This window comes from Onychomys torridus, chromosome 15 (genome assembly GCF_903995425.1).
Source record: "Onychomys torridus chromosome 15, mOncTor1.1, whole genome shotgun sequence".
Lineage (NCBI taxonomy): Eukaryota > Metazoa > Chordata > Mammalia > Rodentia > Cricetidae > Onychomys > Onychomys torridus.
In genome coordinates, this window is record NC_050457.1 from 13,137,557 (window position 1) to 13,209,645 (window position 72,089).

General features: G+C 38.9%; 1 pseudogene; it reads right to left on the reverse strand.

Moving 5' to 3' along the window:
• Positions 1-41,318: 41,318 nt before the first annotated feature.
• On the reverse strand, positions 41,319-44,302 carry LOC118596554 (annotated as a pseudogene).
• Positions 44,303-72,089: the final 27,787 nt, after the last annotated feature.

The window sequence follows — 72,089 nt, forward strand, 5'->3', positions numbered from 1 at the left end:
GTCTGGGCAGATTACATTTAGGAATATAAGTATATATATATACTTATATATATATATATATATATATATATATGGCCCTTTTAAAAAATTGATTTAATAACAATCAATTTTTTAAAAGGGCCATGAATTTGAAAAACAGCAAGGTACATACATGGAAACATTTAGGGGAAGGAAATAAGAAGTTGAATTTTAATAGTATTGTCTCAAAATAAAAACAATGTTTCCCAACTAATTTGTGTGTGACCTCTGAGGACTTTCTGGTTAGTTCCATGTCCCATCTTTAATAATGTTGCTTGCTTCATGATGTTTTGTGTTTTTGGAGTTCTTTGTATATTCTAACTATTAGCCCCCGGTCAGATTTATAGCTGGTAGACATTTTTGATGTTTTGTATGCTGTCTTTTCACTCAAATGATACTGTCTTTATAGTTTCATGAGTTTCCATCTTCTCAGTAACTCCAGATGCCACAATAATCTGCTGGCTATTCTAGCTCCAATTCCAAGCGAGGCAAAAGAAAAAATGGAGACGATTATGCTTTTTTAACTTGTCCATGTACTCCCATTTTCTTGCATTATAAAGGCAGGTGTGACTTAGCAAACCCTCAAAATGTCATCTAATTCTATCTCCCAGCCCTAACTGGATCTTGTTAGTAAAGGTGGTTGTGTCCCTCTAACATTTGCATAACAAGAGCCAGATTCCCTCTCTTGGGACTGACAAAACAGCACCTCTAAATGTGGATCACTGCTACAGAGTAGAAATTTGGTAACATCTGGGCTGGTAGGATAAGAGAAATCAACAAGGTTATCAGAGTCAATCATATTCTAATTCAGATTTGAATGATTTGATCTTATTGATCAAAATCAGTCTCATCAACTGTCAGTCTGTGTAAGTTTGTGATCTACAAATGTAAAACAGTGAAGTAAGAGTAACTATGGGAAATGGCAGATTGTAGCAAAATTTGGAAATGTCACCAGAGTCTGCTCATGCAATGCTTTCTAGCAATGCAGTAGAAAATGGTTGTGCACGCCCTCGCAGATGCTGCAGACTGCATGGGAATGTCCCTGTTCCTCTACCGGAAGGCATGTTTCATGTGTTATGCCTCTTTAGCCTCGCAATACAGGAAAACCCCTGATGCAATGGAGCAGATGAAGAACTGATTGTTTTTGAGGAACAATTTGGTTCTTGGACATTATTTTCTCTTGTGGAACAAGAATTAAAACTGAGCCATTAGTTTCTTTTCCCCTGACCCAGAGGAAAGTAGTATAGACTTTCAACTGTGAAATACATTATACGCCTGTACCTACTGGTGCTCCACAAAAGATATACACAGCCTACTGACAATTAGCTGGTGCTCATAGCTAATTCTCTTGACTCGAGGCAAAAATGAGCAAAGATTGTAATTCAAATTCTTACATTGTTTTTTCCTTTTACCAAACTGATGTTTAAAATTTTATACTAGAGCATTACAGTATTTCTTTATATTTGAGGAAAACAGGAATGGATCAGATAACTGAAATGCATTTAAGGTCAAAGAATGCCAGTTTCTGACTGTCTGAATTTGTCTCCAGCTTGGGCTTATTTTTCTTGCTCAAAATACTGAGTCTCCTGTTTTAGGATTGACATTAGAAAATTTCACAGATCCAGATCAATCTCAGAGATCCGGAGGCCCTCAGCTCTGAGCAGATTACTCTTCATGGGATGGGTAACCTAGTCTGAGATCTACATCTCTGTTACTTTTTAGCAAGACTGAAAATGCAGAGTGGTTAGCAAGGAGAAAACTGATTTTAGTTATCCATAGTAGTAGGACACTCAGGCATACCACACAATATGTGTATGCTTCTAATTATATATATATGTTTATAAATATTAGAATGTACATACATTTGTAAGCCATAAATTTATAAAATGTTTTATGAATAGCAATAAAGAACCCTAAATAATACTAACATACACACAGACATTAACTATTTCATCAGAAAGTCTAACTACACTTTTCTTTTGATTTTTGCTTTTTCTTTTCTCCCACAAATTGGATAATTTAAATCTTTTCCACAGGAAGTCTCTGCTCAAGATCCCATCAGCTTTTATGGACATAGATTTAGAAAATTTGCTCTAAAATTTAAATTTAAACTAAACTGTCACTTTAAAAAAGGAGGCATCATTATATATTCTGAAGTGTTAATTTTTCTAAAATTGTTGGTTTTAACAGATTTTTTTCTTGATGGATGATAAGTTTTAAAATTATTGAAAAAAATATCAAAGGAATTTTATGCAAAGATTCTGTCATTGCATTCCTGACTTTTCCAAAACCTTTCATTCAAAACCTAAAATTTAGGAAGGCATTAATAGTAATGGGGACATTTTTCTCAAAGAAACAACATATAGACACAAAAAGAGGTTTTCAAATTAGTCTTGTTATCAAAAAAAAAAAACAGAAAAAAAATAAAAAGGAAGGGAAGAACACTTTTATTTTCTATGTACAACCTCTTCACCCTACTGACAAAGGTATAAAATTATATAAGGTATAATTTTAGCATCTTAAATCTCTACTATTCTATGATTTTGAGAAAGCTATATTCTAAACCTAGCATGTCACCTTTCTCTTTCATGAGATCCTCATCTCTCTCTTACTCCATAAATCGGGATGTCTCAGAAATTTGCCCACAGCAAAATCACTGGTGCAGGTAAATTATTGGGAACTTTATGTAGAGACTAGTGAAGGGCAAGAGAACTGAGACATGCAATGAATGAAAACCCTTTCCCAAACTCATTACTCATTTGGCCCCCACTATAGACAAGTGGTATGCAAACTTGCACTGATATGGAAAGAAATTATCTGTATGCCTCCTTCATCTCTTGCCAGGGATAGACTCCTTCACACTGAGACCTGCACTTGTCTCCAATGTCCTAATGCATGATGCAAAGTTGAGTTTCTACAAACATCAAGCCTAAGGCATTGGGTGAAAGGGAAAGGTATTTTCAGAGTATGCCTTTATACTTTGGACACAGAAGAAAAGATGATCAGCTCATATTAGTGACCTACACAAAGAATAGGATAAAATGATGTGAAGTTTTTGTAGAAGGGAAAACCCCTAATCTCTCTTGTCCACTCCACCTCATTTCTCTTGTTACTCTGCATCAACATGTCCTGCCCTACTCTGAGTCACAGTTACCTTGGTAATAGTTCCAATTTTTCATGGTAGCTGAAGCTTTAAACAAAAAATATCTTATGGATGGAATATGGTACACATTAATATGAGGACTGTCTACATTTAATTGTGGATAGAAACCACTTGCTTATTAGTTTATCTTGTACTGTGAGTCATGGTAATATGAGAACAAATTTTTCTTTTGTAAAGGGTCAAGAGATTTTTCATGACAAGTTTAAAATTTCACCTTTTTGTATTTAGTTATATTTTAATTGCTTTTTAACATTTCCCTAGCAAAGACTTGTTGTTTATTGTGTGGTCCTTAGCAATGTTTTCTTTTTTATCATATTTGTTAGCCCTTCCCCAACTTCTCCCCCCAGATTCACCTTGTCCTCTATACAGCCACCTTTGTGTCCCCTTTTGCCTACCATCAATAGTAGTTCTTGCTAGCAAATATTCTTGGATGTGTCGCCTTCTGGTGGAGCGTGGTTGACCTACCAGCAACAATGCTCTGAGAGAAAACTCACTCTTTCTCTCCAAGCAGCTATCAGTTGCCAATGTCTCCTCAGGTGAATGTCGTGTCCACCTCCTCTCTCCATGCTAGGATTTTTGTGTGGCTTGAGCTTGCATAGCTGCTGTGAATGCTGTTATGATGAGGAAATGTCTTTCTGTATGCTGCAAATCTGTGTTGCTCTGATTAGTTGATAAATAAAGCTGTTTGGCCTATGGCAAGGTAGCTTCGAGGCAGGCCGGAAATTCAAAGGGAGAAACAGGAAGAAGGCGGGGATGGAAGTGGTGGAGGCACAGCCCTCAAGCTGCCCAAGGAGCAACATGTAATGGGACACAGGTAAAGACATGGAAGATATGGTGATACATAGATGAATAGTTATAAGCTAATTTAAGATATAAGAGCTAGCTAGCAAAAGGCTTGAGCCATGGCCATGCGGTTATAGTTAATATAAGCCTCTGTTTGTTTTTTGTTTTATTTTGTTTTGTTTTGTTTTGTTTTGTTTGGAGCTGAGGCCTCTGTGTGTTTGCTTGGGGGATGCCAGTGGGAGAGTGGGAGAGATTTGTTCTGACTGCTGACAGGCCAGGACACAGGAAATCTTCCAGCTACACTGTTACAACTTCTAGGAGTTTATGTGTACAACTGTACTGTTGTCTCAGAATATTGTTTCCTTGTAGACTTCCACTTCTTCTGGCTCTTATGGTCTTTCTGTCCCCTATTCTGAAATAATCCTTGAACTTTGGGAAAGAAGATGTGACACAGATGCTCCAATTAAGGTTGATCATTCCAAAGACTCTTATTCTCTGCACCTTGGCCAGTTGTGTTTCTCTGAGTTCATCACCACCTACTGCTGATGGAAGCTTCTCTGATGAGGGGTGAAAGAAGCAATAGTCTGTAGGCATAGCAATAAGTTATCAGGATTCAGTTAAATACTATGTCTAGTTAGCAGAATAAAATAGTAATAGATTCTCTCTCTTACAGGGTATGACCTTTGTAGTAACAGGTTCTTGGCTTGAGTGAGGCAAAAATTACATGCTTTCTCTCATTTAAAAATATTAGCTCTGAGTCTTCAAATATGTATATTTCATTTGATACATTCAAAGAGGCCATAAAACTAGTAAGTGGCCATGAAGGAACTTTCAGGGTAAGGGATATAGAATACAGTGGCATAAATTCCTAAAGGGATTCATGGAAGAAGAAGGTGAAATTGGTGTCAGGTATAGGAGGGCAGGTTCGAAGACGGATAAATAACTCTAAAAACCTTTCAAAAGTAGATGATAGATAAATAGGTGGGTGGGTGGATGGATGGATGGATGGATGGATGGATGGATGGGTGGGTAGATGATCTACATGGATGGATAATAGATAGAATGTGTTATTATGGAGTTACTCTATAATAAGATGACCTTACTAGACACTACAGGCTCACAAATAACAACCCAGTGGCAGGAATGAGTTATCTCTTTTGGAGTTATATTCAGCAAGGTCCCATTGATCATTAAACATTTCAGGATGTTGCCAAGGCTTTTGGTTACCACCTTGAATTGGATAGTAAGAACTTATTGCTAAAGCTATTATAATCAAACTTTATAATATAACTTTAAGATACCAAACAGGTACTGGAAATTTCAACCTTATTGGCTAGATTCTCTAGTGGTAGGAAGTGCTGTTCATGCTACTGGAAGAGAAAAGTAATCATTAATCTTACCAAGCTGTGAACCTCATGAACTAAAATAATGACTGACCTGGAAAGGCATTCTCTTTTGTGCAGTAGTGGCATGAACACCATGTAAGTAACCAATCACTTTCTGGTTGAATCTAAGCTGTGCTTTACTAAATGGCTATTGTTTTATAAATAAGAAGGTAGTACAGTGGTGATTTCTATTTTGAGACATTTAATACTAAGTAAGTCATTTTAATGTTTTTAAATGATTAGTTTTAAGATTAACTTATTGCTGTACATTTTTAATATTAACTGATGCAAATTTATTTGTAGAATATGACCTATTAATGTTTCTCACTGGAAGTTTATTAATGTGTAATTTAGTGGCCATTAGTATAGAAGATAATGTTTTAAATTTCCAGCATTTATTTCAATATACCTAACATACTTAAATAAATTCTATTACTTAGAGCAACTGTATCATTTTTATAAATATTCCCAAGCATTTTCATATATTCATATATTTTGTATTTTATCCTTCTTTAGAATTTTCTAAATACAATCCAATAAAAATTTATAAAATTTTTGTCTGTAATCCCTCTTCTTCTTAATTAAAATTTTAATTTTATAAAATTACAAATTTTAAAATATGATTTTTAACCATTATGTCTTTTGTGTAAATATATACTTTAAAAATATGAGATGGACAGTTTAATCCTAGTTTATGCTTTTATGCTTTCAACTTACTGTCTGGCTTTAAAATCATCATGGTCTTCTAATTTGAATGTATTTGGTAGGGTTTTATAATGTTAATATTCTTTTGTTTACCTTTATTTTAAACAAGTCACATAAATTTCATTTTGTTGTCTGATATCATTCATTTATCGTAATTGCTAATGAGGATATTTAGTGTTTTAAATTTCAAAGTAATTTCTGTACTCAGTGATGTTTTCTTATTTCTTGAGTCAAGTGAGTATACGAAGGGTTGTTTTCATGTTTTCTTAGATCATATGTATTCTATTTTTAATTGTATTCTTACTTTTGACATTTAGAAATTATTTGCTGCTAGTTGGGTGGCTACACAGGCAAAGGTTCTTGTCACCAAAGCTGGCTTCCTGAGTTCAATCTCAGGGACTCACATGGTAAGAAGAACAGGCTTTTGCAAGTTGTCCTCTGACTACCATAAGCTTGCTGTGGTATACACACACACACACACACACATACACACACACACACACACACACACACGCAAATAAATAAGCAAAATAAATAAATAAATCGATAGATAAATAAATGTAATAATTTTTAATTAGTCAGCTTTTATGTTGAGTGTGGTATATTTATTAGAGAGATGATCCACTATATAGTACATATGGAAAAGTATCACATTATGAAGAAGCACTTCAAAAATTTAGACTATAAAATAAAGAATTGTACCTTTTAGCTATATGTTGAGCAGAAATTTAAAACAAAAAAATCACTGCAAATTTGAAACCATTGAAGAATGTGCATTCTATTAACAACACAAATACAGTTTATTTATTTTCTTCCTCGTATACTTAAATTTAATGGCTTGAGACCACACAAATTTGTAGCCTTCTGGTTTCTGTATAAATCCTGTGAAATTATTGTTTGGAGACAAATTAGCAAGAGCAAAACAGAGCTCAGTTAGCCCATGTGGCACACACGTGGCACACATGTGGAGAGTGAATGGGGAGGGTTTGGGAGAGTTAGAACTGGGCTGAGACACAGCATCCCATCAGAGGCAAAACTAATCAGAGAACAACACCCTTTAGAAAATCAACAAAAGGGAAGCCTATCCTTTCCAGGAAACGAACTGTGAGATGGTGAATGTGTGGGAAACAACCCAGGACAGCTTGCTTTGTGATCATCCATCTGAGCACCAACTGTCCAACTTCTTCACGACAGTCTTTGTTGCTTTTCAGGTTGCTATGACAAACCTCCGACCCAAACGACTTACGGGAGAAATGGTTTATTTTAGTCACAGTTCGAGGTGCAGCTCATCCTGGCAGGGTAGTCAAGGCATCAGGAGCGTGAAGCAGCTGGTCACACACTTGTGCAGACAGAGGAAAAGATCAACTGATGCACAGTGCACACAGCTCCTTTTCTATACACACACACTGCAGGATCCCCATGGCAAGATGGTGTCTATAGTGGGTACCTTTGCCATTTCAATGAACTCAGTTAGATAACTCTCTGCCCAGGCTCATCTCCCAGGTGATCCTAGATTCTGTCAAGTTGACAGTTATCACTAATAATCACAATCCACATAAAATTCTCCTAGAAAGCAGAATCATGGGCAGTGTACATTTCTCAAAACCGTCTAAATTCAGTAAGATAAAATTCCAGGAAGCCTTCTTCTAGCTACTGCCCTTCACCCAAAATAATCCACATTCCACGGAGATAAATTTTGGACATTTAATCCTTTATAAGCCTCCTAGGAAGGATCTATTTCCATGTTACATAGGACTACTGAGAAGACTCGGTTCCTCAAAAGTAGGAGAATGAGGAACCTCTGTATTTTCCTCTGTATTTTCCTCTGCTCAGCATCTACTGGCACTTGCTCCCCTTGGTCCTTAGTCCTCTTCTTCCGTCGTTTTCAAAGCAGTACTAATGAAAGGAATTCTTATCACACTGTGTCTTTGGCTTGAAGAAAACTCTTGCAAAATCTCATGCGGTTAGATAAACCTGCTGTCTAGACAGCATCTTCCCTGTAGATCATAATATAGTTAGTTATAGGTTCTACTAATCAGGTATTAGACATTTTAGGAGCTCTTTTTAAGCCAAATAATATTTTTATTCAAGAAAAAAATTAGGATATCTTATTGATTTGATCATAGATGGATAAGACAGACTGTTTAAAAACCATGCCAACAAACATTACAATCTGGTAAAAGACTTAATTGTGCCAATATGACAAAAAGAACTACTTTAAAAGGGTGAATTATAAGGAAAAAATCACACACAAATAAAGGAAACAATAATTAAGGAAGGAGCCCCTGTACCCTAGAGTGTCACAGGTTGAAGGACAAGTTGGGACCGTGGAAAGAATTTTTGATGGGAATCCAAAATGGTGTCCCTGACTGGAGGAAGATGTGACACTGTGAGAAGAATGATAGGAGCCAGCTTCTATACCAGCTTGTCGCGATTTCACCTGCACCTGATACAGTGGTTGTTCTCCAAATACTGCTTGAGCAAAATCAGATGCTCAGGCTTTGGGTGCTTTAGGTGCTTGAAGGACAGTCGAGGTAGTCTCAACAGGTTGGATTTACACCCTGCCCTTGTCAATTGAGACCTTATATTCTACTCCCTTTTATTAGCCTCATCCTTGAAGGCTGCAACAATGCTGAAAAAAAGATAAAGAGACAATGCTTTATCCCCTGAAGTCTGGAGTGAAGGATAAAAGAGTATATTGTGTACCATAAAATTATCCTCTCCTCTTGAAGAAAACAAGCCATGGGTTGGTATTTTTATTTCTTATCCTCATTTTCTCTTTCATCAGATATGTACTCCTAAATTGTTCTTATATACTGAACATTTCTTTTGCTTATCAGCTTTTTAAAGAGAAAGTTCTGAAAATGTGTTCAACTTTGATAATAGATTTTCACTTACTACTGTCTGTTTATGTCAAATTGAATTGCTGAAACTTTTAGAAGACTGCTTCTCATTCTTCAGGTCTGGTTTTGACAGATGTCACCCCATATCTTTATATGTGTGTGTGTGTGTGTGTGTGTGTGTGTGTGTGTGTGTGTGTGTGTCTATATCTATCCATCTAAATGTATGTATGCATGTATTCATGTGTGTGTGTATGTGTGTATGTGTGTGTGTGTGTGTGAAGCCTTTGCTAGTCTGAAAACCATTTTTGCAGGGTTAAAATATCATCTAGTTCCATAGAAAAGTGTTTTGTCTTTTCTAGAATATGTTAGATCTATTTTCCCTGTCTACAATTTTTTTTAACTTAACACTGAAATAGTCTGGCTTTGGATTTCTATGTTACTCTTCAGGCTAAGTTTCTCCTCTAGCTTTACTAATTGCTATTAATCTTCATACTAGTTTCAATCTGCCTTCTAAAACACTGTTTTAAACCTTATTTTGTTTTTGCTTATGTGTATGTATATGTCATGTGTCTGCTGGGGCCCAAGGAAGTCCCAGACAGCATCACTTCCCTGGGACCTGGAGTTCTAGGTGCTGTGAGCTGCCCAGCATGAGTGATGGAGACTGAAAGTACTCCTAATTACTTAGTTAAAACATTTTTATATGGCAATTTCTTAGTTGTGGCTTTAGTAAAGCTTTGTGGTGTGTGTTGCTTAGATTATTCTACACATTTCTTTCCTCTAATTTCTTCTATTCCTCCCAACACCAAATTTGGCTTTACTGTCCTTTTTCTTTTGTTTTTTTGGGGGGAGGAGAGATTTAGATAGAAGGTTTTTATAAATTTGTAGGTTGGAGTATGGAGGAAGTAGCAGAATTCCTGGAGAGCAGGAGGGGTCCCAGGAAATGGGGTAGTATAAAGCTGTTGCTTGTCTGGAGCTTTAGGGAAGGATTTACAGCAGAAACTGGCCTGAGGTTGGGGAGCCCAGGGACTGGTCAGTCAGTTGGCCCAACCCTCCTTTCAGTAGTGTGCTGAAACACAGCTTCTAGACAGAAGTGCTCATTTACAATCTAACAAAGGTCAGAAGTGACTCTTCGGAATTTCTGGCCTCTAGCAAAGGCATTCTCAGAATGTCTCATGATTGCTTTGAGGTTCCTGCCCTACCTGATGAGTATTATCTCTCATTCTCATCATTTTTATGGGAGGACCTCTCTGAAGAAGGAACCATAAAAGCATTAAGAACCAGACCAGAGATCCTTTATCTTCTTTGCCTAAACTCCCTTTATTCTTTCAATTCTTATAATAGCCCTCATTTACATCATGAATGCTGGCCTGAATTATCATAGTTTACCCTTTTCTTTGTTTTTCCCTGTGGATTTTATTCCTCCCCAGTGTTTTTTATTATTTTTAAATGAGCATGCAAAGTAGTGGTCTCACTGGACAGTTTCATACACGCTTTGTTTTTCTGATCGAGCTTCACCTCTTCCCTCCTGCACACTGGTTTGCTCTCCCTGCAACTCTCTTCTTTAATGTCACATAGAGCTATCATTCTCTCCCCTGTCCCTTGAGACCTGCAATTCTCCTTTCACAGTCACCTTTCTAGTTTCATTACCAGCACACACACACACACACACACACACACACACACACACACACAACATACACACACACACACACATACACACACACACACACACACACACACACACATACACACACACACACACACATACACACACACACACATACACACACACACACACACATACACACACACAGAGAATAATAAAGATAATTAAAAATTACAATCTATATCTGGCAAAAACCATACAATAGTTCTCTTTCTGAGTCTATCTTATTTTACATAATTATCACTTCCAGCTGAAATTATCTTCCTACAAATGTCAGGATTAATTTTTGTCTTTACATCAGAATAATATCCTATTTTGTTGCTACATTTTCTTCATCCATTCTTTATTGGTAGGCTTCTAGTTTGGTTTGATTCTTTGATACCCACATTGCAGAAGTAAATGTGCATTTGAAGTGTCTCTGCAGAAGAACTTCCGGGTGCCTGCTGGGGATGGCATGGGTGTCCCAGGACAGGGACACCACTATCATGTTTCTCAGGGGAGCAAGAGTAGGTTTCCCCTGCCATGTGTCCTTGATTGCTTCTTCTACCTTCTTATTCCCACCTGGGCACAGCACTGAAGACAGGTACAAAAGGACATGCTGTTTGCGAAGTGACAGCAGCTAAGTTACTTCTACATGACTCCGTTTGATATTTCATTGCAAATTAATAGTTGGGTATAAAAACAAATAAATTAAACTTTGAGAATAAAACTGTAAGGGGCATAAAATGAAGCTGAAATGACCCCCGAACCCCCTTCTCCCCACACTGCGTCTCACTGTGGGTCCTGGCACACTGCATGACAATATTTTTACTTTATTTTTATGCCATACCAACAGTAACTCCTTTGCATCAATTTCTTGATGAAAATGGTAGGAATCACACTCTATATACTGCTTCATGTTTCTTTCACGTTTATTCTTCATAGTTATTTCTCATTTAGTTTGACAACTTTCCCATAACAGCATTGCAGATGTTGACATATTCTCCTCATACCCCTCTCTTCTATGTTTGTTAGAGACACAATGTAGGGTGTCACCCAGCCTTATTATGTTTTAAAGTTTTACCTAATAAACAAATTTCAGGGACTTTTTTTTTCTGAAATTGCAAATAAGCATGTCACCAAATAAAATAGAAATTATACATTTTCAGCAAAATTGAGTCTTTACATAGCCTACCTGTTCTGCCCAGCATGTTTCCCTGCATGCGCAGGATACCCTCTGGGGTCTCCAGCACAATAATTCATAACACTACCACTCAGACAAATGTGTCCACATTTCTATGTTAGGCATCTAAGTACACCTCCAATCTTTAAGAATCAGGAATTTTTATATCAAAACAGTACTAAAATGAGACTTAGAGGCTCCCAGTTAACTCTAGGCTACAAATAAGTAATTTAAGTTTGATTAAAAGTTTACTTTGTTAAGAGAAATAAATGTAATTATATTGAACTTACTACCAAAAAATAACATAGCAAATTTTTGTGCATATTTTATGACAGAAATTTTATTAGTTACTCTGTTTTGCTTGCGACTGTAGAAGTCAGGGAGGGCTCTTCCTTCCTGAAAGAAGAGTGTTATCTGCAGGTGTGCAAAACAAATACAAAGACCTGGGGCTGTGGTGGCTGAGGCTGTAACTCAGGGACTCAGCACCTGAGCAGCATTTTCAAGGCCCTTAGATCAATTGCCAATGCCACACACAATAAAGAAAAACCCTGAGGGTAAAAGCATGTCTAGGGTGTGGACTGAAGCAGAAGGTAGCCCCCATGGCATTAAGTGCGGTGGGGAGGCAGAGCAGGGAGTGTAAAGTAAAACCAGAGACGCAGCTCAGTACTGTGTACATCACTTAAAATGGCTTGCCTTTATCCCAAGTGAAATGGTAGGACATCAGAGGGATTGTAAATGGCAAGTGACCTAATTTCATTTACATTTTAATAAGCTTGTCTGATGTTTTGAGAGGATATTGAAAGATGACAAGCTGGCAGAGAGTTTGTTGAAGGATGTAATCTAGGTGAGAGAGGGCAGCAAGGACTGCTCAAACCTAAATCAACTCTGAGGAAACTCGCCTGAGGAAGAGAAGAAATGTCAACCTGAGGTCAGGAAGGTTCAGCACAGTAGGAAAGGAGCATTAGAGAAGAGAGGAACAGGAAAGGAAGTAGGCAGAGGATAGGATCTTGAAACTTACATAGTAAAGGAGACTCAATTATGGAAGACAAATCTAAACCCGGCGATGATGACTTCAGGAAAAGACAGCTGAGGTTCAGTGAGATCCCAGGCTCTGAGGGATGAGCGGTTGAGGAACTAAGAGGGGAGAGCAAGGAAGTGTTGGCTTACGTGGACATTGAAAGCTGTCTTCATTATGATCAGAATGAACTCAGACAGTGTGCTGGTGAGCTGGAATCTGTGAATGATGAAGGGGGCTCAGTCACTAAAGAAAAAGAAGCATTTCGGTAATAGAGTTCGATACCCACACCCTTATTCAACATTCCAGTAGTATTTCTGGAGAAAGCCTTTATAGGTTCAAATGTAGAACACTTATGAAAAATCTTTGTGCTTAGATCAGTTTAGGGTCATGGTGACAAGAACTAATTCTTGGAGCCAGACATCATGGGCTTAGATACCATCTGCTATTTATTAGCAGGATGACCTCAAGGGGGAGGTAAATTATCTCACTGGTAAATTAGAGATGATGAAAGTAGTTCCCTCACAAGTTTGCTCTAAGTCTTATTTGAGATAACGTGTGAAAAGCACCAGTGCCTGGCACACTCTACGTACTGTGTAGGTGTTTGCCATTAACAGTGTCATTCTTTCCTTGTGTATCATAGGGCACGTCAGGGAAATAGTTACCACAGGCATTGTAAGTTGGCTGAGCAAAAGTTTTCAGAAAGCAATCGCCTTTAAACAGCTGTCCTATTTCCAGATGTTTATCCTTTACCTATACTAAGCCTTTTGTAAAATGACATAGATATAAAATACCTTCCTATATAATTTATAGTAGTAAAGAGTTTAGGAAAATTGTAATTCTTAAGTGTATCCTATACAATTTTCTAAAAGAGCGCATTAGCCCCTTAAGGACTTAATGGAAAAATTCTTTAGAATATATTATTGAGTGAACAAAGGCATCCAAGATCATGTACATACTTTACTACACTTGACACGAGCATATGTATTTTTCTATTTGTGTGCTTATAATTGAATATAGTGTGCTTGACACATTCCACAGAAAGACTCTAGGAGCCTTGCCAAGGAAAAACCAGGTAAGAGAGATAAAAGAGATTTTTATCCATCACCAACGTGTTAGAATGAGAAAAACAATTAGCTTCATACCCTCCTTCATATCCCGAGTCTGTCACCCACATTCAGTCCATAAATGCATAACTGCATAAAATTATGTTCAGTTTTAAAAGTGTCCAATGTGAAACTGCACAGCTTCTTCTCCACATGGAGACTCCAATTGGACAGCACACAGAAATATAGATATTTTGTTTGAATTTGGTATGTTTTCTTTGCAAGGTTTATTATAATAAAGTTCATAAAAAGGGGAAAAACTTTACTTTTGAAAGTTTATATACTGTCATTTCAATATTTTGTGCTATGTACATGCTTAAAAGCTAACATTTTGGATTTAAACTTACATATTGGGGCTTCAATTTCATATTAAATACAAATCATTCTAGGACATACTTCTGTTGTTTCTCTCTTTCGGTGTTTAACCTTTGATTTATTATTTCACATATATACATAATGAACTTTGATTATATTTGAAAGGGTATACAGTGCTGGTGGCTGGCACTGGATATACGGTGATTTGGTCAGGCAGTGGAAAGGTCACTGTCATGACACACGACAGAACCCAGTGGTACCTTCAGAGCTTTATTAGGAGAAGCAGAGAGAGACTGAGACAGACACAGAGAGAGAGCATGGAGGTGCACGTCCAGCTTTTAGGCAGAGACACAGTCACCTGCTGATGACTTAATAAGGCACCAGACAATAACTGTGATCAGACAAGAGATTTTTATCCATCACCAATGTGTTAGAATGAGAAAAACAATTAGCTTCATATCCTCCTTCATATCCCGAGCTGTGCATAAACAGAATCCTTACAATATTCACTTCCATTATTCTCTTATTCTTCCTATCCACCTCTTACCCATTTCTTCCCCAAGTCATCCTTACATTTTCATGGTGTGTGTGTGTGTGAGTTAAACAAATATGTAAATTTTAAAGGTACCTTGACTTTGAAATTTGGATATAAGGATATGTTGCTTTGGAAAGGAGTCTCTGCTTTTGTTTCCACAGAAAGCCAGAGGCTGTGGATTTGTTCCATATTAAGATACATCAGGTTTGATCAGCCAAGACCACCTGAAAGGTCTCCAATGGCACCATGGCCCAGATGCTCTAACATCCAGAACGGTTTCAAGGCAACTGGCTCAGAGGTTCACCCTAATGGACTAACTCCATAATGCTAAAATTTTCTTTGTGTCCCCCTAAGATGCAGCGCTCCCCTCCAGCAGGAAGTAGTAAGAGAAACTACGCCCACATTTAAAATACTTTTAAAATTTAGACTTTCTGGACAGTGAGACATGTCTGCTCCTGGCAGCACCAATTTACTTCAGAGAGGAGGATGGGCATTGAAGACACTTCATATGGAATGTATCTTCACCTTGGCAAAGATAGCCATTTGGGCAAGAAACTGTTCTTGCCTGGACTGCTTGATCGACTGGACATGCAGGACCCATAGAAAGGTGACCACTAAACTTTGCTTGACAAAATGGTCCTTCAGGTTCCTGCTTCACAGAGGAAACTGCCAGACATTCTACAGGACACTGAGAGAAGTGACCGAGAGACTCTAGCCCTGTGGGCTGAAGACAAATGCCCCAACTTTACAAAGGAACATTAGGTGACTGTCCAGGCTGCCAGCTGTCTCTGTCTACCCTGCAAGACTCCCGAAAGTAGCTTACATCCTTCTCCCGGTTCTCAGGTAATATTATATCCTTCTGAGGTCGTTGATGTGGTTGAAGACTAGATAGTTATAATTTCCTCAATTATGATAAAAGATAAGTTAGATATAAAACCTTAGACTCATAAATATAAAATAGATAGGATATCTTCTTTAATATTGTAACTGTAATTCTTGCTTGATAATTGTTTTGTTATATGTAATTGTACTATGTAAAAGTTAAAACCTTCCTAAAAAAAAAAAAAGAAAAGGGGAAGTGCTGTGGATATTGCTCTATGTAAATAAAGTTCTGATTGGCCAGTGGCCAGGCAGGAAGTATAGGAGGGACAAGAGAGAAGAGAATTCTGGGAAGTAGAAGACTGGAGAGAGACACCACCAGCCGCCACCATGAGAAGCAACATGTAAAGACACTGGTAAGCCACGAGCCATGTGGCAAAGTATAGACTAACAGAAATGGGTTAATTTAAGATAGAAGAAGTAGATAACAAGAAGCCTGCCACAGCCATACAGTTTCTAAAAAGTTTCTGTGTGTTTACTTGGTTGGGTCTGAGCGACTGTGGGACTGGCGGGTAAGAGAGATTTGTCCTGACTTGGCCAGGCAGGAAAATTCTAACTACACCCCATCTCACTGAATACCCAAGACCCTTGTAAGCACTGGGAGAATGTAGGAGGAATCTAAGCATCATCATTGGGCGCTTCAGTACTCCCCAAGAGAAGGATGCTCTGTGTAAGTAGAGAAATCTTGTCAGCAGTGAAAGTGGAGCTCATCCAGGGTTCAGATGAGGCTATGGTGCTGGCAACCTTGTTTCTGGTGAGGACTTTGAGATAAGAAGTTGAAAGGCCATTGTAAGGGAAACAAGCCCCCCCCCACTAGCTCTGCTAATTGTAGATTCAGTGGAAAATACTGCACTCTGCCCCCACACCCCATACCAGAAAGTTAGCCCATCATGCTGTGCTAACAGGATGCTTGCAGGATAACCGCCTGCGGTTGTGCTTGCAAGATAAATTGCTTGAGAAGAATGCTTGCAAAATAACCCCTTGCTAGATAAGCTTGGAATTCGTTTACCCACCCAGACTCTGAGAAAGACCGCAGAGACATCTGGCCTCCAGATGTCTGCACTCTGGATGACCCCGCTCCCCTGCCCTGATAGAACCACCTCATAAAAGGCCTGCGAGCCTTAGACTCGGGGTCACCAGTTACTTCTCACGCTGGTGGCCCAAAAGCTCATGCTAAATAAAGCTTCTTTTGTGACCCGATATCAGAGTGAAGCTCTCTGTTTTGGACGCCGACCCTAACAAAGTCAACCTTGATACATATTTTGTTTATTCAAGACCCTCTTGGGAAGGATCAGTATCTATATATACATTGTACACAAAAGAACATATAACTCTAAAGGGTGCCCTTCACCTTAAGGCAATGCCAAAGTTATAAGCCCATCTGACCTTACTTCAGTGGTTTCTAGTGACGATGCAGCTAAAATGCCATCTTTATTTAAAACTAAATTTAGAACGAGATGATCTGGCAGTTCAGGACCCTGAACTGAAATAGCACTATGATCCATGGCTCTTGATGAGAATGTAGGATGCTAGTTTTTCTAAAATGTCCTAAAACATGACACACACAGAAACAATAATACTAAATGAGAAGGAGTAACTGAGATTCTGGGAGGGGACGTTGAGAATTACCTACAAACGGAAGCTGACCTTTCTTTTCCTTCTCTCTCTCTTATTCAGAATCCCTGTTAACTGAACTGCACAGCTCTGTGCTGGAAGAGCAGGCATGGTTTCGATGCCACAGGCTATAGCTGGTGTGTGAACAGAGACTGCTTTCCAATCCTGAACCAAAATATAAAATTAACTTAAAAATGACTTTCTGTTTCCGTTTGTTTGCTCACAAGTTACAAAGCACTGATAGATATTTGAGGAACATGAAGTTGATCGGCTCAAAGTTGTCCAACTGAAAAGAATAGCTGCTTTGTGAAGCAGATGTTTCTGAGAAACCTCTAACCTCAGCCCTCCAGGCTGAGCCCCACCTTCCCTCTGAAGTCCTGCAAAGGGGAAAGTACCGGGTTGAATAAGGCCCTGCCACATAGAGACTCCCGACCAAAGAGAGGTGATTTTCATGCTAGGTGGGTTCCAAAGGCATACACCGAGTTCCAATCAAACTGCGGAGTCTGCCTGTTTTCCAGAGTAGGGCATTGTGATCTGGAAAGCCTTGGAGACTCACTCCAGTAACTTGGAATCTGAAAGTTCAGTCTAGAAGAGCCACACAGATGAGTACAATTAATAGACTTGGGCTAAATATAATGGCCATGCATGAATATGGACAGTTCTCTCTAGGGGCCCATGGATGGAAAGGCTTCTTTCCCAGAAACACACTATTTGGAGGCAAAATAGAAGACATCTTTAAGAGGTAAAATGATAAGTCAATGGGGTGGAGGGCTAGGATCATAGTCTCTTTCCCTCTTTGGTTCTTGGCTCATAATGTGAGTTGTTTGCTCCACCACACACCCCCAGTATGACATGCCACCCTCAGCAGGGACACAAGGCACATTTAATCTTGAACAGAAACTTCAGGCCCATAAACCCTAATCAATCTCTTCTCTTTATAAATTAACTTCATGTTGTAATTTGAATAAGATGTCCCCATTGACTCACTTGTTTCTGGAAAGTCATAGAAACGTTAGTTGATTGAGTTCCAAGAGGAAGTGGGTTATACAGATGGGCATTGAGATTTTTAGAACCTGGTTATCTTACTTCCTAACCTCAGACTCTGCATGGCCAGTCCACTTAAGTGTCTTCTGCCATGCTATTTCTGCCACGATAGATTGTGTCCTCAAACAGTGAACCTGGACCAGGCTTTTTCTTTGGGGCCACCAACCAGCTCCCAAATCATGACACAGAGACTTACTAGTTTTGAATGCTCAGCCTAGCTTAGGAACATCTCTGGCTAGCTCTTTTAAGTTAAATTAACCAATTTCTCTTTGCTGTGGGAGGTTCTGTATGCTGTGAATATATGTGGCTCTGATTGGTTTATAAATAAAACGCAGATTGGCCAGTAGCCAGGCAGGAAGTAAAGGTGGGACAATGAGATGAGGAGAATTCTGGGAAGAGGCTGAGTCAGGAGATGCCAGCCTGCAGTCCAGGAAGCAGTATGTAATGGCACAAGGTAAAGCCATGGAACACGTGACAACATATAGATTAACAGAAATAGGCTGAGTTTAAGTGTAAGGGTTAGTCCATAGTAATCCTGAGCTAATGGCCAAGCAGTTAAAATTAATATAAGTCTGTGGGTCTGTTTTTGGGACCAAGAGGCTGCAGGTCCTGGGTGAGAGAGATTTGTCCCAACTGCAGGGCCCGGTGGGACACAAGAAAACTTTCAACTACAACCTATCATTTGCCCCAGAGCTTTTTACTTTTTCTTACTTTCTTGTTGTCCCTATCTCTGGCTGTTTGAAGGCTGCCTGGCTTCTGGCCCCTGGGCATGTCCCTCCTTCTCTCTTCCTTCTTCTCCTCTCATTCTTCATCTCCAGAGCCTAGATTTCTTCTCTTTATTCCCTCTGCCCTGCCAGCCCCACCTATCCTTTCTTGCCTAGCTATTGAGCATTCAGCTTTCTATTAGACCAATCAGATGCCTTAGGCAGCAAAGTGAAACAAATGAAACACATCTTTACATACTTAAACAAATGTAGCATAAACAAAAGTAACACACCTTTACACAGTTAAAATAGCATTCCACAACATAAACAAATATAACACATCTTTGCTTAGTTAAAATAATATTACATGACACAATCCAAATTGAATTCCCCATCCCTTTAGCTGCTTATCTAAGGTATTTTGTTATAGCAGTAAGAAAAATGGCTACAACAGTCTCCCAAGAATGTTGTTAGGGTGGCAATGCTAATACACCAGTCCTCAAGTAAATTCAAACATCGCCTGGCTTCCCAGCAGTAATTATGAGAATTCCCACCAATACTTTCAAGGGCTAAAAGCCAGGATTGTGCAGTGTATGGGCACTTAAGGCAAGACAAGTCAGATGTAGGCAGAGTTTTTCATCCTGGCCAGTGGTCAGCTCTGTCCTGCCAGCCACTCCCAAATTGCTATGGAAAAATCCTCTCATATACTGTAAAGATTTGTCACTCAAATTGGTTTAATAAAACACTAATTGGCCAGTAGCAAGGCAGGAAGTATAGGCAGGGTGACCAAACTAAGAATGCTGGGAAAGAGAAGGGCAGAGCTCAGAATCACCAGTCAGATGAAGAGGAAGCAAGATGAGAATGTCGTACTGAGAAAAGGTACCAAGCCATGTGACTAAACATAGATAAGAATTATGGGTTAATTTAAGTGTAAGAGCTAATTAGTAGTAAGCTTGAGATACAGGCCAAGCATTTATAAGTAATATAAGTCTCTGTGATAATTTGGGAAGTGGCTGCTAGGTTTTGGTAGTTGCTGTTGGGACAGAAACTTCTGCCTACACCAAATAACCACATAAAGACATTTTATTAATTATGAAAGCTCAGCCAATAACTTAGGCTTGTTTTTAGCTAGCTCTTATAACTTAAGTTAATCCATTTCTATTCATCTGTGTACTGCCCTAAAGCTCATTTATCCCAGTTATCTACTTCCATGCTGCTTTTTCTGATCTTGCTGGCAGCTCCTGAGACTCCAACTTTCTCCTTCCCAGTGTTCTCTTAGTCTGACTCTCCTGCCCAATCTCTTCCTGCCCAGCTATACCCAGTCAGCTCTTTATTAACCAATGAGAGTAATATATATTTACAGTGTACAAAGATTGTTCCACAGCATCAGATCTGGTGATGATCTGAAAACATAACCGGGTAAGGAAGGTACCAACCAAATCACACATATCCTAATGTTTATTTTATTTGGGATGCTGTGATGGCTATTCCTCATTGTCAGCTTGACTATATCTGGCACAAATTATCCAGATATGGAAGGCGCACTTGTAATCTAGATCTTGAGGCAGGAAGACAACATGCCTTTGATCCAGATCTTGAGGCTGGAAGGCACACCTTTAATCTGGGTCATACCTTCTGTTGGAATACTATATAAGGACAATGGAAGAAGGAAGGGTGTTCTTTGCATGCTTGCCCTTACCTCAGTCAGCCCATCCATTCCTTCTTGGAGATCATAGCAGATCAGCTGAGACACCCAGCTTGTGGGACTGAGCAGCTACAAGATTCTTGGACTTTCTATTCATAACTAGCCATTGTTGGACTGCAGCCTGTAAGTCATTACAATAACTTCATACATAAATATAGAGGGAGAGAGAGGGGGAACGATAAGATGTACTCTCTCTCTCTTAAATTTCTCTCTCTCTTTAGAGAGAGAGATGGTGAGGGAGACAATAAGTATCATCTCAACGAAGAGTGCTATGTGCCCTAAGGAAAGTACTCAGCCTCTTTCTTTTGGGTACTGAGAGAAGGGTACTTCTCCATTCACAGAAAGAAACATTTACAAAAGCAATTCTTTTCAGATACAGAAGCTGGAAGAGGAAACGGTACCTTCTCTCTCCAGTCCCACTGACCTCACGGCAGAAGGTGCAATGCCCAACAAGCAAAAGCAGCTAATCCATCTAACAGACTGTCAGTCTATTTGATTGAGAACACAGCCAACTCAGTACATTGAGACAGAAAATAAATAGGGCCCCAGTGTCCCTTATTAACATGGCTTTCAAGGGAGCACTGGGTTTAACACCTTGTTCACGGACTGCAGAATCTTGCCAATTATAAAAGAAAGAGTGATCTCTGTCAATGGATTCATCCTAAGAAGGAAGCGCCACTGCTTGGTGCTGAGGGAGTCATGGGATGCAATCTCTATCTTCAAGGAGCTGATAGTCTAGCAGGAATGTACATTTACACTGCAGAGAAGCAAGGCAAGGAATATTAAACGCTGTAGCATCAAATGCTATCAGTTATGTGAAACAAGGGAACACGAGGTTACCTGACATGACTTTCCAACAGAGAAGGGTCATGTGTGGACCCAGGAGGACAGGAACAAAGACAGGTGAAGAGAGGAGCAAATGAACCCCGGGGAGGCACAAACAGTGGTCTGCTCTTGGACTGTGATGAGGCCAGGCTGCTTTGAGCTGGCCATCTGTGCCCTGCTAATAATTCCACTTATAAATTATGAAAATCAAGGCAAGGAATATGTTGATCTAATGAATATACAAATGCAAACTATGATATGATTCATTTTTCCTTCTGATTTCCATGGGGTACCTCTTTGACAGTTGCTTCAGAACTATATTGTGGTTCCACAACTAAGAGGAAGTATTTAAAAGAAAGAAATACTTTGTAATTTTCTCTACTATCCTAGGTTCTCCTTGGTCTTATTTAACATAAGCACACTTTTATGGTACTGACCATAGTTGCTTAAATGTCTTTCTTTGTGATATGACACCATTGGGAGCTGTATTAATTTAAGGCAAATGTGTCCCATTTTCTTTCTATGACAATGACTGAAATTTTAAACTAAAGATGTGATCTAATTATTTTCCTGTATGAAGCTGGTTAGGAGCCCAGATGGCCAAAACCACAATATCAGCATCGTGTGGGATTCAGAGAAGGAAACAAACCATCAGGAAAGAGTAAGGAGATTGTGGAATGAGTGCCATGGATTTGACATCAAGAAAGGTCGTCTGTAGAACCTGTCTCCATTGATGAGGAACATGACCTCAATAAAATGTAGTTGATGATCAGAGATAAACATTTCTAATAATTAACAGACTGAAAACTTTGTGAACACATTTGGAACACATTGCATTTACTCTGTTGTAAGTACAGTATTAGATTTTGCTTTTTTTACAAAACAATTAATGACCCAAAATGCTTTTATTTTCCTTTAAATTTAATATTTTCCCCTTTCTTAAAAAAAACCTTAATGCCTATAAAAATGTTAGACAAAAATTGAAATTAATGAAGAAAGCATGGATATGAGTTTGGAGTAGTCCGTGGGGAGCTAAGACCATCTGGCTGTATAGCTCACAACTCACCGGACACGTGTTCCTTTAACTATACACTGCTCACTAGTTTCGTGCTTTTTGATGAAGACCACATGAGAAATTAGCAGCCTTCTGCTCAGACTGCTAAGTTTGATCCCCAATACCACATCCTGGAAAATCAGATGTAACACATATCTCCTGTGATTTGACAAGTTAGTCTTAACAGAACTCTAAGACAAGATGCTTCACAGTCAGTGTCTGTGAACAAATGCACGGAAGGATACACTCTAAATCCAAGGATGATGGACGGGCTGACAAGACAACACTCTCCATCGCCACCAAATAGCTAGCTATGTGTTCACACTGAGCCCCCTAAAAAGACAGAACATACATCAAAGTTCCTCCAAATTCAAAAGAAATTCTCCAACAGCCAAACATTTTTAGCAGTCAGAAAGGTTTTCAAAAGCAAGCCCATGTGACCCACATTTAGGAAGACAATGAGTGGGGACTTCCTATCACTCCATAAAGAAGCACCAGGGCTGCAGGCTACGTAGGCTGTAAGGAGAGCCGAGGAGTTGGCAGTATAATGGAGAAATGGATGGAGCATGGGCCAGACAAACTTGAAATAGAGGACTCCCAGCCTGGGTAAAAATTACCTAATCTGGCAAGGCCTCACTGTAACATTATGAAACATAGCAATAATACCACAGATCCAGGTGATTTTAAGTACTATGGATAACATTTTCATGAGAAATAATGCCAAGAAAGCCCTAGAACTTCTCTAGCTACTGTTTCACATTAATACTGACTCAACATGAAGAAACTGCAAGCTAAGAAACAGGCACTATTTCCTACATTACAAGGCCTTCCATCCTTTAAGTTTTGAAGTTAGAACTATCTGAGTATGCTGTGGTAATATATTTTATTTCTTCTTAGTTGGTAGCATACTTTTTTATGGAAATAGATGGGAGTATCACAAGGATACTTTTATTCAGAACCTGGCCACCTAAGCATGAACCATCTCCTCAATAGGAATAAAACACCATGGTCCCATCATTTTACTACAAGTTGGGGAACGTGCTGGAAAATGCTTCTGCTCACTTTTCACTCCTTGTCTAATCAATTTTTATTCTTGTCATAGTTACATGCAGTAGAGATGGAACCGGCTAAATAAAATGAAAAATGTTTTCAATTGCATTACTAAGTGATAGGTGCATGATTTCACAAATGAATAGTGCTACCCATATTCATTTCATTGATGAATCAACATATCGTTTAGGGGAAGCATGAGTGTCCAATTTTGCATTTAAATGCCTGCATTAGCTGTCAGCTGGCCTAAACCCACAGAGACAAACAGCTCTACAGTGGGTACATAGCTGAGGGTATTCATAGTGCACTTTTTCTTGTGGATATAACACTGTAATCATGAAGATGCTTTCTGCAATTACTTCCTTCATAGCTTAACTAAAATTTCCTGTGCCTTTTACTGATTGTGCACTACCTATGTGACCCATACTTAATTTTTGAGCCTTTAAATATTCCATTTCCTTCTGTTCTATCTCTGTGTTATATTTATTGACATTTTTGTTAGCTAGTATAGTAAATTTTTAAAATACTATATATTAGACTATATAAGGCACTGTGGAGCATATTGTTTGATGTTAATATTGTTAATATATGTCTCTATTTTTATGCTGTTGGAATTTTCTAAATTAATGGGTATTACTAAGTAGCCTTACTCTGCTATGTGATAACACTGGTGTTAATTGCATGTGAGTGTGTGCTTGTGTGCATGTGGGTGTCTACAAGAATGAAAGAAGAGAAGGAAAAACAGGAATGGAGGAAAGCAGGGGGAGACATCATACCATCAAGGGTTAGTTGTGGAGATGGTCAAATAAAGGCCAATTGAGTGTTATAGATAGAGGATTCTGAGAGGGGCTACCTTAAAGAATATCTTACTTCTCATTCATTTATTCAATCAGCATTTCCAGCTCCTGTTAGGGGATGAGCATATGGCCAAGTGTATACACATTAAGCCTGCAAATTAACAGTCCTTGCCCTCAGAGACCCTTTGATGGGTGGAAGACTTTAAAGACTCCAAATCAATGAATGATCTACAGGGCCATAAATGAAATAAGTATTTTAATAGAATGGTATCCAAGGTGAATGTACTGGAGAAGGCTCGGATTGCAGAAAAAAAAAAATAGAGTGTGGTGTCTTGTCTCTTTTTAACAAAATGAACAAGGAATATCCAAAGGTGGATAAAAAATAAAGGCGGATTTTAAGAGTAGAAAACTTCTCACTGAAAGAATTCAGTGGAATGTTATAGCTTATGATAGTTCATAAAATTATCAGTGGTTTGTCTGGGGTGTATGAATAGAACAAGAGTCTACTGTAGATGTAGACAGGGGAAACGTCTACTGAGGATACAGCAAGAAAACAACAAGTGTGCAAACAAATCTAAATAAAGAAGAACATTTTTTAGCAGTGTGGCCAGACTATTATTAGCTCACAAATAACTATAATGGTAAAGACAAATCAGTTAACTCATAGGAAGGGACTAAAAAAATCCAAATGAGAACAGAGGTTAGTGAGTGAAAACAGCCATGTTCAGGTGACCTGAAAATGGGAATTATGGTACAGAACAAAGCTCCTATTTAACAGGGTGTCTCTAGTTGGTCTAAGCCAATTGTTACATTGAATAATATCCTAAGGTTATTGATTTCTTCACTCACGTGAAGCAAGAAATCCACATTTCTGTGTGTATTCTCTCAATTTTAAATGTTTCTGACTAATATTTGATGTGTGTGGGCGTGTGCGTGTGTGTGTGTGTGTGTGTGTGTGTGTTTAAACCTAGACATTTATTATGGACTGTATTTGGCTATGGTTTTCTATTCCATATCCTGTGATTTAATTCAGTATTGCACACCAGTAAATCCCTACATTTCCCTATTGTAATAAGGTATGTTCAACATTGTATTTTATAAATAAAGAAAGCCCTTTCTCTCAATATGATGGCCAGAGAGTCTAAGCTCTAGGTACCAGTCTGGGCTCAGCTTCTGGTGAATGTTGCTATCTGTAATTTGAGGATGACATTATTGCTATATCCTCACAGCTAAGAGCAGAAGACACATCTTCACATAGCTAAAGGGCAAACAAATTGAATTTTTTTAAAACCCTTTCCAAAGGGCAATAGTTTCCCCGTCATGGCCCAACCAGTTTCTGAAGACCCCACCTCAAACACTATTGCAATGGAAATAAGTTTCAACATGAGTTTGGAAGGATGGGAACAGTCCAACCATAATACAGACTAAGTTTTGCTCATACAGAACGAGACTTGAGGTATATATAATGTAAAAGTTTTTTTTTTAAATTTTGTACCTCACTCAATGTATCTGTAATGAAAGGTATTATAATCCTAGCAGGATTCCAGCAATTTTGCACAGAAATATTTGGGGGAATTATCACATGATTAACTGTAATGAGAGCTTTCTCCCACAGGGAGAGTGTTTAATGATATCATACCACCTTTAGATCTGTAAATTATGTGCTGTTCATAATGGTCATTGAAATGCACTCTCGAAAGCCACAGAAACAAAAGTGCGTCTCATTAATTTTAATTGTCAACATACATTTTCCTTTCAGACGCCTCTGCTAGGGAGTCTGAACCATCCCAGCAGTTCCACATTGTCCTCATTTCTGATCCTTTAGATACAGACAACAAAGATGAGGGTCAGCTTCTCCATTACATCTGTAAGCTCTCAGAAGCCAGATCCTGAGAGGACCCGGGCCTTAGCTGAGCTTTGCCAGCAAAGGTATCATTTTGCTTTGTCAAATTAAATTCAAACATTCAAAATTCAAAGTAGAAGACATGTCCAAGTGGCCAATGATTACTGCTACACCACACACACACACACACACACACACACACACACACACACACACACACAAAATAATAGGTCCAATGATAAAAGCATTATGAACACTGTATTTGTACAAAAAGATGAATAGAGTCTGTGAGCTAACAGAAAAGAGCAAAGGGTGTCTCTAAGAAGTGAAAACATGACTGATCCTTCCCTTATCTTTTCTTATGTTCTTTTGCAATTATCTATTGTACTTTCAAAAGTTCACACAATTCAAGAATTTAGTATACATAATGTTCACAGTGAATATGTGTTACTTCCATTTCCTTTTTGTTTTCATGACAACACTGAGGATTGAACTTACCAGGCAAGCACTCCACCACTGAGCTACAACCTCATCCCTGAATATGCTATTATTTGTACCGTGGAAAAAAGAGAAGGACTGGATTGCACAATGAATATTGGTGCACAGCATGGAAATACAAGATGGTTGCTCTCAAGGATGAAGGTAACAGGAAAATGTAAATAACCTTCACTCTTCTCTCCTTGAATGGGAGCACAGATAAAAATATGTGAAATTCTATTTAAATACACTTTTAATGTGTTGTATTTGCTGTTTCCTTTCAGTTAGTGGCTGTGACACACACACACACACACACACACACACACACACACACACACACACACTCTTGTCATCAGAGTAAGCAGGTAAACGTTATACAGATTTTTCAAAGAAGCAAATTTTTCTCAATGTCGAACTTTGAAAATTAAAACAATACTATATAAGATACTGAAAAAACCCTGAAAGCTGTTCATTGTGACATCATCATGGTATGTGTGACAGATTAGTTTTTTAACTTGAGCTATACCAAGTGAGTGTATTATGCTGAAATAAATAAATAACTTTAGAAGACCAGAAAATAATATTCAAGCCAACCTTATGAGATTGCCTTGTTTCACAATTGAATCAATGCTAACAACAATGCCAACAGCAGAAATATGGAAGAATAAGTAAATATAATTATGTCTAACTCAGCAAAACTGTAAAATTAGGATGTCTAGAAACAGACAAAATATTGGTCCCTTTGGACAGCATGGATATTTGGTATTAATACTTAGTGTTCCTTTGAGAAGGTGAATAGCTCATTACAGCTACAGAGAAACTCAGTAAGAAATTTGAAGAATTCAGAATAACACTTATTTCCTTAGAAACCAAAACTGATGCTCTGGATGTTCCCACTAGCTAAATGTGTCCTTGGTGTGCCAAATGAGGGATAAATAATGTTAAGTATGCTACGACTTCTGTTTTCCTGTTGCAATTAATGTAAGCCTCTAGGGAGAAAGGGGCATCATGAAACCCCCCTGGTACCTGAAATTGAACATTAAATTGAGCCAGATCTCCACAACTGCCTAAACTACACTTTTTAAAGCATACTGTCTAAGACATCAGAGTCATAAAAAAGGCAAATTTGATACTCTAGGGCTTGCTTCTCTAACTACCTGAATGAATTAAGGGAATAATTTCAATAACAGGAAAATCTGGCTTATTAAGAAAATACTTGTTAGAATAACAAACACCATGTGTGTATTAGTCAGCAAGTTCTACTTTCTCATGTGTATATAGTGTGTATATAGGAAATAGAGAGTGCTGACCAATATTCTTCTTCATCCTCCTCCTCCTCATCATCGCTATATTTGTCAACTCAGACAGCACCACCCTCACATGTAATTAGTGTGTTCTTCATTCCATTTTTCAGCTCACCATGATTTTAAAAGAATTTTACACTAACAGGAACTAGATGTCAGATCATATCCATCTAGACACCACGTAGTAAATTCTGCCAAGTACTATTTATTATTTCCTTTATGTGGATCCTAGACATAGATATAGCCACACTCCTCCATGAATCTTAAAGGTCAGGAAGTCCATTTCTTTCACTTTGATGATGAGGGAGTTAAGAACAAGCAAGGCTCAGTGATCTTTACAAGATTACTTACTGCTCTGAGTATTTGTGGCAGAATCCTACAGCAGCCATTAGCCCATTCTGCAGATACCCTGTTTGCATTCTGAACATACTATGAGCAATAAAAATGGGAGGAGAAATATTCATGAAGGAAAAATTTCAGAAACCTACTAATGAATCAATGACATCTCTTTAAAGGTCTATGCCTGAATAAAGAGCTCACAAGCTCAGCTGGTTTGAGAGCCAGGTCCACAGAGCTAACGAAAGAGCACCCAAACAGTAGACAAGACCCTGGGTGTATTAGAGCACAGTTAGCCCTTTCAAATTCACTTGAATCTCAAAGAGTTAAAATGAACAAAAAAGATGAAGATAGGCATGGGGGTGCAGAACTTTCCTCAGTGATCTGGAGGCAGAGACAGGTGATCTCTGTGAGCTGTGATCCTACACAGTGAGGCCCTGTCCAAAAATAGGGAGGGAGGGAGGGAGGGAGAAATACAGAAGCAGCAGCAGCAGCAGCAGCAGGTTCCCAAGCTATAAACCAGTTCTATCCAGAAGTCACACAGGTCTCATGGATGAGTTTGATCTATTGAGGAGAGAAGATGTATGGGTTAGGTATCTCCTCCTACCAAATACAAAAAAAAAAAAAAATCTCAAAATGTTGTCAGGATGAAAGCACTTATGTCATCAGAGTGTGTGTGCTTTCTACTTTGATGTGTTCCTTGTTCCCCAACACATGGGAATAAAACAAAAAGACAAAGGGAAAAGGGGATCAAAAGCAAAATAGAGCAGAAAAGATATTCAATATAGTTTTGAAATATATACTAAAACTGTGACTTGATCATCCAAGAACAGGAAAGAACCGCTAAAGTTTCATTTACTGTGATCAAGGGAAACACACACACACACACACACACACACACACACACACAGACACATACGTACACAGACACATAGACATACACACAGACACACAGAGACACACATACAGACACACACACAGACACACAGACAGACACACAAATACACAGAGACACACATACACAGACAGACACACAGACACATACGTACACAGACACACAGAGACACACATATAGACACACACACAGACACACACAGACACACAGACCCAGAGACATACACACAGACACACATACAGACACATACACACACACACACACACAGACAGACACACAGACACATACATACACAGACACACACACACACACACACACACACACACACACGGACACATCGACATACACACAGACACACAGAGACACACATACAGACACACACACACACACACACACAGACACACAGACAGACACACAGACACACATGCAGACACATACACAAACACACACACACATACACAGACACACACACACAAAGTTTAAAGTGCTCAATTAGGTAGCTCAAGGGATAAAAAAATCTGTAATGGAAGAACATTTAAGTAAATTACAACAGAATATCAGAAAGCAAACTGAAAGAATCCTGCAACTGATGTTTAGGAACGCACCTGTAGGGTTGAAGACACACCTCACTTGTTATCACATTGCTGGGCATACACAAGACCTGGACGCTATTTCCAGAACTGTCTAAGCCAAGTAGGACGGTGCATGCCTGTGCTAGGGATGTGGAGACAGGATAGCAGAAGTTCATGGTCATCCTCAGCTCAAGGCAAGCTTGGGAGACATAGGACCCTAAATAAGAATAAGAATATGAACATATAAGCTGAAGCTCAGCCTTTAAGACTGAAGTTCATTGACTGGTAAAAAAGAATACTTTTAGAGTAAATGACTTTCGATAAAAGGCTAAACGGGGTGAATGTCACAGGAGAATCTAGAACAAGGAAAATAACAAATTTTCAAAAAGTTGAAGCTACAATATGAGGGTCAGGAGCAGGTATTTGAAATGACAAACAAGTATCAAATGAGGAAAAAAAAATCAAACAATAGGACCCTCCCTGTTTAGCTGAAAAAAGAAAATGGGAAGATTCAACTAAAACCAGTAAATAAGCAAGACTCAACTATTACTAGAAATGAAAATGAGTCATCCTTCCAGATGTAAAAATGTATTTTAAAATTAAACCAATGTGATAACTACAGGCACACACACACACACACACTCACATAAATAACATATTATATAAATGAAAAATGATATATAAAATATATTATAGATTATTTCTGATTACCTCAGGAGTACAGAATTCAATAACAGAAAAACTGTTCAATATTATACTAACAATTGTGTGAGAAGCAAAGTCAAAGTCATATGATCATAAAAACAGATACAGAATGAATGCATTTTATTCGTTTCAAATATGATTTTGAAAGTGCATTTAGAAAACATATATAGATTTTAATGCTCATTGAACTCTAAGCCTGAGTCAATGTAGTAGAAACCAAGTTCTATGTGCTGGCGACTTCTGTGGTGAAAGGGATTTCTCACTAATAGATTGCACAGGAGGTATAGGATACAAGGTCAAAATAGAGATTATGAAAGTGTGAGCATAGCAATTATAATCAAATAGAAAACATAATTGAAAATGCCTACCCAGCAGAAGGATATAGCAACATTAATATCATTCTGACTCCAGCAGTAAACCCGAGGAAACCCTTAAGGACTTAAGTTGTTAGAGTACACAGAAGCAGCCTAGACTACGTGGGTGCGCATTTACAGACTGAACAGTTCAGATTACAGAGACGTCAGTTCTTCCCTTGACTTACAATTTTATACACCCAAATATTAGAGTTTTGTGAGGAGCATATGAAACCCCAATCCTTTAAGTAAGCTGAGCTAGCAGGCCTGTATTAATCAGATTCCATCCAAAGTCCTAGGTTTACTTCAACGGTCCATGTCAAGTCTATTCGCCTCTATTCATTGCTGATGGTGGCTGCCCGCTCTCCATTCTCATTCCGCCCTTTGGACTTTGGGGCTCTGATCCCTGATGCCAAGACTGGCCACCCTGGCACGCTCCTCCTATCTCACAGGCTCCCATAGCTTTGGAAACACCCCTCATGCCCAGCTTCATGTGATTGCGTAACCTGTCTGGCAGAGCAGAAGTAGACCAGATCCACCAGATCACTCACTCCATACTTAGCTCAGCTTCTGATACATATTCGACACCTCTCCAAAGGAACATTTAATGCATAAATGCTTCAGCTCTGCTAACATATGTCTCATAATGGGTGTGCCAGTATCCATAATGTTTTTTCTAGCCCCTGGAAATAGGATTTTCAAGCCAAAATAATGACTCACTGACATGCCATTTCTAGAAATCTAGTCATTTCTACATAGAAGACTTGTCAATTTCAGGAAGTAATGAATAAGTTACCCAAAGGAAAGTTAAACCATAAAATAAATTGAAGCCTTGCAAGGTTTTTGGTGAGTTAAAGCAGCATTTTTTTCACAAACAAAAAATAACCTCAAGTAATTTTTAATGTGTGAAATTCTGATTCTTTTAGAGTTAAAAAGCAATGGAGAAAACACAGCTTTTGAAATTTTTTATTAAAAGAAACCTGGATATTGACAATAATTTATAAGGTTGTTTTAAAAATCCATCTTACATGTGAAGCTGTCAATTTAACTTTCAAACATGTTAATTTAAAAAAAAAAAAAACCTATGCAGGTCAAAGAATTTGCTCAGTCTGGCTTATTTTTTGGCCGTACTTTATTCGATGTGGATAAAAGGCACTGGATATTGAAAAAGCCGTCTGTAAAAGAACTATTTTAAAAAGAAACAAGCTAAGAACAAAAGTAGATTCAGTTCCATGAGGCAGAGAATTTACAGTTGAAATTATTATTTCTTCAGGATGAGAAGATGGGCTAGACACGTTGCTGGCTTCATGATTCAGATAGAGACAATGAAGGGCAGGGTTGAACACATTTTACTATTCTGTGCGTGGGGGGTTTATTTGTAGGCATTTGTTTTGAGGGTTATGGGAGGGAGAAGTTTATTTGTTTGACTGTTTGGAAGTTGAATATCACTTTACAGCACAGGCAGATTTAGAATTTACTGTGCAGCCAAGACTACCCTCACACTCATGGCAATCCTCCTGCCTCCTGAGGTCCAGGGTGACAGAAATGAGTCACCAGGCCCAACCACACAAGGGGCTTCTATTGTCTTTGCCAGCCCCCTGGTCCAACAGTTATATGCAGAGTAGTGCTCTGGATTTGTAGAGACAATCTCCCTCATTTCGCTCCCAGTTTACCAGAACTTTCCATTTTAGAAAATTTCCAATGCCTTTGATCTGTGGTAACTATAACTCAAAGGTTTCAATTTCCAGTGTGAAATGCTCTGATTTCTATATGTGGATTCCATGAGCAATCAAACACTTAAAAAATAGTCTCTTCATCTTCATCATTATTCTGATGTTAAAAGATGGTTGTCTGCTTCCTAATTATGAATTCATTATTTTCATTTACTTTAATCATGAACTTTTTAATAACATTGACAGGCATGAGGTATCTGGGAGAGACTAATAGTCTGTCTGCTACCTTTCAGTGTGTGTGTGTGTGTGTGTGTGTGTGTGTGTGTGTGTGTGTGCTGAATAGAACAAGCTGAACACACTGAATCCTAACATTAATGTTATATACTTAGTCCCTTCCATTCAGAATTGGTTGGATTGCAGCAAATGTGTTACTTCATGTGTAACTTACAATTCCAAGGAGGAAAGGAGTAGCAAAGAATCAGACTGAATTGTTTCTGGGTGTGTCTCTGAAAGTGTTTCTGGATGAGATTACCACCTAAATGAGTAGAATAGGCACAGTCTCATCTTCTCTGTTGTGAGTGGACCTTATCCAATTCAGCGGAGGCCTAAGAAGAACATGAGAAAGAATTATTTCTCTTTTCTTAAATGCATTGGTCTGAAGCAGCAATGTTACTCTTTCCCCAGACCCAGCTGGAACTTCCACCACTTACTGCTGTAGCTGCATTGCCTTGGGTTCAAAGAGGAACCTGAGTCACGTATTATACTGTGCCTTGGCTTGCTGACTACAGACCTTGAATTTTCAGTCATTAGAACCATGAACCTGTCAGTATACTAGGCATCAAGAGGTAAGATAGTTAGTTGGATATCTTTAGTTAAAGGACTAGCCTGTCTATGCTATTACCCTGGAAGGGAAGGTCTCTGCCAATAAGTTTCTTTTGTAATCTCCAGTGAAGAAGAAAGACAGCCATTTTTCCATCTGGTCAACCTGTATAGATACCCGTCTAAAACTGAGAGACACAACAGTGGAGGGCTAAGAAGACAAATAGGCATAGTTCAGATAGATAAGTTCTCCATAGATATCTCATGTTTCTGCATATTTTACAGTAAGACATATTGAATGCCTAGATGGAAATAATTGGGGGAGTGGACACAAAGAACACGGGAGAGGGAAATTGGCATGAAATGTTTTTTGTTTTATGTGGTATTGAAATTTATCTATATATGACATGAAAGTGGAAGGAGAACAGTAGGGAGAAAAAGAGAAACTGTGTAGAGGAAAGAAGATGAGAAATAAAACAAAATGAAAGAATGAATATTAACCAAGTAGAATGACAGGCATATAACAATGACATAATGATATCTATTATTGATTAAATAAAAGTCTTTAAAAGTATTAAATGCCTTTGTTCTGAACACTTTCTCAAAAATATTTATAATGAAATTCTTAGTAAAATACAGTCTATTCTTCCCAAACAAGGTGAGGCTTGCTCACAGCCTTGGAGTACGCTGGTGGTGAAAGGCTGTTACTTTATATATTGCTGATTATCTATTCATCTCCCCCTGTTAGACTTTAGGGCCGATCAAGATAGAAAGTCACTAGAAGGTTTTCAGCAAACGTGTGGTACAGTTTGATTTGTGACTTTAATAGAATCCATTTCTGAGTTGAAAATAGCTCAAAGGGGAACGGGCCAGAAGGAAAGTGTCGTGAAATTCAAAGATTGGTCAGAGGAGAAGAGTGTAGTGAGAAGTGTTTCCCCGAGTGACAGCGAGACAGAAATGGAACTCTACATAAAAGCATCTCTCTTTTTACTATTTAAAATCATAGCTACAGTGCTAATTTTCTGAACCACATTCTTTTTTAATCCACTGAACTATAATTATAGAACCCTAATTAGTGCTGGGAAGCCATTAAGCAATAAAAAAAAATCCTTCCTAGGTTAGAGATGTACTTGTCCTACATGAGAAATTAAGAATAATTAAATTTTGATTGTGCTTAGTTAGAATCATTTAATTGGCAACTTATAATAAGTACTTCCTTCAATTTTAGTATTACCTGATATATCATGATAAATATCTGATATATCATAGCAAATAAAATGTGTACATCAAGACGTGGCCTCTTCTATCCAGACAACGCCTTCATTTGTCAGTTAATAAAGTAAAATCATGGAAAGGAGGCATTGCCATCTCAACCATTGTTTCCAAGAATCTTTCCTTCCTAAATTATCTCAGTCTTACGTGGATAAAATTTGACATTTCTTAAAAACAATTCTAGTTGTTGCAGTGACATGATTAACCCCTTGTGACATATAATAATGAACCTGATGTGTAAATTTAAAGCACATGGAATGCAGGAAACCTCTTGTGGTAAACACTAACTAGAGCTATGAAAGAAGATGATCAGTCTATTGCATACCTCATTGACCTCCATCCCTGTAGGGTGCTGTAGGGAGGAATGTTCCTGTCCTCTTCTCTTCATTCTGGTCCACTTGCCCTGAGAGCATCTTGGTTGAAATACTCCAAGGGAAAACAGTGTATTTTCAACAACTGGACAATGTGATGAATCATTGAAAAATTAACCTTTGTAATAGCATCAGATAATATACGTCTGACCTAACTCTCTCCATCCTTCATTGATGTATTCATCCACCTGTGTGTATATCCACATATTTATCCTTCATGGAAATTTTATGTATTTAATACTCTATGCTGGGAGATAAAACAAGGTATAGGAAATGTAGTAACACTAAATACTAATCCCTGAATTAAAAAAAAAATCTACATGCTAAGAAAGAGTATGTTACCTGGTAAATTTGCTGTTTATTTGCTCAATGATAAAGATTTCTACAAGAATATAAGGAAGGAGGGTTGGGGATTTAGCTCAGTGGTAGAGTGCTTGCCTAGCAAGCGCAAGGTCCTGGGTTCGATCCTCAGATCAAAAAAAAAAAAAAAAAAAAAAGAGAGAGAGAGAGAAGATAAGGAAGGAAACACTACTTTTGCAGCTGCCAAAGTAGTGACACAGTTCAGGATAATGACTTTTTGAGGAAGAGAATAGATAACACAGGAAAGAGATTATTTCAGTTGTCTTTAGAGCACAACCTCATGCCATGTCTGATTCAAGATGTATGCATAAACATATATCCCACATTATAGGGGTTCATATTCTGTTACAATCTATGTCAATTTTTTAATGTAGCTTGGTAAGTAAAAGAAATAATTCCTTACTTGTCAAAGGAATGATGTTCAAGGTAAGAGGTTATTTAGAAAAATGCCACAGTCTCATTTCCCTTATGGACATGGAGGAGTAATATAATGGCTACTGCAATGGTAGATCCCTCCACCACACATGGATTCCAGCAATGGAGTAAGTTTGAAGTTGTAGGTGAGGAAGGTCTGCTTATTAGAGACATTTGCACCAATAAAGAGAAGTTAAAGATATTGCACTGGTTCACTAGGATGTTTGACAGACCACTCCATTGCAGGACCCAGGGTGTAAAGTGTAATCTCATTTTACAGACCTTACCTTGACAAAAGATACAGCAGAGTGCCCTGTTCACACAGAGAAGTGAATAGGGAAGGCCTATGAGGTCACCACAGCTATGGTCAAATGTTATTATAATATTGCTCAAGCTGGATGCAGGACATGGCCTCTTGACCTTACCAATATGAAGCTACTTTGCAGGAACTTAGACAGGGTCATGGAAAGGTACACCAAGATTCCAAAGGATAGGTCAAGAGAACAAGCAATATATAACTGACTGAGATCATTTGTTGGCACCTATTAAAAGACAATATACAAAGCTTTTCAGGGGAAAACTAGGTTGCTGTGGAGATCTCAGGATATTAGCAATATCTGAAACAATGAAATAAAATATAGGCTTAGCAAAGCCATAAGCAAGAAAAAGAGAAGCTGCAAATATCAAGCCCAGAGGAACAGTGAGGTCCAGCACTTTTTGAGCTCTCATCCTGATAGCACATACACTAGTGGCCAGGAATAGACCCACAGGAGTTAATGCTGGCCCTCAGGGTTTCAGGCTTGCTTTCATCCAGTCCTTCCTTTCTGCACCTTCATTATCCTACTTTATAAAAAGAATGTTTAGTCATTGTCTTTCTTCTTCATTGGATGTATTTAATTTTTTGAAAGTATTTGTATGGGGGCTCACTGCTAAGACTTTGCCTTGAAGTCCTGGAAACACATTGAATTTGGATCTTTGAACTATGTTGGAAGAGTTAAGACCGCAGGGACTCTTGGAGGCTTTGCTTTAGTTAGACCTTAGTAGTAAATAGCAAAATTTACAAAAGCATATGCAAAGTATTCTTCATGTGTGGTAGAAATTGGTTCTAGAAAATCAAGTGCCTCACCTACCAGAGGAGTCTGTTTCTATGATGCCACCCAACAAATGCCGATGTCTTTGGTAATACTTGACCTCACAATCGCTGAGATGGGTTAGTGGCCTCATATCAGTAGCCAGCCCTGATTTTGTGGCAGTTACCAAAATATAGTCCCTGATTCCTACTGAATAGCAGAGTTAGCTTCAGTGAGTTTGAGTCCAGGCAGAATAATGATTCTTGATGAATAGATATGAAATTGATTTAAAAGAAAAGTCTAAAAGTTGAGGGGGGCTTTAAGAGAGGTATCTTTATTTTGTCAGTCAGCCAGGTTTGGAGTTATTCTGAACTCTCTCTGAAACAAATACTGTGACTTGCATATCTTCTCTCTAACAACACATTATCAAGCATCTTGCACTGAACATTTAAATGCTTATAAGGAAGTAAAAGAAGGAAAGATACAGAAAATGATATTTTAAGTAAGTCTGATATGCCAAGCATGAAAATTGTAAACTCAAAAGAAAATTAAAGGTAAGGAGGGATCCCCCAAAAAGGTATATATATACAAATGGGACCACTGAAATTTAGGAATCTACTGGAACCTGGGAAATTCTATTGCTCTCATACCCTAGTAATCCCCAAACATTTTTCTCTTCTTGAAAGTTTTACATTTGTCTCATAGAGAAAAAAAAAAAAAAACCTGATTTAGAATCCATTGTTTTTAAGAAAGCCAGTAAGAAACCACATCAAATATGAAATTTAACTGGCTTATTCAAGAAAGCCAGTCAATTGGTTTAGTTAAATTCTTCTACAATTTTCAAGTTAGTTCTGAAACTATTCTGACCTAGGCATAAGAGCAGTACCACACTATATTTTCAGTTTTTGCACATATTCTGAGAGTTGATGAGGTGTGTTTTGTTTTCCTACAAATAATAAGGAAGTAGTTTTATCAATTGAGTGATTTTTGTAGTGATTCTATTTCTGAGATCTTTTGCATTTTCAACATCCTTTTTTACTTGATAAACATAAAAACAACTGAACACACAGTTATAATTCAACCATTATATCATGAATCAAAACATAGCAATCATAAAGTTTTCTCTGTAGAGAAATGTCACTCCACAGTGAATTTGTGGCATAATGATGAAGAGATGAAGTTTAGAAAAACCCCAACTGACCTTTACAACAGAGGAGCAATACTTCACATGAATGGATACCTATACTTCCAGATGGATAACATTTATGCCTCCTGAAAAAAATCAGTTTAGTGTTGGAAAATTTACATTTTATTTAAATGTGTATTCTCCTGGGATATTCATAGAACACTAGGCTCCCAACATGGTTTGTACAAGCCTTACTTTTGTGCAATCTGTTCTAACTACTATACCATGTGCCTCAGGGATTTTGCTTACATATTCTAGAATGTTATTTAACCTAAAGATAAATAAAACTCCTTAAAAGAGAGTACAGAAGCTGCATTCTGAAACTCAGCTCTTATTTTTCCTTGGGTGCAACTCAACCCACAGAAAGATTATTCACACCCATTCCTAGGTCCCACTACACTCCAACCACCAGGTATGTGGGCACCCCAAATGGCCCCTTTGTAGAGCAGGAGAGCCTGCAATTGAGAACAGTGTATTCAGTCATTCTGGAAAAAAAAAAAAAGTTCACCTTGAGTCCAAGTCTCAGAATGCTGGTACTTCTTCTATATGAGTATGAGAAATGGAAAAAAAAATCAAATGTTTAAAGACAGGTCATGCTTTAGAAATTATAACTTTTTAAATATTTATTTCATTGTATATGCAAAGATGTTTTACCTGAATGTATGTCTGTGTGAGGGTGATGAGTCCCCTAAAAATGAAGTTACAGACAGTTGTGAGCTGAGCTGCCATGTGGGTACTGAGAATTGAACCTGTATCCTCTTAAAGAGAACTCAATACTCTTAACCACTGGGCCATCTCTCTAGCCTCCCAAAATTATAACTTTTATTAGTGTATAAAAATTATGCAAAATAATGATGCTCATTATGACATTTACATAGACATGAAAAATATAGGCTTATCATGTTAACCTCCATTACCTTCTCTTGTTTCTATTACACCTCTGGCCCCTGCATCTTCTCAAGCATTTCCTGTATTTTCATCTCCTTTGTTAAATTATAATTCTGAATATGAAAGAAAACAATATATCTTCCTGAATCCAATTTCACTTAACTTGTGATTTCTAGTCACACAGTTTCCTTAAATCATCAAATCTTTCCTTTTCTTTATGGGGAAATAGTACTCCATATATATATATATATGATGTTTCTTTACTCATTCATGCATTGATGGTACCCTAGGTCAATTCCATAGCATGGCAAATAGTGATGAGTGCCATGATAAACAAGTGTTTTTTAGGTGTATACCCTTGGACAGGAAAGTGTAGGTCATATGATATGGAGTTTGGAACTCCCAATTTCAACTTACTAAACTTAATAAGTTAATATTCCAACACATTCATATAGAAAAATTTTGCTGTTGATTTGGAGAGTGCTTCCAGTGGATAAGCCTGATAAGCTTCCCCAAAGTGTATGGAAATGTTGATGCAGATCTGAACTTTAAAAGTACATTTATAGATTACATTGGGTACCAATGCTACAAGCACAGAATAAAAAATTTAAAAATGTATTTATTGCAACATATGGTTTAAATGGGATGCACTGTAGAATGAAATGATTGGATACTATTTCTGTCTCTCAGTTAGAAAGGCTGGCAAGAGTAAGCCGGCAAGAGCAAAGAACCATAAAACAGAATGTTAACTTGGGGTTTCCTAACCATGCATTCCTGACATTTAAAACTGGAGAATTTTTCTTTTGAGGGCTCCCTTGTGTATATTTTAGTGCTCTCAGTAGAATATCTTGCCACTTTGTGTTTTTTTTAAGTATATTTTCATTGAAAAAAAGTTTCATACGATATATTCTGATCTCAGTTCCCCACATCCAACTCCACCCAGATCCTCCCCATCTTCCCACCCACACAACTCTACCCCATCTCTTTCTCTTTAGGAAAAAAAAAACCAAGTGAATAAAATAAAACAACAAAAAAGAATAAAAATCCACAAAACACACACACACACACACACACACACACACACACACACACACACTAATAAAAACACAAAACTCAGAAACCATAATATACAAATAAAAGAAGAGCAAGACAAAAAAAAATGTCAAACAAAGCAATATGAGAAGCAAGGTCTACAAAAATATCGTTGAGTTCATTTTGTGTTGGTTGTCTGCTGCTGGCCATGGGGCCTACCTACATTTAAGTGTGGTTAATAGACCCAGTAAGACTCCATAGGAGAAAACTATTTTTTCCTTTGCTTGTGGATTTCAACTAGAGATAGATTCTTAGTTAAGGATATGAGCTTGGGTTCACTTTCCCATCTCAGCACTAGGACCTTCTGCAGCTTAAATCTGTGTGGTATCCCAATCCAAGAGAACTTTTGGGTTGAGAATGTTAAACATAATAACCAATTCCTTGGCTACATTCTAATCAACACATGATCTAGCAAATGGAGTTCATAGTTTCCTAGATAAAGATTTTTTCCTATAGGTCTCTAAATTCATTTTTCTGCATTGATAATCTGTGTTTTGAAGAGTCGTGTTCCCACTTAATTTATAGGGGAAAATAAACTTTGCACACATTTTGAGACTTACCCAAATATTTGATAACAGCAATATCATGAAATTCAGAAAATCCAACTACTATTGCTTTAATTTAGTAAATTTAATTTACTAATTATTTTTCCTACCTAAAACAAAGGAAAAGTAATCAACTCACAATATTGCAAGCTAGGTTGTTCCCATATACACCTGAGCTTGGCACATAGCATCACAATTCTCTTGGCATTGTTATTGCCCTTTTGTTTCTGGGCTTGTGATTAACACACGAAGTAGCTTTTTTGGTTTTTTGTTTTGTTTTGTTGTGTTTTGTTTTGTTTTGGCAATCAAAATGGTTTAAATATGAACACAATCCATAGAACAGTAACAACAAAAATAGAACAAATTTTATCAATAAAAATAAGCCTGTTGTTAGAAGGTCTCATTCTGCGAAGGTATTTTCAAGCCCTAGTGAAAGGAGCCCGTGGAATCCGCCAGCTGTGTGTTCTACTTCATGCCCTCAAGAACCTTATGAAAAGCAGTCCTGACCCAACAGAATGACGTTGCCAAAGTGTAATACTGGAGTGACAGAACTGAGGTTGATCGCTATAATCACATTCCTGTGTATTAAACTGTTACATCTTAATTATTTATATAGCTCATTGGTCCAATAGCATAAAAATAGAGAACAGCATCTCAAAATTTATCTCATTTCATGTTCAGAGATAAAAAGGTTAACCATTCTTCCCATTATTTTCTGGAGGCAAGTCCTTGTTTACACAGTCTGATGGCAAGCACACACTGGTAGTTTCCAAAGCTACTGGATGAAGAGGATGCTGAAGGCCATCACTATACAGCATACAGCAACATAAGAACTCTTGCATTCACCAATTCAGACACACTTCCAAAATACTCCCAATAGTCCAGCTTTATTTCTGTCCAGGAGGCTGGGTGCCAAGGATCAAATATAAGCACACGTACATATAAGCAGCAAGATTATAGTCAACAGACTCTGAAAATTGAAAATGGCAGATATAGTGGGGCCAGTGCTGGTCCAGCCACACCACCCTTCCTCAGAAGTATTTTCAACCCTTTGCCTTCTTTGTCTTGTGGGAACTAATACAATCTAAGGAAAGGTAAACCACATCTACTGGAACAAAAGGCTAAAGACCTTAAAATGCTTGCTTCTCTTCCTGTCCAGGAGATGGAGAGGGCAGCGGTATCACAACACAGAAGCAAGGTCAGAAGAATGCTACTTATTATCCTTGGATTAAATGTGACTTTAAAGTGGAAGGGACATCTACTTTGGAAGGAGGAAAGATAAGCAAGTGGGATGGTGAAGAGTATTGAGGGAGAGAACATATTCCATCATATAGTGACAAATATGTATGAAGTCTTTATAATGAAACTCACTACTTTATATAACTTAATTTTTAAGAGATGGGGAATGCCAATCATCTGTAAAGAAATATGAAATCATAAACTTTGAATGTAAATAGATGAAACTAGAAAATTTCATTCTTAGGAGGGTAAGCCAGAGCCAGAAAGACGTACACCACATGTTCTTTCTCAGAGAATAGTAGTAGCTCCAAATCTTCATGTGTGAGTATACATCCTGAAGTAACTGCAGAAGTCAAGAAAGTAGAAAGGTTCATGGTAAGGTTGTAGAGAAGGAACAAAGAGGAGGAAAGCAGAGTACAAGTGATCTGGTTGGGAAAAGGGAGAGTTTCTACTTAGGGAGGGGAATGAAAATAAAAACAGGAGAGATGAGGATAAAAGAAGAGTAAAGGCATCATAAGGAATCATACTATTAACTATCTGCCTTAAACATATCTATAATACACACACATCTACATATATATATATATATATGTTTAGTTGAATTTTTTCATCTAAGCTAATGATGCTCTATCAAAGAGCCAAAAAATTATCTAGTAAAAAAAAAAAAAAAATCAACCCAAAAGTAGAATGAAAAGCCTTCTTTAAGTTGTTGGCCAGAGTTGTCCAAGAGACTCCCACAACATTACAGACTATTGTTATTATTATTATTACCCTTTGTTACTCAGAGAGGTAGAAGGTACGTTCCTATTGCTGAAAGTGCCATGCACTTCAGAAACAGTCTAGAGGTCTCTGAGTTAGGACTAAGCAGAATGTGTCCTCCTTGAGAACTGACTTCCATAGTACCAGAAGGTGTTATGAAAGTTTCCAAAGAAGGGAAGTAACCAACGGTCCTACCCAGTTATGAATGTTATAAACTACAAAAACAACCAGCATGGCATGATAAACAGAAGGATGCAGTAATGGCATGCATACCTCAGCAGTTACCAACAACTTTCTAATTGGACTTCAAACCCGCTCAACAAGAAGGAAATTATGCCTAGTACTAGAAACCTAGCCAACCCCCTAGAGGATCTTGAAGAAGAATCTACAGCCACTGCTTTCTTAAACTAGCATAATCCCTAATTATATCCTAAAAATACCTGCCCTTATTCCTCCCAGATATGTGTGGTCATCACCCCTAACCAAAGAAATGCTTCTTTGCATTAAGTGGGTAAAATACCACTAAAAAGCCAGTTATCAGCATTTTCTCACTTGGTTCTCTTGTAACGATCTTCTTGGGGATGCCCCTTGTCATTTTTCTAATAGAATTCAGTATTGACCAGACGCTGCAGAAATCATCATGACAACAGTATACTGCTTCTTTTAGTAAATAAACAGAACAATAAATTTTCTGAATACACCACCTTCCAATCTGACTAGTAGGAAAAGAAAGATGAACTTCCATTCTGCCCTCAAGAGGCAGAAGGTCCGAGGGCAGAGTATACATATCACCTGTTCTCGTTAACAACACGACTGCTGCAGATATATGAACACAACAAAAACTGGCTTCTTTAGACGCACAGAGTACAGGACCCTGCCCTGTCTGCTGCCATGTTCATTATCTCTGCTGCCGTTTGCTCATCTTCAATGCATTTTTGTTGTCCCGGATGAACACAAATTTTATGAATTTTAACAGGAAAACTTGATAAGTGCTGACAAAAAAAAAAAGGTAAGTACCTGCTTTACTGAAATAAAAGTAAGGAGAATCATCTAATAGCAAACACTGGTGAAGACAGAGGGTAGTTGGAATTACTTGAAACCAGGATCAATGCTTTAGAAACAATATTCACTTGCAATGTAAGAAAAAAACTGTGCCTGGTACATTTCTCAAAAAAGAGTAAGGAACAAAAGTGGCTGTTGGAATTTTTAAAAAATGAGGATCTCTATCAAATACCAATTAGTCTATTTTTAATTTAAGATGTGTTTACTTCACGGTTGCTATTTGGACTCACCAGGAGTACTCTTAAGTGTGGCCTTGTAAAATATAGCCTGTTTTTTTTTTAAATGGTCATTCGTTTTTGCTATAAACATTTTCAGTGTCTTTTCTTGCCTTTTCTACTTGGCAGAGTAAACACAATTTAATTCTGTATGGGGGAAAAAGATACTGTGTCTAGTTCTACTTTGGAAGGCTAGTGCGCATCTGAAGTTAAGAGGGAGCAGAATATTTATAGTGATGAATTGTTGCTGTTCCTTGGACTCCCAGATTCCATTGGTGGTACGAATATTCTAGCGCTAACCCTGCAAGCTGGGAGCGTCCAAGTCACTAAGGTTACAGAAAAGGTAGTTATTAAAGGGAGTGCTTTTCGACACTTTATTTACCCTGCTGTCTTGTTGTAACTTTTCTGGCCTCAATTTCTGTGTACAGACCTTGAGGACACAGCTTACATTCAGATTACCATGGACTCTCACACATTCCACCATCGTGTTCAGTATTCTGTGGTTTCTTTTTTGGAAATGCTAGCTAAAAAAAACAAGTTAAATAAATTCATACAACTCTTTCTCTGCAGCAAAATCTCTTCTTTTTTTTTCTTAACATCCTATGATTAACCAAGCTTCATTCCAATTTTTTTTCTCTAAATCATCCTCAGCACATGCTACAATTTGTACCTATGCTGTCGATACCCATAATTATTTTACTCATACCTCAACTTGGCTTCGCAGCCTCCAACATTGCCCACTTTTTTTCCTACTTGTAGCTGCCAGTTTTTGATGCATGCATCTCCAAAGCTGTGTTATTATTATCTAAAGACCTTATCAACAATCTCAGTGTGCTTGTTTCCCGGCTGCTAACATGTTCCTCCTGTTCTGTTTCTCAAGCAGCTCTGGTTCATCACCGACATCATCTGTTATGCTTTCTCACAAGCACCAGGCAACTAGAACGTTCTGGTTACCCAAGCAGTCTATTTTCAAACATTTTTTTTCTCCTGCTTTGGATTTACTTGTTGCATATCTGTCTACCAAAACATCATTAATATGTTTGAATCCATCGAAAAGTCTAGTCTGTCTTCTCAGTAGATAAATCAGTTGCCTGATTTTTTAAGGGCACACACTGTAGAATTTCCTTTGTATCCTCTTGTGGTATCAACCCTACATATATCTCTTTTTACTATCTGGTGCATTTACTGATGAAAGCACACACCACAGTCAAATCTATGAATATAGAACTCTAATTTGCTCAACTTTATATTATTTGTAGAAATAAAATGTTCTAAGTTTATGAAAGAAATAATAAAATGTGTGGTCATGGGCTTATAGAAGCTTGCAAGTAATCAATCATTCTTTTATTCATTCGCTAAAGATATCTATATCTATATCTATATCTATATCTATCTATCTATATATCTATATATATATATATATATCACTTGCCTTATAATGTGTGTGTATATGTAAACATAGAAATTCTGCAGTGATACATTTTATTCAGTGCTCAGGGTTTCTCTAAGAAAAAAATTAATATATATGTGCCAAGAATGGGTCAAATAAGATGTCAACTTTTAGAAAAATATAATCTGTAATAATGTTTTCCACAGCAAAACTGCCAGATGCAATTTCTTATAATGTTAAGACACATAAGTGATATTAAATGTCTCTATGTGTTAATTTAAGCATTATCTCTGCATAAAAAGTGTGTATATAGATACCAGGTTTTACCTTCTAGGAAGCACTTTGATACAAAATAAACATACAGCTGACAGCTGACAGAGTTATGTAAATGGTGTTGGAAAAACTCTGTAAAATTCAATCTGTTAGCTTCAATACACACTAGGTAATAGTAAACTTATAATATAATAACAGTGAGTATGCAAATGGGAGACCTTGCCTTGGAGGAGGTGGGAATGGGGGCTGGGTGGGGTGGGAAGGCTGGGGGGTGGGAGGAGGAAGGATGGGGGAATCTGTGGTTGATATGTAAAATGAATAGAAAAATCTCTTAATAAAAAATAACAATAAAAATAAAAGTAAGTATGCATTTTATCAGCATGTGTATACATTACTTAACATCAGTTTACTAGATATCAGAAGTTGTGTAGTTGAACATATGTTCTCAAAAACACTCCTGCCTACATATAGACTTGAAGGAGGTTTGCTGGAGATTTCTAGATATAATGAAGACAGGGTTCTGAATTCTAGACATAGCTATTGCTAATAAAACTTTATTTACTGCCAGCACCATCTTGTTCAAAACAATGAGCTTTTTGACTTATTTTAATAAAGTATAAAAATCATAATTTTAAAGATAATTTTTTTTTTTTTTTTTACAGAACAGTTTTTATTTTTCACTAAGACTTTCCCAGAGGACATAACTAAGCTCGTCACCATCCCTCCCCCGACAAAGGGTTAGTACACTGTCACTGCTGTAAAGCAGATACAAACAGTTTCAAGGACTGGAACCAACCTTAACTGGCAAAGAACATTTTCTCTGAATTATCATAAAAAATGTTTAGGTAAAAAAGAGAAAGGAAAGGAGCAAAGGGGCGGTGGTGGTTTCAGAGTGGAAAGATCATTCACTGCCGTGTCATCCATTCAATCTTGGCTCTAGTTACAAAATGGAAACAGGATCACTATCATACAGAATGTTCACTACAGCACACTGTATGCTCCTGTGCCAAGCCCACCCTCAGCCCCAAACGCTTCCAACTCAACTACTTCCCAGCCTGTTGGGCCTGTCGACGAAGGAGCACGTAGATCTTCTTTCGACCCCGTCTTTGTTATAAGGCTGGTACGTCTGTGTATCAGCTCGGTAAACAAGGCAGCTGAGATCTGCCAGATCATTGATAAAGTCAAACAACTGACTGATACCGTAAGGGATGGAGGGGCTGTTGGGATTCATTCTCTTCAGATCTCTTCGTACATTTTACAAACACCTTCCATGCACTCATTCACAGACTCATAGTCAGCGTAAGTCCTTCCTGCCTTCCAGTCTCTTGGTAGGCTGCACCAGCAAAATCGTGTGAGACACCGCGCCAAACGCTCTGCTGCAGCCGCCGCTAACACCGCTGCCGCCGCCGCACACCTTGAAGATAATTTTTGAGACTCCCGCTTCTAGCCAATATGTAGTAACCCAGGCTTGACTCAAGTTCCTGCCTCAAGTAATGTCGAAGTGTTTTGACTTTAGAGCACTGGACATTGATTTTAGGGCTCTGGACATAAAATTAAGAAGAAGTTGTGGTCTCTGAATGTGAGAAGTGCATAAAGTGATCTTCGCTTTGTTCACTCTGGTGAGTTTCCAGACAGGCTATGGAAAGAAGAATCCATGGAGAGATGAATATGAGGGGCCATAACACCAAAAAAGTATGGTTCTCAGGACAGGGCATTACATGGAACAAAGCTGAACTGAGAAGGTGGGGGTGGGGTGGGAAATCTCAGAAAGTGAATTTCCAGTGGGATTCAGATCAGTGCCTATACGTAAGAAAACTTCCCTAAATCAAGAGAAATAAAAGGATACTTTCTGAAGCTTCTGCAAGATAAGAGATAGATAGATAGTACCTGTCCCTCTAGCCAGACAACAGCATCACATAATTGGCAAGTCTGAAGTAGGACACTCACAAAGGTTTTCACTCAGCACTGAGAACTAATTCTATCCAAATTAAACACAGACTTTGTTCTACCTAGTAACTCTTAGGCAAGGACCTAAAAATATCTGTCCAAAGCTGAATATATTTATAAGCATGAACTGAGCATAACTGATGACCCGAACTTAAAGTTTCAGTCAGGCTGCCAAAATTAGTCGGCACTCAGAGGCCAAGAAAAATTCAGAGTGGAATAACCAATCAATTGAGTCTGACTTAAATGTTGGTGCTGTCCTTCAAGGGTAGTAACGCTTGTTAGATCTGTGTCCCACACATAAAAATATACTCTAAATATACTCTTGGAAGATGTACCAATAACTCAATAGAACTGTAAGAAAAACATACTGGATTGAAGACTGACAATTTCATCATTGCACCCCAAATAACCAAAAGAAGGACAATAATAGAGATCTAATGGGAAGAAGTAAATGAAAGATGTAAAAAGAGAAAACAAAAATCCATGAGACGGAGCATCCATTGCTCTGTGCATCTCAACAATGACAACATGTGACCAGGTGGCCGCACCTTACGATGTGACAACTATAACCACTCTCACTTCTGTGATGTCCTAGCCACAAGACATTATCCCCTCAAACTGGGAGCCAAAATAAATCCTCCTGTCTTTTAAAAAGAAATACCAATGGTGATTCTCTGAAAACATCAAAAATTGACTAACCCTTAGGCACACGGAGGAGAAAAATGACAGGAAAAAATTAGCAACATCAGATCCCAGAGAGGTGGCAGGCATCACAGCAGATTCTGTCAAAAGAACAGCAAGGTGATTTGTGTGAACTCACTTGTTAACTTGAGATCAATAAACTTTTTTTTAAGGGACATAAACTAACTAGACAAATGCAATGAAAAAAAAAAATCAACCATCCAGAATAAGTCCATCACCCAGTGAAGACTCCAGGCTTAACCCATCTGCTTTGCAGAAATCTATAGAAAAATCAGACAATCATGTCTTTCTCTTCCTGTCAGAAAAGACAGACTGGAAATACACTCTTCTAAGTACCGGCAACTGGTTTCCAACAATTCAACAATTACAAAGAACGGAAAAGGAATTGCAGTTTCAAGAAATATTGGCTGGAACAATTAAACATCCCTGTTTAAAAACATGAATGCTGACCCTTAACTTGTACTATGTTGAAAATTAAAATACAACACCTAAAACAACAAGACTTTTGGAAGATAAAGAAAAATGATTTACTCAGTCATGATTTAGACATAATTTCTTGGACAATAAATGTTATTCCATTAAAATATTAATGAAGTAGGCTCTAACATGATTCAGAACTTCTCTCTAGATGATATTGTTAAAAAACTATAAAGACAATCCATGGGCTGAAAAATAATAGTTCAGAGTATATCTCTTTATATAGAAAAACACACTAGAAGTGTATAAAAACCTGCAAAGGGCTAAGTAAAGAAAACAGTTTGATAAAAACAAAGAAATGAAGACATGAAGACATGCCTTCAATGATTCAGACCTAATAAGGAAAGAGATAAATAGAGAGTAAATAAAAACCTAGGAAAAAGTTGGGAATATTGCTCATTGGTTGGCTTGCATAGTGTATGTGAGCCACCAGGTCTGAGCCCAAGCACTGAAAGAATATTTCAAAATAAAATATACCATTCTAAACTATATTTGCAAAAAAAAAAAAAATCAAGCTGAGGAAAAGCCAAATAAGATCCACCTAATAGAAAGGCTATAATTAAGTGTTGGCAAGGATACAAAACTACTATCCTGTGCACACAATGTTGAAAATGTGTCATGGTGGACCATTTTAGAAAACAGTTTCACAGTTTCATAGAAAGTCTTAGATATTTACTCATGTTAAGTAAAAACATATGTCCACACACAGGCATGTACATAAATGTTCAAGGAAGCTATATTCAGAATCACTTACCACTGGGAATAACCCAACTGTTCATCTCAAAATAACAGCGCTGACAGAAACAGCACAACAGAAAAGCACACACAATGTGACTCCATTTACATGAAACTCTAAAAGCTGCAGACCTATTTGTAGGACAGAGGGCAGATCTATGCTTGAGTTAGAGTGGGGTAGGGAAGGGACCAGCCATGCCAAGAGACTCAGGACAGTTTCTAGGTGTGATAGACACAGTCACTATCTTCATGGTTTAAGAGCTGCTCAGTCTAAACATAGACAACTTTTCAAATTGTTTATTTTAAATAGGTGTAGTTTATGGCATTACTACTTGACCTGAATGGCGTTGCTAACTTTATCTTAAGCTATACTACACATATAGATTAAATTACACAATACACAATGCAGCCACTGTTTGCAAAGTAAACTGCAAGATGCTAAAGTTGACTAAAAGAAAATGGCACATCGACCGAGACTATAGCATCTGCTTCCACAGCTGGTGATACATACTGAGCACAGCAAAGATTTGAAAGGTCCATTTCCTGAATTCACGATCAACTCCATTCATTTCTAAACATCATAACTTCCATGTGCATTCCTAGGTCTCTCTGACACAACACAAAAATAAAAGAATCATATTCAATTTTGATATGGTGGTTGGAATAAATTAAAATTGTTTGCCCAATAAGGATGCACTGCACTATGTATTCCATTGCTTTTTTGGATGCTTGGGTGTGAAAGTCAGTTTAGACTCTAGCAACTTGCAGAGATTAATGGGAAAGTCATCATGTAAACGTAAGACACACATTGTTCCTGCTGCAGGACAGCAGATGGTTTCGCAGGGAGACCGAGGTTATGGGAGAGTCTTAGAGGAGAGGGAAAGTTTGAACTTCTACTTGAATTATAGGTTGTCACTCTTCTAGAAGGGAAGGAAGAATACATCCCTTTATCCATAGTGAAAGGATGAACCAAGCTGGTTGGTCGCAGAAAAAGTCACAGGCCACGGCAGAACCCAATGTTAATTTTTAGAGCTTTATTGGAGGGAAAGGGGGGTGGGAGCAGATCGGGGACAGAGAGAGGAAACACACGAAAGAGAGTGCAGAGACAGAGATGGGGGTCCGCAGCTGGCTTTTTAAGGCGGGGATTGCATAAGCACACAGCGGGTGTGGCAGGTGCTTAGTTGCATCCCCTGATGACGTAAGATGCCAGATCCATCCGGAAGAGTGAGAGCAGGATCCTAATACATAGGCCAAAGCAGTGAGACAGGGATAACAGAAATTGCCCTTTAAACTCTCCTCTAGACCATGGTCCTCCCATACTCTCCAAGCCCAGGGCTCCACACCACATTATGGAGCTTCATGTACGTGGCTTCACTCCCTCTTCACATTATCTTGGAAACTTGGATAGTATTTTTCCTATATAGTTTGAAAACAAAAGAATCACTTTATTCTAAACTGTCTTGTGGTCTTTAAGGTTTATAGCAATAAACACTTATTTCTTGTTTATCTTAAAACCCCACAATTTGGGTCAACTGTCTCTGAATTTACTACCTCCTGTCTTCCCAAAGAACATGGAATGTCCCTTTTCTGGGGCATACATCTAGAGAAATGAGAAAGTCTAATACTATAACAATACTATGAATCCTAAAAGCTTCTAACCATCATTACATTGGCTAACCAGTAAATTTCATGGCAAATTGTGGTATAATAGAGGAAGACAGTAAGAGACACCAAGAGCCACACCAGCCTGGGAAAGGACACGTTTTTCCCTTAATGGAAGTGTAGGTGAATGTATACAGCTACTTGAAATTGAGGCTTGAATGAGTTTTTGTACCTTTTAATTCACCTGACTAAATAGTAGAGCCAACATTCAGAATGCTTATAATCAAATTGAGGCTTTTTACATTCTACCACACTGTTCCTTTCCTAAATTTGGGGGTTTTAAGACTATTAAGGCTGACTCTACAATTTGATGGTAAGGGCCTATTGCTGATGATGCTTCTTACTAATGTTATTGAACATGCAGAAATCGAGCTGTTGCCCAACTAGAAGTTTTTCCTTTATTGATTAGCATTCATGGTGCTGGAAGGTATACCGCATGTTACCAAGGGAGAAAAGTAATCATCAATATCACTGATCTACAAAACCAATGACCAGTAACAGTGGCCTGCCTACAAGACATAACAATATTAACAGAAATGTTATGGAACTAACCAACCACCTTTTGACTGGATTTAAGGCCTACTCCATGAGATGGAACCTATATCTGACACAGATTAAGTGGCCAAAAACCTGAGATTAGATAGGTCATAGACCTGAGGGGAGGGGAGAACCTGCTACTAATATTGTACTAAATGATCATAGCAACTAAATGACTCCTTATTGCTACCCATAAATTGCTACCCATAGTTCAGTGTCTCATTGAAACCCTCATCAGAAAAGCTTCTTCTTGCAATATATAGGAATTAACACAGATACCTACAACTGGATAGTGAGCAGAGAGTAAAAGACTTTGGAATAGCCATCCCTAAATGAGATATCTTTTTCAAACTCTTTCCTTCAAGGCTCAGGGATCTATGTGAAAGGGAAGGCAGAAAGTTTTTAAGAGCCAGAGATGGTAGATGCCACCAAAGAAGCCATGTCTTCCAGATACAGAAGAGCTGATACACATGTGAACACACGAAGTTTATGATATTATGCCCAAGACAGGTCCAAAGCAATAAAATCCCAGCACTGAGGTCAAGTGGACACAAATCTCACTTCTAACCAAGAAGCCTATTTACAATTGACCCTTGCTGGGAGAGGGAAAAATCAGTTGTCTCCTACGGAATGTCACTAAGTATATCAACTATACTTAAAGCGGGCTCCATGCCCAAGAGTGTTTGGTCAGGACAAATCACACTCTATAGTTTTGTTTTTGTTTTTATTGTTTTTGTGGAGGGGTATATGTACCCACCTGTGTGTGTGTGTGTGTGTGTGTGTGTGTGTGTGTGTATGCACACTTATGTTTAGTTTTGGTGTTTTTTGTCTAAATTGGCATTTGTTTGTTTTGGTTTTGACCTTTATGTTTACCTTATGATGTTTTGAGAGACAAAGAAAATGAAATTGGGAAGGGAGGGAAGGAAGGAGGTAGTGGTTAGCTGTTCGAGCCATGTCCTGAAGCATTGCCCCTAGTGAGGTAGCAGGTAACTGTTGCACCTGCCTATGACCTTGAGGTACATGCCCCTGGGGCGTGGCTGCTGGTTCACCCTTAAGATCTGGGATGCACTTAGCTCTCTCTTTGCTATCTTCTGGTTTTGGATGCTGGGACAGACAGACAGATGCAGAGCTCGCCAGAGAACAGCACTGGACCATGTCTCACATTTCCAGGATCCTGTAACAAATTCCTTTATTCTGTCTTGTGAGTTAACCCTCAAATAAATTCCTTTGATCATTAAACAGACTCCATGGATTGCTAGTAATAGAATCCCATTATAGAGAGGGAGGGAGGAAGGGAGAGAGAGAGGGAGGGAGGGAGGGAGGAAGGGGAGGGATGAAGAAGGGAGAGAGGGAGAGAGAGAAGGAAGGAGGGAGAGTCTGGGAGGAGTCAAGAAAGAGGAATGAATATGATCAAAATACAGTGTATGTGAAAAAATTGTAAAGTAAAAACATTTTTAAAACACTAATTGATAGGAATTCTAACCACGTCCCATGGTCGCGCATGCCCGAGCATGCCCGGTGGGACACTTAGATGACTCTGCCTAGTGACCCATGCCCCATGGTTATGCGGTGACTGCATGATCTCTGCGTGTGGGCCTGTGTGCGCAGATGTGATCTGGCCTTTGTAAGGTGGCACCATGTTTCCCTGTCTCTCTCTCTCTCTCTCTTCTCTCTCTCTCTCTCTCTCTCTCTCTCTCTCTCTCTCTCTCTCTCTCTCTCTCCCCCAGCCCCCCGCCTCTCTCTCTCCAACTCTCTTTCTGTCTCCTCTCTGCCAGCCCTGGCTTCTTCTGTCCTACGCCTCTTCTCTCTAATAAAGCCCATTCTAACTCTGGTAACCATGTCTTGTGACTCTTCCGCCGACTAAACCAGCACCATATGTCCTTTCACTAATCAAAGCTAGTCATGAGTGTATCACATGTCCTGTGAGGGACTTGAAGCAAGTGAGCACATGGAGCCGCATGCATATATCTAATAAGAACAGGGATACCAAACCAAAGATACAAGGGTTTAAGCTGGAGAGAAAAGAGCTGGAATCGAAAGCTTAACAGTCATGTAACTATGGAAGAAGAAAAATTGTGAAATTCTCCATAATTTTATTCTGTCTCCAAACACAAAGACAATTATAAATTATGGAGTTGTAGAAGTTGTGTTGTGCAATCCATACTTGTAATTTGTTAAGTGTATTGCAAATAAAATACTTAACTTCATCCCACAGATCCGTGGTTCTCAACCTTCCTAGTGTTCTGATCGTTCACTACACTTCCTCATGTTGGGGTGACCCCCAACCATAAAATTATTTTCATTACTCCTTTATAACTGTAATTTTGCTAGTTATGAATCTCAGTGTAAAGATCTGATATGCAGACTGTCTGATGTGAGATGAAAGGGTCATTTGAAACTCTAGAAGGGTTACAACCCACAGCTTGAGAACCACTGCTCTAAACAGACACAAGTCAGAGGCACTGCAGAGACACCAGAATGAGAATCCATACTACCCAAGCAGCGAGCGCTTACACCTCATGGCACCTGTTATATGTAGTGAACTTTCCATATATTGTCAGTTTCTGACAAGTCTGCCAATAGTGCCCCTTTGTCAAGCATCTCCTCCTGTTCTGCCAAGAGCCTCTCATCTGGCCCTCTGGGTCGACCTCCCTAGAGTCATTTACCACCTAGTACTTCTGTGCTAAAACTGAAGGAAATGTGACATGGAAAAAACAGCCTGTTTGCTTCAAGCTTTAAAATAATTCAGTGAAAGGGAGAGCATTTCAATAGTCACCTACTACTAGCCTTTCTGTTCTGTCCTTGAATGGTTGTGACAGGATGTCACTTGGCCCAAAGCCTAAGTCCTTTTAAGTACTCCTTCCAAAATCATTGTCAGTAAATAATTGGAGGAGAATGGGGATGACAAAGACAAAAAGAAAATAATTATTTGTTAATCTATTCACAAGAGGGGCTATTAATTGTCTTGGAATTTAAGGAATGCTATCACTTTAAGACTGTACTTAAGACTAAGTTTGAGGAAGTCAGTTGCTAAGAGTAGCTAAGGAAATCTGGGGAAAAGCATTTGTAAGTAAATCTCTCATATTTAATGAGTCAAATAACAGTTGGCAGAGGTCATGAAAGAGAAAGACACAAATGATAAAATTTCATTTTGACTGTACACTGTCATTCCCAGTTTGTAAGTAGTTCCAGTGAGAATGCAAATGTGAGGCCATGGTGAGAAACTTCTGGGAAACCGATTTGCATGGAAGCTTAATGAGGCTCCAGGGAAATAACTCAGCCTGTATTCATCTCTGGGGTTCAGCACAGGCAGGTATGCCTGGAAGATTGAAAGGAAGATGGGTGTGTGCTGGAGAACAGAGAAAGGTGGGGATGTGATAAGAGCAAATTCGTTTGCAAAGCAGGAGCCTCACAGATGTTCCCCATCCATGTGAACAGAGCAGCTCAGAGACCCATGCCACGAGAGCAGTTTTAGAGCTTTCTTTAGAGTTGTAGGACTGTACTTAGTGAAACAGAGTACAGCAGAAGTGGCTGATATTTGATATTCCCAGAGAAACTCCATAACGTGAGAGATGGAAGTCCTCACACAGATATATGACTCCTAGACTCCCTAGAGGCTTTGGACCTGGTGGAATTCTAAGTTTTCCATTAAATATATCAGAATCTCCTGTTCTTAAATATACCCAGAATCTTATTATGTCTTGTTTAGGTTTGGTTGTCTAAGTCTCTGTTTCTCTGTCTCTGTCTTTGTCTGTCTGTCTATGTCTCTCTGTCTGTCTCTCTAGCTCTGTGTCCCTTCCTCTCTCCACAATTCCCCACCACCACCCTTCCTCACCCTCTTGTTCTTCCCAATCCTTCATCGGAACTTCTTAGAAACACTTTCAACCCATCTGTTCCTAACATTGCTCCAGAGCTGAGCTTTCAAGGAACCCAAACTAAGAAACTCGCTGAACCTAGTTCCTCACCAGGTCCAAGTAGCTCAGCTTTCAACTCTACTAACAGAGGTTGATATGAAGAAGACAGAATCCATCACCCCTCTGTGTCAAATTTGGGGCATCGTGTATTAGAAGTGGTGATATGCACAGAAATGCTTCTCTGACAGAACAATGTGAAATATCTAATTTAGGAGGAAAACACTATATTAAGAAATTATGAAGTTTTGCATGATTATTTCATTAACTGTGTTATGTGATTTTTTTTTTTTTTTTTTTTTTTGCTTGTGTTCTGACAAAGCTTGCCTGGAGATCTTGGAGATCAGAGGGAGGAGCTGGCCACTAGTTAACCACAAAGGCCTGGCAGTAGTGGCTCATGCCTTTAATCCCAGCACTCAGGAGGCAGAGAAAGGAAGTGATAAGACAGGGCAGAGACAGGATCTGAGCCTTTTCAGTCTGAGAATCAAGAAAGGTAAGAAGTCACTAGTGGCTGCTCCTCTGCTTCTCTGATCTTTCAGGTTATTCTGCCGAAGTTTGACTCCTGGTTTTTATTGATAAGACTAATTAGGTTCACATTTCAGAAATGATGATGCAGAAACCATAGACAGGATTTGAATGTGTAAAAGGAAAGAATTAATATTAAATGTATAAAGGGCTTCTACAAACAAAAAATAAAAATATAAAGTAATTGGATTTTAAAATAGATGGGAGGATACAATTAGTTAATTTGCTAAGGAAAATCTAGAGTCGGTATCAGGACACGTGGGAGGCAATCTGTTCCTCCATGGTTTCCTGTGCTTACCCAACTCTCAGCATGTTACTTTAGGACAGGCTTGGGCACGTTCGACAAGTATTCCCCTAGTGGTTTTACCAAGCCCTTCTTGTCTAGCATCAGATGAGCGATATCAAGCAAAACTACAGGTACATATCTCCGAGATTTCCAGCATATTGTCACACAGCAGAGACAATTTTCTCACCTTTGTAAAGAATATTAACATTGTTTGCGTTTCAGCACAATTGTAGGATATGATATGATATAGCTTTTTTATAACATAATTCTTTATTGATTCTTTGGAAATTTTACATCATGTACCTCAATCCCACTAAACCCCCAGTCCCTCCATATCTGCCTCTCACTCAAATTAATTAATTAAATTAATTAAAAACAAAACAAAACAAAAAACCCACTACATTCCTCTATCTTTCCTACTTCTCCAAAACTTCTTCATTCATGGCATTGGGAGCTGAGGTGGGTCATACAGTGTACCCTTTTGTCCAACCCATGACCCACAAATGTTCATTGAAGTGAGTCACTGGTCTGTTTCAAGGCCTCTGGCCTCTGGCATACCATCATTGGACCCTCAAAACTCTTCTCTGATACCCTGTCCTAAGTCATGGGGATCCTGTAGCTATCATTCCAATGGACCAGTCCCTTCATGCACTCCAGCAGATTATACATAAGGTAGACCTTAGCAGGGGGAGGGAGGCAACCCCAGGCACAGGACAGGGGTCTGGGTGGTAGCTGAGCTGCTCGGTAGCAGCCACTGAGACTGCCCCCTCTCAGACAAGGCTGGGAGCCAGCTTTCCTAGGCTCATGCCATTGGGGCCAGCTCTCCTATGAGGGGTGAGACCAGCTATCCTGATACAGTGTCCAGCAAGGGGCAGGGAGAGTTATCCCAGGGCCAGTGAAGGGTGGGGCAGCTCAGCACAGCCCTCAGATTTCCACACACATTGTTCCTATGCCCCACTGTGGTAACATGAGCCACGGACATCAACACAGACCCCAGTGGTAATGGAACAAACGACAGAGACATGGCCCTCTGCAGCATCCTAGGCACACTGTGGTCCCAAGTAGCAGTGCAGGCCACTCAGATCAGCATGGTCACAGGTTGCAAACTAGACCTTGGGCAGAGAAATGTTTTTGTTTTTGTTTTTGTTTTTAGACATTGGATTGCAAAGGGCAAGGCTTCACCTGTGAACTCTGGAATCCCTGGACTTCATTGAGGGCAGTGCTTGTGGCCGTTGGAATTGTGGGCAGACATATAATAAATCTTTGGTCGTACACAAGTGGTTGTGTGACTCTGTCTCTCAGATCTACCTTCTCTACAACACAGGCATGAGGACAACACATGTATCCAGGACAGGCATGAAGATCAATAGGTTAATGAGCACAGACTGCTAAGAACAACTCCTGCTCATGACTAGTGCTCACAGCATGAAGAACAGGACTTTCCCAAGGGTACCCATGTCCTACAATTTGTTCCACATGCCTATTCTTTCTCAGCTTTCATTCATCTCCAAAGCTTGCCATTGAATATTTAAGGTGATCTGTAGCAGGTTGGAATTCTGTTGTCAGTAGCAACATGAGATCACAGAACTGTACTTGTAATTTATTCTTTTAAGTCTTAACCTAGCAGAGTATAACAATAAGTTTGCAAAAATATAATAATAATTATTTACATGGTAAATAATAATAACAAATTAAAAGGCACATGTAAATAAACCATCCCAGTCCAACTCAAGCCTCCCTTCCCAAGACAGATTCTGTAAACTTCTTCATATTCAGCCTTTCCAAAATATTATATAAACCCTTAAAAATAATAAAAGAAAAAAATGAAGCCAAAAATCACACAAAAGAGACAATTGCACTTTTATCTACTCTTCCTATTTGATAATGATGTTTTCATATAGTATAGATTTTTCACTACAATATATTCATTATATTATATTTTATAGAAATATATTAAACTATTATCTACTGATATGGTATTTAAACTATTATTATTTTATCTATCAAAGAGTAATAGCAATAATAAGTTTTTCTTTTCCATTTTTCCATACAATATATTTTGATTACTGCAATCAGAGGTGGAATTTTCTGTCCCATCCCCCTAATTATACCTGGCACTCCCTTCCCAAATTACCACACAAAGGCTTATAGTAATCATAAATGTTCTGCCAATTGCTCAGGCTTGTTACTAGCTAACTCATACACTTAAATTAACCCATATTTCTTATCTATACTTTGCCATGTGGCCTGGTTCCTTTTCTCAGTATGGTGTGTCCATCTTGCTCTCCTGGTGTCTGCCAGTGACTCCTCATTCTGACCTTCCTTTTCCCAGCATTCTTTTTTTAAAAATATATTTATTTATTAAATTTTTTTTTCATTTTACATACCACCCCCAGTTCCCCATTCCTCCCCTTCTCCTGCCTCCTCACCTCCCTCCCACTCTACTTCTATCCACTCCTCAGAGTGGGTACGGCCTCCCATGGGAGTCCATAAAGTTTGGCATACCAAGTTGAAGGAGAGCCTAGCTCCTCCCCATTGTATCTAGGCTGAGCAGGTTATCCCACCACAGGGAATGGGTTCCAAAAAGCCAGTTTATGCACTCGGGATAAGTCCTGGCCCTGCTGCCAGGGACTCCACAAACAGATTAAATCACACGACTGTCACCCACATTCAGCAGGCCTAGTTCAGTCCCATGCAGGTTCCCGAGCTGTCAGTCTAGAGTCAATGAGTTCTGACTAGCATCAGTCAGCTGTCTCTGTGGGTTTCCCCATCATGATCTTGACCCCCTCTTCTTCTTCTTCTTCTTCTTCTTCTTCTTCTTCTTCTTCTTCTTCTTCTTCTTCTCCTTCTCCTTCTCCTTCTCCTTCTCCTTCTTCTTCTTCCTCTTCCTTCTTCTTCCTCTTCTTCTTCTTCTTCTTCTTCTTCTTCTTCTTCTTCTTCTTCTTCTTAATGACGAATGCCGTTTATTGAAGGAGGGAGGAGGTCTTAAATACAGGCTTACAGCACAATGGGAGAACTGGGAGGGCAGAAGTACACTCCTGATTTTTTTTTTAAGCTGAGGTTTGAACCGGGCCTTGTGCTTGCTAGACAAGCACTCTACCATTGAGCTAAATCCCCACCCCTGCTCCTGATGTTTTACAATCTTGCATCTAAGATGTTAACACCCAATATGCTAGATACACAAAGAGCTTCCCTTAAGCACTCAGGAGGGTGGAATCTCACAGGAAATTAGCATAGGGAGGATATCAAGGTCAAGGTCAGCAAGCAAGGCAACAGTTACCCAAAACAGGAGCCAGGGACTACAGGTCCCCCCCTTTTACTAAAAAAATGAGCTTCTGTCTTAGGTTGCATGGGATGTCCAGGCCACAAAGGCGTTCTGTCTTAGATTGGTGATCGCCCCTCAGGTATTACCTGTCTCTGAATACTCATTATCATACAGGCTCAACCATGTGAGAGCTGCAGGGTTAAATGTTGCCAAAGATCTCTAAGTGGAGCTGGGCTTGCAATCTGTGTGTTCGGCACAGAAAAGACCAACAGAAGTCTTAACCCACCCATAGCCAGTAGGCTAAAGGCAACTGAGCAATTCCCTTCCTTAACGAGCTTTACTGCAAATTGGAGTCCTTGTAAGATGGTATCCCAAGAGCAAATGGAACTTGAGTTTGTAAATTTATAACTTTCAAAGCCAATCGAAATATATATAACTATTGTTTTAAATTTGTCATGCCCAATAGAATGAAAAATTAGTTAACTGTGGTAGCTCCTTTTGCTGCCAGGGTCTCCACTGTGCTAGCTGTAGTAACCAGTTATGAAATGGCAATCCCAGAAACAGTAGTAGTGGTGGTCATCACTGTTATAACAGCAACAACAGCAGCAGTGATGTCAGATTCTCTTCTGGAGCGTGTGGCTATCCATTGGCATGGACACAACTCCAGGAACACAAATTGCTGAGGACCATTTTTCTTGATCCCAGCATGACTTAAGCTGGCAGCTCTGCAAAAGAGCAACTAAGAACCATAAAGGAAAAACAGGCAGCTCACAAGCAGCAGAACTAATCGTCTCATAATGGCTACATTCAGACTCACAAATTTTAAGGTATCTTCAAAGGGGGCTAAATGAATTTCAGGAGGCCAAAAAATGTTGCACAGAGCCACTCCTGAAAAGTAGGTACTACTCCAGCTTGAATAGGATTGTGAGAATGAAAATGCTTAGCTGGCATGCTACTGTTACTAAATGGAGGTCAGTGATCTTCAGTGTTATCCTTAATCTCCTAGGTGTCTAGGTGACACATTCTCAAACATACTTGAAAAAGCAATTACCTCTCTTTCTCTTCCTTCACTCTTGTTCCCAGGGACTGGTCTCTGCTCTCTTCTATGCCCCTTTTTTGCCCCTTCTCTCCCATCCCCTCAATAAACCTCCCACATGGGCCCTATTGTATGGTGTGACTCCTTCCCTGATGGTTTAAAAATACATTTGGTGTCGAGATTTAGATTCAGTCTGAGACATGCTGGGACCCTGCACCTGGTCCATCGATGACAGTCCGACTTTTTTCCCACCTAACAAATTGCTGGGTCTCTCCATCCAACATTGACAATTGTTTTTGGGAGCTCCAGGGAGTCGGCTTGGATCCACCTCAAACATCCTGACAGTTCCACAGAGCCTGGACAGTGAAGTGTCCAGCTAGCTACCCCAGGACATGGCCAACACCCCAGATTTCTCAGGTACCCCAAAGATGATTGATGTCCCCCAGACCAGCAAGAAGCATTCTCGAGAACACGGCACTCTCATCCCCGTCTCACCTGCTACCCCTTTCTTACTCCTCACCTTTTTATAATAAACAGAAGGGAGGAATGTTGGCATTTAGGCATCTGTACTGGCCTGCCCTTAGGGTCCTGTCAGGATATATCCTCAGCTGCAGCCACTAAGAGCCCCTGGGCATTCGCTATGTTTCCTTATAGAAGAGGACCTTGTACTCTTCCCAGCATTCTTAGTTTAGTTACCCTGCCTATACTTCTTGCCTAGCTACTGGCCAATCAGAGTTTTATTAAACTAATTCAAGTGACAAATCTTTACAATGTACAAGATTATTCCACAGCATTTTCCCCTTTTGTTTAATTAAAAAGGAAGGTTTTAACTTTAGCAGAGTAAGATTATATACAACAAAAACAGTTATTAAGTAAGAATTATAGTAACACTATCTAGTCCATTTGCATTTGGCAAAATTAGAGAAAATATTTAATTATCTATCTTATCTTGGTGTGTTTAAAGTTTTGCATGTAATGTACTTTCTATTATAACTAAGAAAACTACAATTATAACTATTTAGTCTTCAACATCATCAACGACCACAGAAGGGTGAAATGTTACCTAATGACAGGGATCTCAAGCTGCCTGGACAGTCACCCAAAGTTCCTCTGCAATGTTGGGGCATCCAACTCTGACCTACAGGTCTAGCATATCTGACAGTCCCAGACTTTCCTGTGGAGCAGGATTTTTTGAAGGAGTGTCCTGCCTTGTCTTGGAAAAGTTCAGCAGTCAGTTTCTTTTCTGTCCTGCTTGTCCAATTTAGACAGCACACTGTCAGCAGTCAAGGCAAGAGTAGATTTTTGTCCAGTGACTAACTATTGCCACAAAGAAAGTAAACTCCATATAGAGTTTTTTTGATGCCCATCAGCCTCTTTGAAGTAATTGGTGCTGCCAGGATCAGACATATCTCAGTGTTGAAAAAAGTTTAAGTTCTTAAAATATTTTAAATGCCATTTTCTGTAGGTCTTTGAAGTATTTGAAGGTTGCCTATCTATCTAAAATGTATTTCTGTATGACCTTGAAAACATATCTAACATGACTGTAAGTTTACTATTATAGATTACTAATAACCTGCATTTCTTAATTATGTATACATTTTCAAATGAGTTGCAAAAACATAACATCCTAAACAAGAGTAGAAATATATAAACTAAACGAAATTAGCTTTAAATTTGTATCAATAAAGCAAAATCTATACCAATGTAAAATATGTAAGATTAATAGGTTTTTTATTAAATAGATTCAATAATGTACCCTTTTATCCTATCATTTTAATATCATTAATAACATTAAATTTAAATATCATGTAATATCTCTTTTTTGGAAAGAGATTGACTATGACCAATAATAATTTATAACCAACCCCCTAAACAAAGACAAATATTCATAATCTATTTTTTGGGAATGTGGGCATAGTTTTCTAGATTACTTCCTGTTGACTGGGGGCACTAGTAATCTTTTTGGGAACATGAGAAAATTTAGGATTATGGTCAAGTTCTGACTGGAGAATTCTGCAAGTCTATATCATCTCAGCCTTGAAGCCTTTCTGGATGCAGAACTCAGAGGAAACTGCAACAGAGGGGCTCTGAAATATTGGATCTGGACCATCTGATTCCATCAGAGATTTTTCAGGAGGGTCTTCCTAGATCAAACTTGATTTTTCTTAACCCAGAATAAATACAGAGCTTCTCATTTCCAGTAGAAATAAGAACAGAATCTCCTCCAAGTAACATATCTTTTGACTTAAATTTTGAAGTCAGGATATTTTTAAAATATATAGGTTGGTTTAATCTGGCAGTTTTCATAATCAAAGTCTCTCAGAAGTTTTCATTTGTTTATTAGACATCAAAAACCTTAAAGACGCCCACCGCTGGACATAGGCCATCCCAGGAGGACCTGACCAACTTGGCCCCAGTTTCCTGCCAACCCGTGGGCCCCGCAGGAAGGCTCCCCCTTCCAAGACTGCAGGCAGACACTGCAGTCTCCACACCCTGCCCCCACACCCATCTGCTGGAGATCCCAGCCACTTCCTGAGAATCAGAGACCAGCCCCAAGCTTCCATCCTGTCCTGGAACTCCCATCTGGACCAGAGACCAGAGGAACTCCCATCTGGATGAGAGGAGCTCCCATCTGGACAAAATAAGGAGACCCCAGGGACTTCCCAAGACTCAGAGTCCAGCCCCCCAGCTCCTATCTGGCCAGCACTCTCATCTGGACCAGCACTCCCATCAGGCCCAGAGCTTCCATCTGGACCAGAGAGAGGAACCCTAAATCTGTCAGCTCTCTCTGGACCAAGTACACTGATAAGACCAAGAACAAACCCAAGAGGACATGGGCAGACGTCAAGGCAGAAGTACATGCAACAAAATAAGAGCAATACAACATCACCAGAACCTAGCCCTTCTCCAACAGCTAGACCTGAACATCACGGAATGGAAGAAGAAGAAAACAACCTTATAAGCAACATCATGAAGTACTTGAAGTTCTAGCCAGAACGATAAGACAACATAAAGAGATTAAGGGGATACAAATTGGAAAGGAAGAAGTCAAGCTCTCCCTATTTGTAGATGACATGTTAGTATACATGAGCGACCCCAAAAATTCAACCAAGGAACTGATACAGCTAATAAAAACCTTCAGCAACATTGCAGGATACAAGATCAACTCAAAAAAATCAGTAGCCCATCTATATACAGTAGACAAACAGGCTGAGAAGGAAATCAGAGATACATCACCCTTTACAATAGCCACAAATGATATAAAATACCTTGGGGTTACTCTAACTAAGCATGTAAAGGACCTATATGACAAGAACTTTAAGTCCCTGAAAAAAGAAGTTGAAGAAGATGTCAGAAAATGGAAAGATCTCCCATGCTCATGGATAGGCAGGATTAACATAGTAAAAATGGCGATCTTACCAAAAGCAACCTACAGATTCAACACAATTCCCATCAAATTACCAACACAATCTTCACAGACCTGGAAAGAATAATACTCAACTTCATATGGAAAAACAAAAAACCCAGGATAGCCAAAAGAATCCTGTACAATAAAACAACCTCTGGAGACATCACAATCCCCGACCTCAAGCTCTACTATACAGCTACTGTAATAAAAACAGCTTGGTACAGGCATAAAAAACGACATGTGGACCAATGGAATAGAATTGAAGACCCTGACATTAACCTGCACACCTATGAACATACAATTTTTGACAAAGAAGCCAAAAATGTACAATGGAAAAAAGAAAGCATCTTCAACAAATGGTGCTGGCATAACTGGATGTCAATGTGTAGAAGGCTGCAAATAGATCCATATCTGTCACCGTGCACAAAACGTAAGTCCAAGTGGATCAAAGACCTCAACATAAATCCAGCTACTCGGAACCTGATAGAAGAGAAAGTAGGAAGTACTCTTGAATGCATTGGCACCGGAGATCACTTTCTAAATATAACACCAGTAGCACAGACATTGAGAGAAACAATCAATCAATGGGACCTGTTGCAACTGAGAAGCTTTTGTAGAGCAAAGGACATGGTCAACAAGACAAAGCAACAGCCTACAGAATGGGAAAAGTTCTTCTCCAACCCCACATCTGACAGAGGGCTGATATCCAGAATATATAAAGAACTCAAGAAATTAGACATCAAAATGCCCAACAGTCCAATTAAGAAATGGGCTATAGAACTAAACAGAGAATTCTCAACAGAGGAAGTTCAAATGGCTGAAAGACATTTAAGGAATTACTCAACATCCCCAATTATCCGGGAAATGCAAATCAAAACGACTCTGAGATACCACCTTACACCTGTCAGAGTGGCTAAGATCAAAAACACAGAAGACAGCTTATGCTGGAGAGGATGTGGAGCAAGTGGAACACTCTTCCACTTCTGATGGGAATGCAAGTTTGTACAGCCACTTTGGAAATCAATATGGTGCTTCCTTAGAAAATTGGGAGTCCATCTCCCCCAAGACCCAGCTGTAGCACTCTTGGGCATATACCCAAGGGATGATCAATCATACCACAAGGGCATTTGCTCAGCTATGTTTGTATCAGCATTGTTTGTAATATCCAGAACCTGGAAACAACCTAGATGCCCTTCAACTGAAGAATGGATAAAGAAAATATGGTACATATACACAATGGAGTACTACTCAGCAGAGAAAAACAATGACATCATGAGGTTTGCAGGCAAATGGATGGATTTAGAAAAATCATCCTGAGTGAGGTAACCCGGACTCAGAAGGACAAACATGGTATGTATTCACTCATAGGAGGATATTAGATATAAAACAAAGATGACTAGACTGCTGCACAACTCCAGGGAGGCTACCTAGAAAACGGGACCCTAGGAAAGACCCAGAGATTACCCAATGACAGAGAAATGGATGAGATCTACATGAACAACCTGGACGACAGTGGGAGTAATGAAGGCAAGTTTCTAGGAAAAGAGAGCTTAGGGGAGCAGGAGATCCCAGCTGAATCAAGAACAGAAAGGGAGAAAGAGGAATAACAGACCATGATAAATGAAGACCACATGAGAACAGGAATAGGCAGAGTGCTCGAGAGGTCCCCAGAAATCCACAATGATACATCCTCTCTAGACTGCTGGCAATGTTCGAGAGAAAGCCTGATCTGACCTAGTCTTGTGATCAGATGACTAAACACCCTAACAGTCGTCTTGGAACTCTCATCTAATAACTGATGGAAGTGGATGCAGAGATCCTCAGCCAAGCCCCCGGTGGAGCTCCAGGTGTCCAACTGTCGAGAAAGAGGAGGGACTGCAAGAGCGTGAATTGTTGAGACCAAGACTGCAAAAAACACAGGGACAAATAGCCAAACGAATGGAAGCACATGAATGATGAACCAAAGGCTGTGGGGCCCCCAGCTGGATCAGGCTCTCTGGATAAGTGAGACAATTGAATAGCTTGATCTGTTTGGGAGGCACCCAGGCTGTGGGACCAGGATCTGTCCTTAGTGCATGAGCTGGCTGTTTGGAACCTTGGGCTTGCACAGGGACACTTTGCTCACCCTTGAAGGAAGGGACTGGACCTGCCTGTACTGAATCTACCAGGTTTAAATGAATCCCCGGGGGTGTCTTGGTCCTGGAGGAGATGGGAATGGAGGGGAGGGGCTAGAGGGTAGGTGGGGGTAGGGGCGGGAGGGGGAAGGACAAGGGAACCCATGGCTGATGTGTAAAATTAAAACACAAATATAATAAAGAAAAAAAAGAAAAAGAAAAGTTTAAGAAACACTAAAAAAAAAAAAAAACAAAAACTTAAAGACAACATAATGCACAGTATCCAGACTCTCTATGTATTTTCCATCTTTATGTGGCTTATTGTGTTTTTAATTACTCCATCTTTAAGGACTTTCTGTACCCATTTTACTTTCTCCCCTAATCTTAAGTGTATCTTTAAATACACTGTGACCCATTTAGAGGTTGTTGTTGTTGTTTAACATCTTAATCTGGCTTTACTGTGTATCTGTAAACTTTTTCTGTCTGCATGGGCATAAAAACCCTGCTATGTAACTTAGACCATGATGTGCTGGTTCTGACTCCTCCCCCTTGGTTCCCTAAGAGGCCAGTCTTGTGGCAGGGGCACATTTACCAACATCTCTGAGAGTCATGTTTTACTGTCCCAAATCCTAGATCCACGCCCCCACTAAGTAACACACCACTGGGTACTCATAAAACACCACATAAGTGTTCGGTAGTAGGCTTTTTAAAAGAGCCACCCATTTTTGCCAATACAACTGAGTCAGGAGCCATCTCTTAAAGGAGCCATGCCTCTGTTCACTGCCAACAATCAAAGCCCACTGAAGAAAATGCAGCCACCAAGAAGCTATGCTTGACTACATTCTTGTGTGTCTAGAATCCTTTCTTAAGCTTTGTTGGGTTTTATGTGGAAATTTCAGCCACAGATTGGAACTAGTTCTTATATTTAAATTAACCCATATTTCTTATCTATACTTTGCCATGTGGCTTGGTACCTTTTGTCAGTGTGGCATGCCATCTTGCTGTCCTCATCTCTGCTGGTGACTCCTCACTCCTCCTTTCCTCTTCCCAGAATTCTTGCTTTGGTAGCTCCACTTATACTTCCTGCCTGGCTACTGGCCAATCAGCATTTTATTAAACCAATTTGAGTGACAAAACTTTACAGTGTACAAGAGGATTATTCCACAACAGATCATGATTTTCCCCTCTCATGACACCTCCCATCTCCTTACCTACCCAACTTTACGTTCTCTCCCACCTCCCAAAACAAAAACAAAGAAGACGACAATGCGGGGCCATGGTGGTGCACACCTGTAATCCCAGCACTCGGGAGGCAGAGGCAGGTGGATCTCTGTGAGTTTGAGGCCAGCCTGGTCTACAGAGATAGTCCAGAACAGGCTCCAAAGCTACAGAGAAACCCTGTCTCGTAAAACCAAAAAATAAATAAATAAATAAATTAATTAATTAAAAAATAAAAGAAAAAACAAGACAAAAACCATAAACCAAAACAAAGATCTTATGAGATAGAAGGAGGAGGAGGAGGGGGAGAGAAAGAAGAAGCCAATAGCCCACAAAAAGTTTTGTTATATATTTTATGTGAACCAACTCCTCCCAGACATTGGGTCTCCTTATTTATCTCATGAGACTCCACTGGAGCAAACTGGTTCTTCTCAGCAGGAATCAATTGCAAAAGCTTCCTGGTTAGGGACGGGGCTTTGTGTTCACTTTCCCTTCTCAGCTTTAGGATTTTGTCTTGTTTGAAACTGTGAAGGTCTTGTGTGTGTTGTCATAGTCTCTGTGAACTCATATGTGTATCCATCCTGTTGTGTCTGGAAGATGCTGTTTCCTTGGAGTCATTCTCTGGCTCCTACACTCTTTTTCCTCCTCTTCTGCATAGGTCCCTAACTCTTAAGGGGAAAGTGTTAAACAAAGACATCCCATTTAGGACCAAGTGCTCCAAAGTCTCCCACTTTCTGTGTGCTGTCTAGTTATGGTTTCTTGTGTTAATTATCATTTACTGCAAGAAGCATCTCTGGTAAAATTTGAACGTGACATTTACCTGTGAATTTTTTTCTAGCATAGATTTACCATAACTTACTTTATAGCAATATAGTAGGCTAGTTATCTATTGATACAGTATTTAAGATATTCCCTTGTATATGATTTTACTTGCAAAAAGAACAGTGGAATTATCACTATTCTTTCATATTTAGATATATCTAAATAAGTTTTCTTTTTTAAAAATCTTTTGTTTCTTGAGACATGGTAGTCCAACTTGTCCTCAAAATTATATAGCTAAAAGATAAACCTTCAACTCCTTCACATTGTGAATGCTAGGATTACCTGGTTTGGGCCTGTTTTCTAATGGATATATTTTTAAAAACATAATCCTAGGTCAAGAGAACACACTTTTAATTTTGGCAGATAGCAAATTTCCCTCACTGGATGTCCCATCAACTTCCTGTCCTGAACATGTTGTTTCAGGATCTAATTGTGATTGCCTTACTCCCATATTGAGTGTATTAAGAAATCTTTCTATTCACAGCTGATAATGGACTCAGGATTTTCTAAGATTTGAACTTAACTTTGCTTTTCATTGTAGAATGTGTTTAGTCTTACTTAACCTTAACGATCATAATCATTTCACAATTGTCCTTGTAAGACATGTGACTGTGTCACCCTTGCTTAGATGCATATTTGAAGCTTTGTGGTTCACAGTCTGTGACTTAGGGCAGCATTTCTCAACCTGTGGGTTGATTCCTTTGGGGGTTGAATGACCCTTTCATATTGGTCACTTAAAGCCAAATATTTACATTACAATTTGTAACAGTAGCAAAAATACAGTTGAAGTAGCAATGAAATAACTTTATGGTCGGGGTCACCACAAAATGAGGAACTGTATTAAGGGGTTGCAGCATTTAAAATGGTTGAGAACCCCTGCCTTAGGGGGTTGGTTTGTTTTTCTTTTCCTTGTTCATAATGAAAATGTTTTAAATGTCAGATCTGAGGGTGTATTGGTCTTCTTGTTTCTTTTAGTTCATGGTTTACAGAAAGTAGCATCTCTAAATTATATGACCACAAATGTTTTCAGGAAATTTCTTTTTGCTCATCTATTGATTTTCTTTTCTACAAAAAAACTATGCCAAGGCAATGTAAGGAAGGAAATGCCTTTTTGCTTCCAGAAATTCAAAGGCCAGTGCTAAATGGAAAGCTTAGAGAGCACAGCTCCCAAGGCAGAAAAATGGGATGGTTAGGCTCTGTTTTAAATTAGACATGGCTTTCCTGACTACATTAACAATCAGATATGCATAGATACACAAATAAAAAGATCTAAATATTAATGCATTAATCGCTAAGGAATCAAACATAGAGACACATAACGGTCTCCCAAAGCAAAACTTACAGTGAAGAAAATTTCAGACATGATTTCAACATTATTTTTCTGCTCATGATTAAGTATAAGTTAATGGGTACATGTTTAGATAGATAAAGGAAGGAGGGATTTTTCTGTTCAAACTCTGAATCATAAAATGTCAACAAATACAAACATGGTCATTCATATGGATCCTTTCATAGAGAGACAAGCTCTCCTCAAACGAGCTATTATTTATGAGTCAATATTTCTGTTTATAATCTAAACTCATGTAGATTTTCTGAAAGCTCTGATCACACTTCATTTGTGAGCTGTGGAACATGTGATATCAATAACTGGATCGATGATTTGTGCTGGACAACACTATTGCTACATTAAGCTGTTAAGCTGTGCATTTCCCACGGCCTTTGTTCCCCGAGTCCTGGTAATATTCCTCTCCTTATTGAACAAAACCTACTTATAATAAACTTTTCCAAAATAACCTTTCCTAACTTTTTACTGTTCTACAGGCATTAAGAATTCAACACTTTTAGAGCATGTGTCTCAGAGTGCTCTGCTTAGATATTTCTTATTAATTAAAGTAATTATTCATTAGACTGTTATTCCCTCTAATATATTATATTATGCACATTATAAAGTGAAAAGTAATTGTTTTGAATGTGAAGCAATATTTCTTAAATCTAGGAAGAACTGAAAGGTGGATGGAGCTGTGTTTTTCATGGATGGAAGGAGGCAGTTTCTTCACCAAATTTAAAGAATTAACTCCCTTTACTCCAATTTTTTTTTTATCATTCATTATTTAACAGATAGCTCATCCTAGATTCCAAAGCAGTAACAATGAACACTGATTTGAAAGCACTTGTGAGTGAAGTTGCCAGGTCCTCAGAACTTGCATTGAAAACAGCTTTCTTCCTGTGCATAGTCACCTTAGGAAAACACCTAAAATCAACAAAACCTCTGTGCTGTGGATTTATTTCCTCCAAATTGAAACTTCCTTTCCTGGAGTAGAAAAAGAAAGTCATAAGATTCATGAGGCAGCCAGGCGATGGTGACACACGCCTGTAATCCCAGCACTTGGGAGGCAGAGGCAGGTGGATCTCTGTGAGTTCAAGGCCAGCCTGATCTACAGAGCAAGATCAAGGACAGGCACCAAAACTACGTGGAGAAACCCTGTCTCGAAAAACCCAAAAGTCTGGTGATTGGATGGCCATACACCCTAACTGTCATGCTAGAACTCTCATCCAATAACTGATGGAAGTGGATATAGAGATCCTAGGCCAGGCCCCAGGTGGAGCTCCAGGAGTCCAATGGGCGAGAAAGAGAAGGGATTGTATGAGCAAGAAGTGTTGAGACCAAGATTGGAAAAATCACAGGGACAAATAGGAAATAATGGAAACACATGAATTGTGAACCAAAAGCTGTGGAGCCCCCAACTGGATCAGGCTCTCTGGATAAGTGAGACAATTGAATAGCTTGCACTGTTTGGGAGGCACCCAGGCAGTGGGACCCTGGGCCTGTCCTTAGTGCATGAGCTGGCTGTTTGGAACCTGGAGCTTATGCAAGGAAACTTTGCTCAGCCTGGAAGGAGGGGACTGGACCTGCCTGTACTGAATCCCCAGGGGAGTCTTTGCCCTGGAGGAGATGGGAATGGAGGGAAGGGGCTAGGGGGAAGGCAGGGGCAAGGGCTGAAGAGGGGAGGACAGGGGAACCCATGGCTGATATGCAAAATTAAAACACAAATATCCGTATAAAAAAATTGAAATAAAATTTTTAAAAAAAGAAAATTCTAATTCCAGAAAATTTAACATTAGTTTGATTTGTTGGGATGAATGTTTTTCATTATATATTATCTAAAGAAAGAACACCATCCCCATTAAGATAATTTATCATTAATGGCAGCACCTCTATTTATTCTATCACTTGAGAAAAGTACTTAACATTTAAAATGTCATTATCAAACAATAGACAAAATATTTTTCAATTTTTTACAGATTAAGCACATTTGTGGAGGTATAGAAATAGACAATATTATATTTCAAAAAACTATTGTTATTCCTAAATTCCCACTTCTATTGTCTCAATTTCTGAAATCTTGGTTAACTTTTTAAATATTGGATTACAAAAGGATACTATGCATCTGTATTTGTATGATGTTATTTGATACATTAACTGAGAATTCATAACTTAAAGATTACTAATGAGTGGAAAATTCTCAATACTCAGTTGTCCAACTTTCATTTAAATCAATAATGTGGAAACCCAAAAACAACAACAACAACAACAACAACAAAAAAGATTCATGAGGCAAAGGAAACACACAGGAAGTATAGAAAGTTTTCAAAGGAAGTTTGAAGCACAAGGCTCCTCCCAGTAGTTATATTTTTTACTAAAAATTTTCTTTTGTTAGACATACCAACCGCAGTTTCATCTCCCTCCCCTTCTCCCACCTCTCACCTCCCCCCATCCCACCCCCAATCCAACCCTCAGAGGTGGTAAGGCCTCCTCCCTTGGGGAGTCAACAAAGTCTGGCATACCAAGTTGAGGCAGGACCAAGTCCCTTCCTGCTGCATTAAGGCTTAACAAGGTATCCCACCATAAGGAATGGACTCCATAAAGCCAGTTCATGCACCTAGGATAAGTCTTGGTCCCA